Below are 60948 nucleotides of genomic sequence, written 5' to 3'. Positions count from 1 at the left end.
AGCACCACTTCTGACTTTTTCAATGAATATAGTCCTGAGGAATCAAACCTAGGGCTTCATGTAGAGTGCTAGGCAAGCACTCTACCACTAGGCCATACTCCTGGCCCCTGAGAGGGTATTTCTAAAGCTGTACCAACTTTATTTTTCGGGAATTCTGGTGTTCAATAAACATCTCACCTCTTCACATCTTGTGAAGAGTGATGGAGGTCCCAACGCAAGCACACACCAGGAACATACATGTGGGCTGAGCCCTGTGGAGACAAACTGCCATGGCCTGAGCATTTTGAGCTGGGATAGCTGCCCAGAGTGAGTGAGACTTTTGCTCCACTTCCTACCACAGGTAGGCCAGTGGTGTCCTAGGAAGCACTGAAATAGATTGTTTTCCTTCCAGACTTCAAGTCTATCCCCACCCCCTCTAGCTTTGTTGGTCTGTATTTTCATTTTCACTCTGACTTCTTGATTCTTATTTGTCCACATTCACTTGCCAGGTCTAGATTTTAAAAATAATTGAGATGAATTTCACATGATATGTGCATTAAGCACATATGCAGTATTGTATAACTATCACTTCTGGTTAGTTCCATCCCAAGAGAAAAACCTGTGCCTGTCATTTTCCCCTCTTCCAGTTCTGAACAATAATTAACCTGCTTTGTCTCTAAATTGCCTATTCTGGGTATTCCATAAAAATGGAATTGCATAATAGGTAATCTGGGGTCTGGCTTACTTCACTTAGTATTATGGTTCATTTAACATTGTACCATGAAACAACATTTCATTGATTTTTAGAACACAATCTATAAGCCAATCACCAGCTGATGAGTATTTGGGTTGCATATACCTAGGAGTGGATTGGCTGAGATGTGTTGCTTTGCTCCTTATCCAGAAACCCAATAAACATTGGCTTTTAAAGATGATTAGCTGTTTGTACTTTACTGCATTTCTGAAACTGACAATCCAACAAGCTTTACACCAGAGTTCCCCAAGTGGAACTTTCTGTAAATGGGAACATTTTCACTATGTTCTATAACATGATAACCACTGGCTATGCAAGACCAGTGCATCAGTGATAAATCTTAATTAAAATATGCATCTATGTGATAAATCCTAATTTAAAAAGCAAATATCCCCTGTGGCTTGTAGCTGTGTAGACAGCTTAGCTTTGAAGGTGAAAACTGCAAAAATTGACATGCCTCACAGTGCATTAGATTTTCCTTTATAAATGGTGATATCTGAAACATCTATACCCAGCCTGAGAAAAATGCTTCAAATTATTGAAGGGTTCAGGAAGCTATGACAGCCTATACAGAGCGGTAACTGTATACATCATTTAACATAGGATTGAAACCCTCACTAAAAACCTAAGGGAGAGTCTGAAGATCAGCTCTTGCAGTTTTGTTTCACTGAAGAGGTGCCCACTTGTATGTTGCACATTTTATGTGTGTGTGTGTATATATACATCTCTATACTTACATATAGCAAATAGTGTGGTTGAGACCCACAGTGTTAAAGCAGTTTTCTACCCATTTTTATATTTTGATGTGACTAGTTCTGTAGCACTGGGATATTTTCTAAAATAGAAGACTTGTGGTTAGTTCCAGATGGTGTCTATGGAGTCCTGGTTTGAGTAGACCCAATTTTAGCATAATGTATATTATATAGGAAATTATATAATATATTATGTAATATTCCTGAATTGTCTTGCTGACCTGTATTTATGGTCAAATGAATTCCTGAAAACAGTATCTGAAAAACAGAAGATTAACTGGGTGAGGTCTAATTTTATGGCTCTATTTGAAAGGAACATCAAATAATATGTTTAATACTCTCAACCATATGAGGTGGATACTATTAGCAGGACCATTTCTGTTAATTTTGTCTGGAGTTCTCCAATCTCCATTGTAAGACTGTAGAGGCCAATCATCTTCCTCAAAATTTACTTTCAATTACTTTTCTGGTTCTAGCAAATATGCACGTGCTGTTTATAAGTTCGCTAAAATGAAAATTTAAATTTAAACGTGCTAAGTTCCCTATCTAGCTTTATCCCTACCTACCTAGGTAAAAATTCTCCTGAAGAACGTAAGGTCCTCGGTCGACCAACTCAAAATTTCCAAACAACTACATTTCAGGGCTATGTCTCTCCCAATCTCTGGACGTTAAGATACTCCGAAAACGCAACCATTTTGTTTAAACGTTGAAAATAGCTCGAGCAAACACTTAAAAAAAAAAAAAAAAAACCCTTGGAAACCCCCGTACAATTTTTTTTTTCGCACTACGTTTATGAATTTGTCTTACAAATGAAACACCAAAGTTCGCATTACGACTAGATTGTAATAAAGACGGCGGTTTTGATCGCTCAAAGCGCTCCACATTTTAAAGGGAAAACCCAAGATCTACCCATCAGCAGCACCCTGCGAATTCTAGCTGGCGAACCGTCCACACTCGCTCTCTGCAGTCCAAGGCAAGGCCAGTTGGACGTATAAGGGGCAGTGGGGTCGGGGGGGGGGGGGCTGGGCGGGCTGAGACTCGGAAGTGTCCTCCGGCCGGGCGGCCGCTCCCCAGCCCCGCAGCCTCTCCAAGCACGCCTCTGGGCATGGTTTTGCAGTCCTCCCGGCTGGTCTGAACCTTACATTGCAGAAGGGTCAGAGGGGCCTGGACCCTGGCCAGTGTCAACAGGCCGCCCGCTCAGTGTGGCTCTTTTCCTTGAGGCAGTGGGTGGCTCTTAAAAGAGCCTTTGGTGCCCGTCAAAGGGCCCGCGGGGAGCGGCAGGACCTCACTTGCCCTTGGCCTTGTGGTGGCTCTCCGTCTTCTTGGGCAGCAACACAGCCTGGATGTTGGGCAGGACGCCGCCCTGCGCGATGGTCACGCGGCCCAGCAGCTTGTTGAGCTCCTCGTCGTTCCGGATGGCCAGCTGCAGGTGGCGCGGGATGATGCGCGTCTTCTTGTTGTCTCGCGCCGCGTTACCCGCCAGTTCCAGGATCTCGGCGGTCAGATACTCGAGCACTGCAGCCAGGTAGACCGGCGCTCCGGCACCTACGCGCTCAGAGTAATTGCCCTTGCGGAGCAGCCGATGAACGCGACCCACGGGGAATTGGAGGCCCGCACGAGACGAGCGTGACTTGGCCTTAGCGCGCGCCTTACCTCCCTGCTTGCCACGGCCAGACATTTTCAACACACAGGCACTGGATTCAGAGCAAACCGACAGTAACGCGGAGGATAACGGAACTTCCAGCTCCAGCGAGTCCTTATATGTGATCCAGAGGTAGGCTAGACGGCGCCATTTGATTGGATGGAGTCAGAAACCAATCACAGGAGGAATCAGGCATCTCCTAATTTGCATATGTCTTTCCCGGGGATGACATAACGTGATATTTTTATCCAATAATAGATGAACACTGTAGGATCCTTCATTTGAATACAGAGCATATAAGTAGAGTCAGTCCAGCCGCTGCACGTAGACTTTCAGACATCTACCAACATGCCTGATCCCTCCAAATCAGCTCCGGCCCCCAAGAAAGGGTCCAAGAAGGCCGTCACCAAAGCGCAAAAAAAGGATGGTAAGAAGCGCAAGCGCGGCCGCAAGGAGAGCTACTCCATCTACGTGTACAAGGTGCTGAAGCAGGTGCACCCCGACACCGGCATCTCGTCCAAGGCCATGGGCATCATGAACTCCTTCGTCAACGACATCTTCGAGCGCATCGCCAGCGAGGCGTCTCGCCTGGCGCACTACAACAAGCGCTCGACCATCACGTCCCGCGAGGTGCAGACGGCCGTGCGCCTGCTGCTGCCCGGGGAGCTGGCCAAGCACGCCGTGTCCGAGGGCACCAAGGCCGTCACCAAGTACACCAGCTCCAAGTGAGGCGCGTCCCGGACGCCCCCAAACCAAAGGCTCTTTTAAGAGCCACCCATACACTCGATAAAGGGTTTTGAACACGGTGACCGGTCCCTCATGTGTGGCCGTGAGCCCCGGTGGTTCCCCATGGCTGGGTGCGGTCGAGTCTGAGCGGTTGGTTGGAAAGAGACGCTCGAATCAGTGATCACGGCCAGGCGGGATGGGGCACTGGGGGGTGGAGGAAACTGCTCTGGGCCGGGGAAAGCCTCCAGTGTAGGGGGCTGGTTCCTAAGTCACTCCCCGGAAATAATCGTGCCTCCTCCCTCCCTGCTCTCGGTGGGGGAGGACAAAGGGGAGCGAGACCTGGGGCCTGAGGGAACCTGGGGTGTTGTGGCGCTGCCCTGGCGCCGGACTCTGCATCTCCTCGCCTCGATTCCTGGTCTGGGTGGGACTGTCTTCTTTAGCCCCGTCCCCCAGCAGTGAGCATTCCGGGAGGAGGCTTGCCTGGCGGGCTCGGAGAGTGACATCCACGCCCCCCGCGGCGGGCAGCCCACCACCACGAGATGGGGGAGGGGGCCTCAGTCAAGAGAAAATGATTTTTATCAGGAAGTGTGGTTGTCTCTTCCCATTGTGTGTGTGTGTGTGTGTGTGTGTGTGTGTGTGTGTGTGTGTATAGTAACGCAGCTCCACTTTTCACATTCGTGGCATTTATTTGGAGAGTGCCATTTTGTTCAGGAAAGCTCCCTGGCTGAAGTCTTGGCTGTGGAAAGGACATGCTCTACTTTTTTCATGGTTTAGGTTTTGTTGATGGAATGCTGCGAGTGGTTGTGGGAATAATAAGATCATTGCCATTGTCTCCCGCGAGGAATAAAAACATTCTGTAAAGGCAACTTTTCCTTTTTTTTTTCCCTAATCGCTTTTCCAGGGCATTCCATCCGGTGCCTGAATTGGTCCGGAAGGGTGGGGCTGGGGAGGAAACGTCACCAGCAAACATCCTTCTGACAATGGTTTTATCACAGCTCCCGGGTGCCTGCATCCTCCACTCGAAAGAATTTTGGAAAACTTCACGATTCAAGGATGTCATCTAAAATACTTCAATCTTAGATTGCAAGCATGCACTGCTTTACATAGGAATTAAACATGCCAATTGGCATGTCAATTTGATCCCATGATCAGTTCTTACATGAAACCTTCAATAGATACTTGAGAGGATTATTTTCTCTGAACTGATTTTTTTGGTTTTCCTTCTGCCTCAATATCATCCTAAGCAGTTATGTGTATGGAAATTATATTTTAACCAATTACTCTTAATAGTAAAACTATCCATTCAAATTTAGATGTGCTAGGCAAGGCTTTGAGGGATAAAAAAATAAAATTAAATTAAAATACCAAGATTGTTCAAAACAAATTCGTATTGATTTTCAAATAAAATAGTAAAATTGAGTCAATGAAATAGGAGGGAAAAGCATAAGGGCTTCCTGGGTATTGAACCCAGAGTGTCAGGTATGCTAGCCCTTTTGTTTCACCACGGAGCAGCATTCCCAGCCCTCTCCCCTCCACTGCCTTGATTATTTCGTGCCTGCAGCACACAGGGTCACAGACAGAATCTTGTTATGGTTCCAATGCCAGCAAAATTGATACCACGTCCTATTTCTTTTGCTATCTTTAAAAAAAATGCTACACGGGAATAGGAATTTTATCAGCTATTTTTGTTTTCAATTCATTGCTTTCCTAGTTATGATCCAGAAGTTAAACAATGATCCATCATCAAATGCAAGTGGGATCTGTCAACAGTCTTAAATACTCTCCAGAAATAAGATTTGTATACACAACTATAGAGTCTAGTCTTCTCTACTATAAAGCAGGTGCCCGGGCCTGAGTTTGGCCTAGTGGTAGAGTGTTTGCCTAGCATGCACCAAGACCAGGGATTCCATTCCTCAGTATCACATACATAGAAAAAAAGCCAGAAGTGGTGCTTAATTCAGGTGGTAGAGCTCTAGCCTTAAGAAAGACTAAGGACAGTGATCAGGCCCTGAATTCAAGGCCCAGGACTGGCAAAATAATAATAATAATAATAATAATAACAACAACAACAGATGCCAGATGATAGAAATATTGAAGCTGGCTCTCAGCCTCTTGCTATCTTAAAGCACGTGCTTTTGGATTCCACACTCATCCCCTGGAAATGAGCTGTGTAGGAGGGGGCAGGACAACATTTAAAACATTCAGAGAGGAGAGTGCCAGATTATTGACGTAGCCATGAAAGCGATCAAATAGGATACAAACATTGCACAGAATTGACTGTGTGCATGTTTGTACAAACTTATACAGAAAAACACTTTAAAATTAGTAGTTTTCACTGTAGTAAGCACCCCAAATTTTGGGAAAGATAATAGTAATAGTTTCTTTTTAATTGTCAAACTCTTGATTTTTTTGTTGTATTTTATTGCCGAGGTGATGTATAGAGGGGTTACAGTTACATTCATCAGGTAGTGGGTACATTATCAAACTCTTATAGTACTCTACTAACATACTTCAATCAGGAACACTTGAGTAATATCTTTATGTCAAATTAATTGAATATTGAATGCTTTCCTTTTTTTCCCTTAATAGACAAGTCAGGATACACTTTTGTTCATAAAGCTATTTCTAAGCATATTATGTAGACTAGACTAATTACCACAGCATGTTGATTAGCTAATAACATAGGAGTATTCTTCAAAAGTTTTTAGACATTTATGAAGGAAGCAAAAGAGAATCATAAAATTATAAAATATGTTATTTTTCAATGATTCACTTAAATTTGGTGCCAGGAACACTGGAAATAGACCAGATTTTCCTCATACGTTAAAGGATACAGAGGAAATCCATTAGAAATCCTTGCTTCTGAAGATGTTAATAGTAAAAGGCACTCTCTTAGGAGAGTTTGAATAGAAATAAATGTAATCTGCCCTGTGTTTTCAGTACAACTTTTTACAATCTTTATTTTTCCTCTGTCTCTCTGTCTCTCTCTGTCTCTCTGTCTCTCTGTCTCTGTCTCTCTCTGTCTCTGTCTATCTGTCTCTTCCCTCCCTCTCTCTCCCCTCAGTGGTCAGACCCCAGGTGCTGTCCCTGAGCTCTTTTGCTCAAGGTTAGCACTCTACCAATTTGAATCACAGCATCACTTCTGGTTTTCTGGTGGATAACTGGAGATAAGAATGTCATGGACTTTCCTGCCCAGGTTGACTTTGAACTACAATCCTCAGTTCCTAGCCTCCTAACTAACTAGGATTTATAGGTGTGAGCCACCAGCAGCTAGCCAATTTTTATCAAAGAAAAAAGATTAATAACTGCCATGTACTAAATGTCAGAAACATAATTCAATAAATTTAGCGGCCAGCATACTAAACTGTCAAAGAAAACATTTTTATATGAAGATTCTTTTTTTTTCTGCCAGTCCTAGGGCTTGAATTCAGGGCTTCTTTGTGCTCAAGGCTAGCACTCTATCACCTGAGCCACCACACCAATTCTGGCTTTTTCTGCATATGTGGTACTGAGGAATTTAACCCAGGACTTCAGGCATGCTACGCAAGCACTCTACCACTAGGCCGCATTCCCAGCCTCAACTATTTTTATTAATGTCATGTTAAACAACTAGAACATGTGTAGGTAACCAGTTTCAGAACCATCTATATAAGATAGCTTCAAAAATGTATGTTTGCTGAATTCACATAAACCCAGGAAATTTGACTATCAGTCTCTTCGTGTACATACATATCAAAACATTTCTGTTCTAAAAACCCTTACTATATACCAAAAATGATACCTTACAAAATTATTTAAGTCAGGGGGCCAGGAATTTGGCCTAGTGGTAGAGTGCTTGCCTAGCATACACAAAGACCTGGGTTCGATTCCTTGGTACCACATACATAGAAAAAAGCCAGAAGTGGTGCTGCGGCTCAAGTAGTAGAGCTCTAGCCTTGAGAAAGTCCAAGGACATTGTTCAAGCCCTGAGCTCCAGCTCAGGACTGGAAAAAAAAAAAAAGAAAAAGAAATGGAAAGACTTGGAAAAAATCATATTAAGTGAAGTAAGCCAGACCCAAAGGAACATAGGCTCAATGGTTTCCCTCATTTCTAATAATTAGTACACATCTAGAACTCTCCTAGCACAGGATCACAATAGCTCAAAACCTAGGTACAGAAGGTCATATAGGATGAGACTAAATGAGAGGATCTCTAGGATGTGGAAACAAGAGCTTTGTCTTGTGTGATTGTTGTTCTTAATGTACTGTTATTTCTCTTCTCTTTTTAGTCCTTTGGTCAATCTCATATTGTTAATGTATCTGACTTTGTTACTTGATATATTGTGTATATGTTTATTTGAAATAGGAAAGGGGGGGAACCAAGATGATTAGGAGGGGGTGGGGAAGAGAAATGGGGACAAAAACATGAGAAGGGCGTATCAGTGTGTGAGAAGTAATGCACCTATTATCTGTCGAATGTAACTGTAACCCTTCTATACATTACCCTGACAATAAAAAATAATAATACAAATTTTTAAAAGAGTGGGAAAAGAAAGAAATGCAAAAGAAGCCAGACGTTGGTGGCTCAGCTGTAATCCTATATATTCAGGAAGCTGACATGAGATCTGAGGATTGGTTCATAGTCAGCCTGGGCAGGAAAGTCTGTGAGGTTCATATCCTCAATTAACTACCAAAAAGCTGGCAATGCTGTCGTGGCTCTAGCTCCGAGTTCAAGTCCCAGGAGTATAACAAGAAAAAAAAAATCTTGCCAGAAAATTTACAACAAAATAAAAATCCGGTAATCTTATGTGGCCTGCAAAATGGCTTTAAAATCAAGTTTAAAAAAAATGTCTAGATATGGAACTCAGGCTTAGATTTTTCAAAGGTACTAATTTACTTTATTAAGATGGTTTTTTAAATCATTTTAGGCCTATATTAATTTATGTTCATATGTATGTTTTTGATACATATATACTCGTGGAAACACACACACACACACACACACACACACACACACACACACGGAGTAAAAAAATGAAAAGGAATCTTCATTTACGAGGATGGAAATACGTATGTGGATGAATACCAGAATCTTTTAGCTGGGAAGAATTTAGTTGAGTAAGATGGAGATGAAGTCTGTGCACCAGTTTGTTTTCAGCTGGTGCTCCACCACCCGAACCATGCCTCCATTTGGCCTTCCAAATGGAATGTTTAGCATAATAGAAGCTGTGTAAGGGAAACGCTGTTGAAGTGTTAACTCTGGTAAGCTCACAAAGTCTAATTGTGGAAAGGGGCGGTAAGGAAGGACCCCGAGAGGGCTGGTTTCAGGCACCAACCGAAGCAGAGCAACAACCAGGGCTTCACCCACGAAGAGACAAGGAAGGAGCTGGGGAGAATGGCACAAAACCCTACTGGTGACCCAAGTCTCCTACCACACCGAGGAGGCAGAGGCCACTCGGAGGCACCACCTTCTGCATTGCTGCCTCCTCGTTCCTCTGGCTGTAGTGCGATCGACCCAGCAAGCGTTTTTCTCACACTGTCAGCAGGTGCCATTGTAACCTAGGGACCTAATTTTATTTCCCGAACGCCCCCCGCCCCCCACCTCGCGTATTGTACCCACCCCAATGGCCCCGTCTGAATCCCAGATCCTAACCACACCAGGTTGCAGGCTCCTTTCTGAGCTTGGAGGTGGCTCTTAAAAGAGCCTTTGGTTTGGGGGCGTCCGGGACGCGCCTCACTTGGAGCTGGTGTACTTGGTGACGGCCTTGGTGCCCTCGGACACCGCGTGCTTGGCCAGCTCCCCGGGCAGCAGAAGGCGCACGGCCGTCTGCACCTCGCGGGACGTGATGGTCGAGCGCTTGTTGTAGTGCGCCAGGCGAGACGCCTCGCTGGCGATGCGCTCGAAGATGTCGTTGACGAAGGAGTTCATGATGCCCATGGCCTTGGACGAGATGCCGGTGTCGGGGTGCACCTGCTTCAGCACCTTGTAAACGTAGATGGAGTAGCTCTCCTTGCGGCCGCGCTTGCGCTTCTTACCATCCTTTTTTTGCGCTTTGGTGATGGCCTTTTTGGACCCTTTCTTGGGGGCTGGAGCAGAGCGGGAGGGCTCCGGCATTTTGAGACGGAGACAGCACCTACACGAACTGCAACACCGCCAAGGAAGGGCTATTTGTCAGCTTTATATTCAAATGAGGTCTTGAAATCTGTGGCGTTTGATTGGACGCCCCGTTCCCGGTCCCAGGGAAAATGTATGTAAATAGGAGATGCGGGCCGCTCCTTGTGATTGGACCGTGGTTTAACCAATCCGAAAGCGCATCGGCCGCGGCCCAGCAATCGGACAGCGCATCTTTGTTGAAACCCTTTGTTTTCACCCGAGGGACAATCTTGATGTTTGTCTCAAGTCTGGACTTGGCTCAAAGGGGAATGACATCTGGCTTCTAGCCCGCGTCTTGGACTTTGATTATGAAGCAAATTCTCTGGCTCATTTTCTTGTTAGGTAGGAAGAGGAAGCTTGATGCTCTTTTCCCTAGAGAGGTAGGAACTGGCAGCTTCTAACTGCCTTCAGCATTTATTTCCTGCCGCCTCTCCCACATCCCCTCCCCTGCTCCAAATGAGATATTTCTACCAAAATTTAAGAGTAAAATGCGATGGTTCGCTAGGAAATACTGAAAATATACCACACTTCATTAAAAAAAATTGTCACGAAACTGTTTCAATTGATAGCCATAATGCAGAACGCGCGATGTATACAATTTCATGTTTCCTATTGTCTCCGGAGATTTTAACTGTTACTGTCGGTACCTTTATTGCTGTTACTGCGATTACCCATGGAACGCAGTCTTAAGACATCCAGGGCAGAATTCTGCCTTCCCTATTACAATAATTTCCAAAATAGAAACAGCAGGCTGTTCATTTACATGTCTCAGTTATTTGAGCATCCCCTGGAGAGCTGAGTAGAAAAACAGACTGTTAGACCTAAATGCATATGGACTGAATCGGAATTTTCATGTAGAAAAGACTCTGGTACATTTAACAATTTAAGACATCCCAATCTTGAGGCTACTTATCTGCCCTTTGGTCCAGTAATTTACTGATTTTTCTTCATCTGTAAAAATGAGGCTATTCATACCTACTTGATAGAGTTGCTGTAAGTTGATGTAGGTGAAGCACCTGACAGAATGGGCGAAGCACCTGACAGGGTCCTTATATCTAGTGCTTAATTCCTATTAGCTCCTTATCTCTCAGCTACCAGCTGCTGAGCTGCCCCAGAGACCTCCTTCCAGCTAAATCACATAAATAAACAGCCTAGCCTTTCTTTCCCCTGCCAGAACCTGTCTGTAGGGTGAAACAGATGCCAAGTCAACGTTTGGAAAACATATAAGCCTGTGAAATAGGCAATGTCCTTTGCATTCAACTACACTGCTAGCTGAGGTCTAATTCAGCATTTTATGTTACTCTTTTAATATCCATAGGTATGTAATATAGATATAGCTGATCATAAATAGACAAATACTGTGTAAAATTAGTAAACTGCGGGGTGGGGGTTAAGGACTTTAGTTTCCAGAAAGAGGAAGAAGCTTCAAAGGTTTTTAAAACAAAAGAAATCATATGCCAAAAAAAAACTCTATAAAAATGAAAACCAACAGAGAGAGAGGGAGAGAGATAGAAAGAGAGATTAAAGTAAAATTATTTAATAAAGGAGACAAAAGAGTATTACTAATACATAAAACTCTTAACATGAATAATAAAAAAACAGTTTCCAAAGTAGTCTAAGAATATGAAAAGTGAGACATGAAAACACATGGATGTTTTTAAGATGCATGTTTAAACAAAGACATCAGTTTTAAGCCATTAAAATGATAAATATAAAAATAATACTGAGTGCTGGCATGTGTATTGCCACTTTTGTGCACTGCATGGAAGAAGAAACAAGTTGGCAGTACACATCAGTAGTCTTTACATTATATTCTTTGATCCAGAAATCTCACTGTTGAATGTCAGCATACTAGGAAATAATGAGGTTGCAAACCAAGACTGTGTTTGCAATAAGAAAAATCAGAGACAACTAGGTCTAACCATCCAGTATTGGAGTATTAGGAAAAGAAGCCATGGCTCACTTTTATGATAGAACATAATGAACTCATTAAATATGTTTAAGGCTATTCAACGAGGAACAATATTAAATGAAACAATATTAGATACAACTGAACTCTCCCATTGACATCATAATGCTAAATTAAAGGATATAATGGAAACCATTTCCTCTCTGTTCCTGATTCCTTTCTCCCCTCCAAGCCATCCACCCTCCCATGCCTCCCAGAACAAAAGGTTTCCCAACACCCTCACTGTCTCAGGGGTCCTCATTACTTTTCATTCCTTCCCTTTTGTTACAGACTGTCCTTCCTATAAGCACTTCTCTGAGCATCTGTTCAAAGACAGAAGAGGCTTTTTATATTTTCTTAACCATCTCAAAAGACAACTCTCTCAATCGACACCATAAATACTTTGCTATGCCTCACTGCTGCTCCAATCAGTTCTTAAGACATTTAGCTGTTTTTCTATCTCCTGCCTTCATGTCTGAAAGCTTCCCTTCTTTACGGCATGAATAAATGAGTAAATTGGCAGTGTTTAGGAGATCCTGGCTCAATCCCTAGCATTCTTTCTGTTCCCCCACCTCTCATCCTTTAAAAGACATCCGCCCAGTCAGCTGCTATCGGTTCAGCTTCAATGCGTAGTCATCATTGTTTTAAAAAACCTGATATAGTCTTCCTCATTTGAGTGTCTCAAAACTTCCACTCACCTCCGTCTCTTTGAATACTCTTAGTTTACTCTCAAATACAATTTCTGTTATGACCAAGAACCTTTTGCAGCCTCTCTGATGTATATTTGTTTTCTTGTAGTGCTGGGCTCACATAAGTCAGGTAAGGGCTGTACCCAGCTCACCATTTGTTACTTGGAATATCAAAGCTATTATGTTGGATAGACTGAGGAAAGGAAGTTTCCTTTGTGAGAAAGAAAAGAAAAACCTGAGGGAAAGAGGATGGAGGGGAGGAGAGAAGGAAGGGAGGAGATAAGGAGAGAGTAGGAGGAGGAGAGGAAAAAGCAAGCCCAGAAACCGTAACCTCCAGCTTAGATACACTGGGCCAATGGTTGTGTTTGGGAGTGACTTTAAAAAGGTTCAATGGGGTCAGAAGTATGGCCTACTGGTAGAGTGCTGCCCTAGCATGCAAGAAGCCCTGGGTTCGATTCCTTGATATCACACACACAGAAAAAGCTAGAAGTGGTGCTAGCCTTGGGAAACTTCAAGGACAGTGCCCAGGCCCTGAGTTCAAGCCCTAAGACTGTCAAAAAAAAAAAGTTCAAATAGCTGTGTGACTGTGGTTCATGACTATAATCCTAGCTACTCTGGAGACTGGGATCTGAGGATGGCCCAAAGCTAGCCCAGCTAGAAAAGTCCATGAGACTTTTTATTGTTGTTGGTTGTGGGATTTGAACTCTGGGCCTGGGCACTGTCCCTGAGCTCTTCGGGTCAAGGCTACCTCCCTATTCCTTGAGCCACAGTGCTATGTCCGATTTTCTGGTGGTTAATTGGAAATCAGAGTCTCAGGACTTTAATGCCTGGACTGGCTTTGAACCGGAATCCTCAGATCTCAGCCTCCTGGGTAGCTAGGATTACAGGTGTGAGCCATCTCTCCAGGGTTCCATGAGACTCTTATCTCCAATAAATTGCTGAGAAAAATCTGGAAGTGGTGTTGTGGCTAGCTTTGAGCACAAAGAAGCTCAAGGACAGCATGTAGGCCCTGAGTTCAAACCCCGGGAGCAGAAAAAAAAAATACCACCACCACCAACAAAAAAATCTTCAAGTGATTAAATTCTCTTTTTAAAACAGCAAAACAAAAACAAAAACCATCCTCCTTCCCCACCAGTGCCCAGTGGTAGAAGCCTTACATAAAGTGATGTATGCATGCATGGAATGAACTCAACAGCCTGAATTTTTTTAGTGCTTCCTTGAATGAGCATGACACATTCCTTTCTACCAAGATGTGGGCTATCTCACTCCAGCCAAGAAGCCAAGTTCTTTTAAAAATCCACACAATCTGTTAATATTGACAAAACATTGCTTTGCCAGATAACATGAGTTTATTCCACCCCCAGCCCCAGCCCCAGTAGCCTGTTGTAACAACAAAGTTGAATGCCATCCTGACTCTGGAAGGAGGGAGGGGCCTGCCTGCATTCTGCACCCAGCAGAAAGGCTTTTGAAGGATGTTTGACCAATTGGGAATTTTGAGCTGTAGGAAGAAGACTAGGGCTAGGGTTTTGCTGTGGGGTTTTCTAGGGCACAGGAGTCTTCTCTGAAGATTTGCCACATTACAAAGATGGGGAATGGAGGGCTTGGTATCCTTTGTTTTCTGCAGCTTCCCCCCTGGCATCCTGTGGACAAAAACTTCCACTCCCACTCCCCTGAAACCTTCCCACTCGGCGTGTACCCCTTTATTAATGGCTCTGCGTTCTGAAGGGTGGCCAGCCAAGGACACACACACACACACACACCCCTCGGGAAGACCTGCTAGTGTTTCTGCCCAAGCTGAAGTAGCAGGCCCGAATCATCGTTCACCCTTGCTTGCTGAAGCAGCTTAGGAGGCGATTCCAGTAAATGAAAATTCCAGCCACAGGTCGAAATGAAAGACATGATCATAGGCTCTCTGGGAAATAAGAGGGCGAAACCGTTAGGTAAGCAGCAGCAAAGGCACCAGCCCGCCATTGCCCGCCCAGCGGCTGCAGGGAGGGCAGCGAAGCTGAACTGATTGCGGGGGGCGGGGGGCGCAGGGCTGGTGTGGGACACAAAGCTGTGATGGGCTCGGGGCTCGTCAGGGGAGCGAACCACGTCCTTGTAGCTCTGGGACCCGGGGAAGCCCCCCCCCCCCCGTCCCGTGGGAGGTTTTAACTAAATGTTCCAAGCTAATAACCTCCCCGCTCCTTGGGTGGTATGTGCTTTTTTTTCTCTCTCTAAACACAGCCATTAAACGGTTTTCAGAGTGAACGTAGTGGCTTCAGGCAATCTCTGGCTAGGCTGTGAGACCAGGCCATGCGCACATCACAGGGCTCTGGCCTGTGTTGGAGGTGCAGGTTCTGGGGAGAGGCGCCCAGCGTTTGGGAAAGGAGGCGCAGGGACCAGAAGCACCGGCCCAGGCCCAGGGGCTGGGGGGCCACGCCCGGAGGAGCGGGAGAGGGGAGGAGGGATGTGCGGATGGGGGGTGGGGTGGGAAGAAGGAGGGGGTGACTGGGAACGGGAGCAGGAGGGGCGCTAGCTGACCCCCGCCAAGGCAGCTGGCAAAGCCTATGACGCCAAGAGCTGATCTGCTTAGCTGTGTCTGAGGGTCCCCCATCCACCCATCAAGCAAGAGCTTCCCTGTCCCTGCTTTGTGTAAGGATTCACCCGGGTGTCCAAAATGGAGAAGGTCCAAAAGCACTAACATAACAAGGAACGCCAGAGAACGATCATAAGCCTACAGTTTGAAATGTGCTTTCTCCTACATTTTCGAGTGTTGGAAACAATTCCCCAAGTCATATATTACTGGGTTTTGGATGGGGGAGGGGAGACGTGCTCTGGGACAGGATCCAGGCCAAAGGACTGGATTAATGCATTCATGAACTGATGGATTAGTAGGTTAGCTGGAATGGCTCTGCTATAAAACTCAGCTCTCTCAGGCATCATTCTGCTTCACAGTGTGATGACTTGGCACAGTGCAGAGTCTCACCAGAAAGATCCAGCCCCTCCATTTTGGACCTGCCAAGCCAACTTAAGGTGTTTCTCTGACCATTTGGTACTCTGTCTTGCCCTGGAACTCTGATGCAAGAAGCCATCACCAGATGCAGCTTCTTTTCATTAGGTGCCATGAGCCAAAATGAACCACTTCCCCTTGTAATTTGCCATATCTGTGGCATTGTGTTATTAGCATAGAGAGGAATTAAGACAGCTTCTGACTGTAGTGTAGATTTTTGCAATTGAACTTTGCCTGGAATCCCAGATCTGTGCTGATCTCAGACACAGACAGGAGTCAGACCCACTGAATTATCAAGCCTTTTTGCTTGGTTTTATTATCTTTCAGCAGTCACTGGTAACGATTACTGTAGCTAACCTGACACCCAACCTGGATTTGGGCCCAGATATTTAGAAAAGAGGAGCTATTTTTCAGTAAGGTGAGAAGGCTAGTGGTAGACAATTGCCTGGATTGTGAACCAACCCAGAAGATCTTGGTCTGAGAAGAAAGCACAAGGGGGGGTGGGGGGGATCATGCCTGAGAAGACATGAGTGCACAGGACTCAGGTGATTCTCACCTCCAGGGACACCCATTCCCAAGGCAAAGCTGTCACCCACAACCAAATGGTCTTGGCACAAGTTAAAGCATGAATTTTTTGTTTTCCTAGAAATATTTTTTTTATTTAGGCATGACAATGTGAACAGGAATGGATGCAAATCAATCCATTTGTGTTTTATTTTTTATTTTGAAACCAAGGGAAAATCTGAATAAACCCTTTGTCATCATTTGCTTGTACATAACTTAAAAGTTACTGACTTTGAGCTGGTTATAGGTAGCTCATGTCTGTAACACTAGCTAATCAGGAAATTGAGATCTAAGGATCGAGGTTTGAAGCTAGCCTGGGCAGGAAACTCTAAGATTCATCTCCAATTAATCTCCAGAAAGCTGGCAGTGTAGCTATGGCATAGTGTTTAGAGTGCTAGCATTGGGGAGTAGGGAGAGAAGCTCAGCACTCAGGTCCTGAGTTCAAACCTCAGGACTGGCACACACACACACACACACACACACACAGAGAGAGAGAGAGAGAGAGAGAGAGAGTGAGAGTCACTGATTTGGGAGTCCATGCAGCTGAGTGGTATATACTTAATGTCCCACTAGCTTTGCGGTAGATGACAGCTATAATATGTGAGTTTTGATAGTAACACCTGACTAGGTTCATTTTCAGGGACTTGAAGATCAGTTCTATAGAAAGTACTAACTCTTCGTTTGGGCCTGCAAGTATTCACTCAGTAATCTTTTGCAATTCAGAGGCTGAAAATTCTACCTCAGGATCCTAACATTGCTATTTCTGTGCACATATTCTACAAAGAGCCATGAAAACAGACTACATGTGTACAGATCATTGGTCTCTAAAAACATCTTTTCCAGAACATCAGAGAAGTGGACCTACCATTTGAGCTACACCTCCAGACCAACTTTCTTTCTTTCTTTCTTTCTTTCTTTCTTTCTTTCTTTCTTTCTTTTTCTTTTTTCTTTTTTGCCAGTCCTAGGCCTAGAACTCAGGGCCTAAGCACTGTCCTTGGGCTTTCTCAAGGCCAGAGCTCTGCCACTTGAGCCACAGCACCATTTCCAGCTTTTTCTATGTATTTAGTACAGAGGGATTGAACCCTGGTCTTTACGCATGCTAGGCAAGCACTCTACCACTAGGCCAAACTCCCTGCCCCCAGCCCAAGGAGATGAAGGCTCATAGACTTTTCTTCCTGAACTGGCTTTAAATCAAGATTCTTCAGACCTCAACCTCCTGAATAGCTAGGATTTACAGGCATAGGCCACTGGCACCTGGCTGTTTTATTGTTTTTTATTTTCCCCTAAGTTCTGGCCTTGAACCATAATCCTGTCTGTGATTCCTTTTTAGCTGAGAGGATTACAGACATTCACCACTAAGTCTATTTGTTTATGCAGACTTTTTCATTGTTGCCACTGAATTCCTAATCAATTTAATTTGTTACCTTCAGAAGGAAGATGGCTCAACACTTAGCACTAGTCAGTAGGGAGACATGCTCAGTAGTTTCTGCAAAACCAAGGTTTTTGTAATTTTGGAAGGGGGGGGTGGGATTCTGCTTAATAGTGACAAAAAGATTAATCTCCCCCCCCCCCGTTTTTTTTTTGGTTAGTCATGAGGCTGGAACTCAGGGCCTTGCTGCTGTCCTTGAGCCTTTTTGCTCAAAGCATTTTTCTCAATGAGATTCTTTCCTCCCTTGATTTATTCATTTATGTTGAAGTGCTGGAGCTTGAACTCAGGGCCTGGACACTTTCCTTGGACACATTTTGCTCAGAATTAGCTCCCGGCCACTTGAGCCATAGCACCACTTCTAGCTTTTTCTGAATATGGAACCCAGGGCTTCATGCATACTAGCATGCATACTAGTACTCTACCACTAGGCTATGCTCTTAGCCCCTCAATTATGGGTTTTAATCCCCCCACCCATGTGAATTGACAAATCTCATGAGGAAAGCATCTTTCCAATGTTTGTGAAGGCTGTGTGTTTGTGGGTAGACTTTTCCTAATTTCTTTTCCTTCCTTCCTTTTTTCTTTCTTTCTTTCTTTCCTTCGTCCTTCTCTCCCTCCCTCTCTTTCGATTTCTCTCTTTCTTTCTTTTTCCAGTCCTAGGGCTTGAACTCAGGGCCTAGGCACTATACTTCTCTGTGCTCAAGGTTAGCATTCTACCATTGAGCCACAGTACCATTTCTGGCTTTTTCTGTGTATGTGGTACCAAGGAATCCAATCCAGGCTTCATGTATGCTAGGCAAGCCCTCTATTAGTAGGCCACACTCCCAGCCCTGATTTTCCTAATTTCTATTGTTGGCTTAGAGTTCTTATTTTTGTTATTCACATGGCATCTGTATGTCTACGTAGCTAGGTTGGGGGGAGAGGTGGTGAACTCATGGCCTAGGCACTATCCCTGAATGTTTGTGTTCAAGGGAGTGTTTGTGCTTCTGCCTTTTTGGTGGTCAGCTGCAGCTAAGAGTATCACAGACTTTCTTTCCCTTGGTTGGCTTTGAAAAGTAATCCTGAGATCTCAGCTTCCTGAAGTCCTAGGATTACAGGCATGAGCCACTGATGCCAAGCTCTGCTCAAAATTTATCTTCAGTAACTTAATTTTGTTAACATTTATATTTTATATGCTAGTATTTTTAAAATTAAATGCTATGTCAATTAGAAGAGCTAATTAAAAAAACTGTAAATGTTTCACATATACTTAACAAGCAGAGACCTTTAAGAAAACATTCACTAGTGACCTTGTAAATTGCAACCCCTGTACTTGCTACTTGTGTAGTAAAACAGACATCAATAAACTGCTGCCACCTTTTGAGAGAAAGCTGCTTGGCAAAACACATAAAATTTTACACATTTGATTTTAGGAGTCTGAGTTTTGTCATTTTTTGGGGGGGTGGGGTGGGTCATAGGGTTTGAACACTGGCCTGGGCGGTGTCCTTGAGCTCTTCGGCTCAAGGCTCCTTGAGCTACAGCCCCACTTCCCGTTTTCTAGTGATTAATTGGAGGTAAGAGTCTCATAGCTTTGTATTGCCCAGATTGGTTTTGAACCATGATCTTCAGATATCAGCCTCCTGAGTAGCTAGGATTTCAGGTGCGAGCCACCGCACCCGGGAGTTTTGTCAAATTTTATTTTATTTTTATGTCGGTCCTGGGACTTAGACTCTGGGCCTGGGCGCTTTCCCTCATCTCTTCAGCTCAAGGCTACCGTCCTACCCCTTGAGCCACAGCGCCACTTCCTGTTTTCTAGAGGTTAATAGGAGATAAGAGTCTCATGGTCTTTTAGTGCTTGGACTGCCTTTGAACCGAGAGCCTCAGATCTCAGTCTCCTAAGGAGCTAGGATTACAGGCATGAGTCACCACGCCCGGCCTCAAGTTTTAAATTTTGCAAAACCAGATTACTCCATAACATTCTTAGTTTAGCCAACAAATTACTTCATTTGGCTTGTAGACAATGAATTATTGCTATATAGAACTCAACTATTCATACTTTCAGTTACTCATTTCATGCATATCCAAAGTCTATACCAGATTAAAAAAATCTTTAAAAAACCGAGCCCCACAGAAAACAAAAAGTCTGGACCACTTTGGATGTTTATTGAGGAAGTTTCTAAAATTTTACAAGTATGCAGGTTTGCTGCAAAATGGAGGGCTTGCTTGTTTTCAAAATTAAAAAAAAACAGTTCATTCATCTGACATACTATGCTACTGAATCAATGACAACTTTTAGCCGCCTTAGTTTTCCGAGTGTGAGGTCAGATCCCCAGGGCGCAGAAGAGATATCCCCGTGGACGCACTGAGGTCTCAGGCTAGGCAGGCCAGGAAGAGCCGCTCAGAGGGTCCGCACGGGACAGAGCACATCCACGCGGGGCAGGCAGGTGCACACGCCGACTTGTGCATTTAAGGGATGTCCACATTGGTCTTATCTCGCAAAGCTCGCCTCGAAGGAGCAGTGCACGCAAGGTGGGTCTGTGCATGACAGTGATAGGCAAGGAGGGACAAGCAGAAAAGGCCCAAGAGGGCCAAATGCTCCAGGCGTTAGAGGCGAGCTGCAGGGCAGGTTTTCCCACCCAACACAGACCTGATAAAACTGAGACTACCCTTCCCTCGGGTCCTAGCAACTTACAAACAAAAGACCTTGAGAAATTGAATTTCCAAATAATTAAATTACTATTTTCCTTTTGTCTGTGATTGGTTAACGTAAAAGTGAAAGTTCTGTAAGATTTCACAGTAAAGAAGACACATGCCAACCAGCGTTTGGGCAGTGAAAGGCAGAGCTGCCAGGACCTAGCTTGGAGTGCACGACTTCCAGGACTGGTGGAGAAGAGCTCCGCTGTCTGGACTGGATCGGAAGGGCGATCGGAAGCCCGGACCCCGCCCTGCTCACGCGTTTCCGGCGTAGGCAAAGTCGACGTAATCGACGTAGTCCAGGTCTTGGGCCTGGGACGCAGTTCGCAGTCTCCTGCGCTCTCCCTCGGCTCGCCGGCCTCCCCGGCGTCCTCCCCGCCTCCGCCGTTACCGGCCCCACCGCTCGCAGCCCTGGCGCTCCCCGCCGGTCCCGCCGAGGCCGCCTGCGCCCTGTGCCAGCGCGCGCCCCGGGAGCCCGTGCGCGCTGACTGCGGCCACCGTTTCTGTCGGTCGTGCGTCGTGCGCTTCTGGGCGGAGGAGGACGGGCCTTTCCCATGCCCTGAGTGCGCCGACGACTGCTGGCAGCGCGCGGTGGAGCCGGGCCGCCCTCCGCTTAGCCGGCGCCTTCTAGCCCTGGAGGAGGCGGCCGCGGCCCCAGCGCGCGATGGCCCGGCCAGTGAGGCCGCGCTGCAGCTGCTGTGCCGCGCCGATGGGGACCCGCTGTGCGCCGCCTGTCGCATGGCCTCAGGCCCGGAGCCTCCGGAGTGGGAGCCGCGCTGGAGGAAGGCGCTACGCGGCAAGGTACGCCAGCGGTTCCTGTGTGCTGCTCACCCTGGGGTCCCCGCGGGGCCCAGGGCCATCATCTTCCCGAATCACCTGATTGGACACATCCCTTCCACGTCCCCTCGGTAACCCTACACCTTCCCACGCACGTCTCCGCATTGGCTTTATGCTTTCTCCATCGTGGGGTCCACGAGAATCCCGCAGCCACCATCCCTCGCCCCGACCTTGTTATGATGCTGTGTCTCTCCAGAGGATGCTCTGTACTTCTTCTCATCCGTCACCTTTACCTTCACCTCCCACCCACCTCGTAGACCCCGCCCCCTGCTGTTGCCTGCCTGGAGCTCCGCCCTCACAGGCTTCATCCCACTCTTAGATCTACCCCTCCTCTACTGGCACTGGGGTATGACTTCACGATGGCAGGCTCCGCCCCTCCACTGGTGGAGCCCAGACCTGTTCCCGAGGACTTGACCACTGTGTGTCCTTTGACCCTTGGAGCTTCCTCCAATCCGCCCCATTTTGGGATCTTCTGTACCCTGCTCTCTAGGCCTTTGTGGGTAGCACCTGATGTTGAGCAGAAACATGTCTAGATTGTGGTTAAAGTGAGACTTAGGGTCTGGAGCCTCTCCCCTGGGAAGTGGGAGAGGGACTCAGCATTGTTTCTGAGAGGATGGAAGCCAAGTCCTTAGGTAACAGGACAATGGTTCCTGGTATCTGCCTAGCTGAGGGAGAGGGAGGGAGTGGCTGTTTGAGGGCCTTGTGAAGTTCACATTCTGAGACTGGCCTAATGAAATGAACCCAGGAGTGTGTCTGGGGCCCTACAGATGAACATCACGATGATGGAAGTGGGGGAAGTGATCACACTTGTTTTCACCCTTCCAGATGTGGTTAGGTTTGTCATCCTCAGGTGTCTCCCCCTTGGGTGGAGGGATCCCCACCCAAGCAAGAAGTAGGGGAGTAAGAGTAGACCTTTTATGGGCAGAGTTCACCCCAAAGGGGACCAGTGTAAGAATCTGGAGTTACAAAACTAGCATAGAGAGCTGACTTTCTTTGTTCCCAGTTCTTCTGAGAAGGTGAAGCACAGAAAATCTTCTGCACCATGTTGCCTGTTGCCCCTCCCTTTTTTTAACCAGTGGCAGTGGGAAACAGACTGTTTGCCTTGGGGTTATTTATGGAACACACTGTTATTGGAATTGACAGGTGAGATGTCACCGAACTGCTGATCTAGGGGCCTCAGGCCTTCTGCTTGCCTTTGTCCTCCTACCTTTCCCCCCAGTAACCAGCTTCTCTCCCAGGAGAACAAAGGGTCAGTGGAAATCATGAGGAAGGACTTGAATGATGCCCGGGACCTGCATGGCCAGGCGGAGTCAGCAGCTGCTGTGTGGAAGGCAAGTGTGTGTGTGTGTGTGTGTGTGTGTGAGCTTGTGGTGGTCCCAATATCACCTAGGTGCAGGAAACAGGCCAGGCAGCAAAATTGGGTACTTGCTAGCCTGGTTGAGTAGAATAGGAGCCTTTGAACTCCAGGATATTTTTCTGGAGTGTGTTTGTGGGCTTTTTCTCAAATAGAATCTAACCAAAAGTGGACAAGGGTCTGTATGTTTATATTGGGGGAGTTGCACCAAATAGGACTACATTAGTTTATGTTGCTGTAACAAAAACATACAAGACTGAATACTGTATATTACCTTGGAATTTTGGTGTCTGAAAGTCCATGATCCATTGGTTCCATCTGTATGACTTTTGGTGAGGGCTGGCCTCATGGTGATAAAAAGCATATTTGGAATACATTGGGAAGCTACAGAGACCTAGGGACCAGGGTTGCTCTTTTTTCTAACAGTATACTGTCTTGAGAAACAGCCATGATCTTGTGAGCATTAATTCTTTTGGAGGTATCTGCCCAGTGACCAAATGAACTGTCTTTTCCTACGTAGTTCAGGCTTCTTAAAGGCCACACAACCTTACCCTTGCCACTCTGGGGCTAAGCTCCAGCCTAGAAACCCCAGGGGACCATAAAAGAGGGTACCTTTCACATAGGAATTTCATTCCTTCTTTAGGAAACAGTGATGATCAGTTCTTTTTAAACCTACTATTTTTGTTTTATCAACCTTTGCTTTAAAATACTCAGGCAGCATTTGGGCAGGGGATGGCAAATTCACATCTCTTTGGAAACAGAGAGGGTTCTCTTCCCCTACAGACAGGCAGTGGTAGTAGGGACAGTGGGCCAAGGTGTCTACAAGGCCCAAGGACACTGATCTTTTCTGTTTCCTCCCCTGCAGGGACATGTGATGGATCGCAGAAAGAAGGCCCTGACTGATTACAAGAAACTGCGGGCTTTCTTTGCTGAGGAGGAGGAGCACTTTCTGCAAGAGGCTGAGAAGGATGAGGGTATTCCAGATGATGAGCATGCTGACCCCGCGGAGCGATTCCGGTGTCTGCTTCAGGCTGTATCAGAGCTGGAAAAGAAACACCGAAACCTGGGCCTCAGCATGCTGCTGCAGGTATCTGGCCCCAGGTGGGGTGGAGCAGGTGGCCCACTCCACACCACCTTCCTCAGAGCCGGGATGCAAACACTAGTGGGAGTAGGGAGCTTGCTTAAGACAAAGCCCCATACCATAGCCTGCCTTGGGCCTGCTGTGCCTCTGGGACTGAATTTTAGAAATGAATGGGTAAAGGTAGACATTGTAAAGGGGGTTCTAAGGTGAGGGTATTCCTGGCCTTCACATGGGATGGGATACTAGTATCCTGAATGAGAGAGAGTGGGGGCCTGTGTTACCCTAAGTACTCAGGGCAGGAGCCACCAGTGACCCCCCCACCTTGGGGTCAATTCTCCTTTTGCCCAAGTCCTGGCCCAAGATGTGCAGCAGCTCATTATGGGCTTTCTGCCCCTGTGCCTGTGGTGCAGGCATCAGCAGCTCCCTTGTATGTGAGGTATCATTCAATCCCAACACTCATTAGCCAGCTTTGAACATTTCACAGTAGTGATATGTGATAAAGCTGTGAGCATGGAAGGACAGGCCTGGGGTTCATGTTAGACGTCACATCACCTGGGTTCTGGGTTGGTTACGCAGAAGTAGTTCTGTCTCTCTCTTGTTTCTCACTGTCTCTATCTTTCCTATTCTCTGTCTCTATCTCTTCTCACTTTTTGTTTCCATCTCACACCATTTCTGTGTATCTTTCTCTGCCTTTGTCTCTATGACTCTTTGTCTCCCTTTCTCCCCTATTTCTGTATGTCTGTCTCCATCTCTCCTTTCTGTTTTTGTCTCTCTGTCTTCTTGTCTTTCCTTTCTGTCTTTCTCCTCTCACCTGCAGTGATGATGCTGAACCAGTAGGCGGGTCCCCATTGGAGCACAGTCAGAAAGGACCGCCTTCTACAGCTGGCCTGCAACAGCCCCATCCACACCCCTTGGGCCCTCTCTGCCCAGCATCACCCTCCAAACTGGACAGATCCTCATCTCCGTCAGCACCAACAGCACATAGGCCGGGATGAAGCATCACAGGTGCCCCTGCCTTTGGTCATCCACGTAGCTCTCTGTCTCAGCCAAGTGTGTTTTCCATTCTCCCTGAGGTGTGAATGTGTTCTAGGCTGTACCATTTCTCCTGGTAGAGGCTAGTCCTGGACTCCCTCCCCAGTGTGGCTTGCTCTGAGGCTCCATGTTGTCGTCATTGAGGGCCTAGCAGTCACTCCCGTGTCAAAAGAACCAAACTACACACCTTCCCTATAATGTCCAGGCCAGGGCTTATTTGTGGGACATTCCTCCTTGGGTGGGAAATGTGGGGCACACCAGTTAAAAGTGAAATACACAGGGCCCTGTGATGCAGTTTTAACCTGGCCTTTTTGGGAAGAGAAAGTGAAACATTCTCAACCCCTCCTGAGGGGGGGGTCTTTCTGTCCCCTGGAGTCTTGATGTGCCAAATACTCATAACTCTGTCCACTTCAATCCCCTATCCCCTTTCTTCCTGGCTTATGCCCCTGGGGTGTCACCAGTGTCCATGGAATATTCTCTGCTCTTTCTCACCTCATGGAGAAGAGACCCTCTTTCCCAGTGCAAGAGGGATATTTCCAGGCTACGCTGGTGCTTCACCTTGCTGTATCTTTGGCTTCTCCTTGCTTCATATTTTCTCCAGTAAGTGAATTTCACAAAATTTGTGATGTAGCAGTAGTGTGGTTGCCTCCAGCATTGTTGTGTGTATGTAGATTAACTAGTCCATGGGACAAAAGTCCGGCACAGGTGGTCAGAAACAGGAGTTCAGGGATCATAGATGCAGGCATGTTTAGATTCACCCTCAAGTGTTCTTTTTCAGGGATGACAGCCTCAGTGGGTGACTATTTTCTGCCAGGAAGTCCCTGGCCTTGAGTGTGATGACTGAGTCTGACCTGTCCCCCAGCCCTGTTGTTTGGGGCCTTAGTGCTAAATAAAGTGGGTTTGCTCCAACCTATTTGTTTCATGCCCTTCCTTTGTGTCTCTGTCCTTGTGTCAACTACCCTGTAGTTGTTAAAGAAAATTTTTTTTTCAGTAATAATTTGTTAAAGTATGGTAAAGGAGACTTTACTAAGCACTGGGCTGCTTCATAGTCAGGTAGACAGTTTGGGCTCGCTTTTAAACACAGCCTGAGTAAGTGGGAATTTGCAGCCAAAGATTCAGGTGGGGTTGGTGGCTCCAAAATGATTTAAGAGGCATCAGAAGTCTAGGGTCTCTAGATGATTCACCAATAGGCTTTATACTGCAGGCAAGCCATGGTGATGAGGCATCATTTGGGGACAGTGGGAGAAGAGAAACCCAGTCAGGTATTTTAAAGTGTCTGAATATGGAGGATGAGAAGTTCCCTGTAGCCTGGAATTGGTGAGCTGCAGATCCTTTGGGGGCCATAAGAACCAGGAAAGGCATGCATGAACAAAGATGAACCTGGCAGTAAGCTAAGCAGCCTCTGCTTCCCACTGAGTATTGCCCTTATTTCTGACAAAATATAACCTCTGAAATCACTGGATTGTGTGGGCTGGAGATTAAAGGTAAAAGTCAGCTATATCCCATTCTACAAGTGGCAGATGTAAGGAATGTACATTCTCTGAGACGTCTGCTTCTTGGTTTGCAGGTGACCCTTACTGTGTCCTCTCATGAGAAAGGGGTGAGGGACCTCTCTGGGGTCCCGTCTATAAAGATACTACTTTTATTTATGAGTCCTTATCCTTGTGATCTCATAATTTTTTTCCTGATACTATCACAGGGGCAGGAGGAGCAATTCAGACATTCAGTTAAAGCAGAAGCCAAAAGACCAAGAATCCCCAGTTTATTAGATCTTCGAGAAACAAAAAATTATGTGCTTCCAGAAGTGAATGACCTCTGGAAGGTAGAAATGTGAAAATCCTCCTGTTTTAGCCTCACTGTTAAGTGCACGTTGCCTGGCGGGTTTTGCCAGATTTTTAAAGTCAGTGACCCAAGAATCCAGCAATTCCTCTTCAAGTGAACAAGGTGGTACATTCTGTGTAGTTCCACTGTTAGAAGTGGTTGTATGCAGGGGCAGACATCTTGCACATCGCATCTCTGGGGGGCAGGGATAAACTGAGCCGACACAACTGTATAATGGGACTTCAGGGTACCACATAATGTAGAAACACAGGGCTAAACTTAAACCTGCATACATAGTATTCCGTGTTTTAACAGGACACTTCCGAACTAAATGAAATCCTATAGGCTGATTGCCAGATGGCAGGAGAGATGAAGAAAAGGACTTAAGAAATGAGGGGAATGAATAACAGAACAAGGAGGAAACAGGACTACGTGGTAGAAGCAGTCCTAACTTAGATCTTCTTTATGTCAGGGAACAAGTTCTAGGTCACGTTAAGTCTGAACTAGTTTGGATTTTTTGCAGTAGCACCCTATCAAGTCTTGGGGAATAGAGCTAGTGAAAAGAGCCTTAAATGTTTTTGGAATAGTAAAATGGTATGCATACTGGAAAAGATTGGAGCCCAGTCCAGTAGATTTAATGAAGAATACAGCAGTCCCTTAGTATCTACAGGGACCTAATTTCAAGATCAAACTCTGGGCACTCAAGTACATGTTTAAAATTTCATGTTATTTCCATGTAACCTGTATACATCTTCAACTCACATTAGATCATCTCTAGATTTCTAATATCTAGTACAGTATAATTGCTGTTATATATTGTTTAGAGCATTATGACAAGAGAAAAGCCTGTATAGGTTCATTACAGATGAATTTTTCTCCAAATATTTTTGACTTATGCTTGGTTGAATCCACAGATGAAGAGCCTACAGAGACAAGGTAAATGGTGGTCTCTTTGGGAATTCCCCTCAATCTGAAAATTGCAGGTAAACTTGTTCTCAGTTTCCTTTTGGGACCTGGTGAGGTTCTGCTCAATACAAAACATTCCTATTCTCCCTCCCTCCCCCAGTCCTGGGACTTGAACTAAAGGCCTGGGCTCTGTGCTTGGCTGGTGCTCTACCACTTGAGCCACAGCACTACTTCCAGCCTTTTCTGTGTATGTGGTACGGAGAAACCAAATCTAGGGCTTCATGCATGCTAGGCAAGCATTCTACCACTAGGCCAAACTCCCAGCCCTCTCTTCTGTTCTTTAAAGCAAGCAGCTATGCTTGAGACCCATGAAACAGCTCTGAAACCCTCTGTCCTTAGCCTCCCCCTTAGGGCAGCTAATGGCAAAAGCAGCTATTCCTGGGCAGGTCAGTCCAAAGACCAGTTCTGGCACCTACCTCTAGAGTGTTCTTAAAGGAAGGTTAGTGACTGCAAGTGGCACACTACTCTTGTGTGGATGATCCTACAATAACCAGGGGACAATGGCATTACTTGTAAAGCAAGGCTTCAAGTTTTCTTGAACAAAAGATGCTTGTTGCACATTTGTTCTACATAATAGTCAATGAAAATGCTAGATAAGATGTTTCTTTACCTTAAGAGAGTGCTCCTCAGTTTCTTTTGTTTCTGTTTTTCTGAAAAGATAAATGTTTTGGATTTGAAGTGGCACCTCTCTGATGGTAGATGGATTATACCTATAATCCTAGCTATTTAGGAGGCAGAATCAGATAATCTCCATTCTGAGCCAGCCCAGGCAGACACTTAAAACTTGGTAGTAAAAAGCCAAAAGAGTTCAGGGTATATGCCATGTTCATATTGGTTAATTTAAGCTTGGTAACCCTTGAAAAGACACAAATGCAGAAAGAAGCTTTCTCAAAACCCTTCACCTAAGATCAGATCGACCCTCTAATACAATAGGACTTTCTGGGGGTTGTGTTATCAAACAGTAGGTAGGTGAACTTGGCCACAGAAGAGACTGGCTCTTCTCAGGGCCAACCCCCCCCTCTTTTTTTTCTTCTTTTGCCAGTCTAGGGGCTTGAACTCAGGGCCTGAGCACTGTCTCTGAGTTTCTTTTGCTCAAGACTAGTGCTCTGCCACTTGAGCCACAGTGCCACTTCTGGCTTTTTCTGTGTATGTGGTACAAGGAATCGAACCTAGTGCTCTGTGCATGCTAGGTGAGCACTCTACCACTAGGCTATGCTGCTGGCCCTCATACCTTTTCTAAATGTCATTCTTTCCTGCCCTGCCTACCTCCCCCATCTCTTTGGTAAGCAACCTAAATCTCGTTTTCTCCGAGACCATTCACTTCTCCTTTGAGCCCCTCCTCTGCCAGTTGCATTTGCCCCAGTAGTCACATTCGAATTGGGTTGAGCCAGCAGGCCCTCTTCTTTCCAATCAATAGAAGTGACATGAATTTTCAAGGGTCCTAGACAGCTGTTGGTCCTAGGAGTGACTTATTTCCATAAGGAGCGTATGCAAATGAGGTGACTCCCTAGACCTCTCTTGGTTGGGCAAGTTTTTTTTCCAGTTGGTCAAAGGCTTTGCTCTCCCAGCGTGCTTGCAACTCGGGAGAATACCTTCCTTTGTGAAAGCTCAGTGTAGAGTCCCTTCCTCCAGTATCTTGCCTTGCCCTCTGATGTCCCCAGTTCCCCATCCCTGTCCTTAACCACACCCCTCTCATGCTGGCATGGAGACCTGGCTTCTTCACAAATAGGTTCGGCCAGGTTGGGGCTGCAGTTCCCTGCCATCTGCCTGTGCTGCTAGCACCACCTTGAAGTTCCTGAGTCCAAGCAAGCTACCATACGCGGAGGAGATGAGAATGGCATTCTGCCTCCTGCAGCTGGCCTGCTTCGACACTTAGGAGTTTCATAAGCAACGAGCTGTGGGACAATCATGGAAGGAGGCATTCTGCCCAGTGTCTGGCTGTCCAATGAGGACTACCACAAGGCTAAGAGCTTGCTACCCAGAGCTCTTTGCAGACCATCTAAAATGGTCCAGAGGAAAGCTCTTGATAACTGCACTCCTTGCGCGTTTGTACCATTCGTTGTGTACCTGAACTCTGGATGTGGACTTGGCTCCTGAGAGTGATTGCTATGCCTTTTAGATATAATCACCAAACTGGACTGGGGCCAAGTTGCGGGTTGTATCTTAGTACTGTTTTCTGTTGTGTAGATATACATGGATGAGTACATTGTAGCAAGAGTATGGAACGTTATTTCCTCTGGGTACTTTGGCCAGCCAGTTGATGACTAGATGACTTCCCTGAGAAAATGCTTTCCTGAGCAAAACTCATCTATCGGTAATTAGACCACTTATGGGAGTTAGCTAGAAAACCTGGCAACACAGGACATCTCATTACTTGTGAAGACTAAATGCTGATTCTGCCCAACTCAGTCTTCCCACCAAAGCCAGTTTTATCCATTTGCCAATACTAGAGTAGAAGACATCTCTCCTAGTATATTAATATATATATATATATATATATATATATATATGTAGTACTCTTGTATGGGAGCTCTTCATGCAAGAACAGTCTATGACTCCATACCTGCATAACAAACCTCAACGTCTTAGAAGTTATGGATACTCAATTACAGATTTGAGCTGAGGATTGTTAGTCTATTCTGGCTGGGAAGAAGGAAACAAAGTCAAAGGAAGAGAATAATGAGGCTGAAAAATCTGTCAGACTTCAGTGTGTATGTGTGTTCAAGTTTTTTTTTGTTTGTTTTTTAATTGGGTGATGGTGCTGGGGCCTAAGCACAGGACTTCAGGCTCTTGGTTGGCGTTTCTGCTCATGGCTGGCACTTTCACTACCTGAGTCACATCTTCACTTCCAGATAATTTTTTTTCTGGTTAATTGGAGTTAAGAGTCTCTTGGATTTGGGGCTGGTAGTTTGGCCTAGTGGTAGAGTGCTTCCCTTGGAACCACATATGTAGAAAAAGCCAGAAGTGATGCTGTGGCTCAAGTGGTAGAGCGCTAGCCTTGAGGAAAGTCCAAAGACAGTGCTTAGGCCCCTAGTTCAACCCCAGGACTGGCAAAAAAAAAAAAAAAGTTTCTTGGATTTGCCTGCTTGGACTGGCTTCAAGCCTCAATTCTCAGATCTTAGCCTCTTGAGTAGCTAAGATTACAGGCATAAGTGATCAGTTTCCAGCAGCAATGATTTTTAGTAGGACAGAGGAAAGTACTGTCTGAGTAACATTTCTCATTTTGATGGACTCTTGCTCTGCCAAGCAAAGCTCCAATTCTACATAATCTAGATATGACTTAAAGTATGTGGGAAAATATGTGTAGGTTATATACAAGTATTTTGCCTTTTTAAATTTTTTTTTTTATCAGTTTTGGGACTTGAACTCGGCCTGGGCATTGTCCCAGAGCTCTTCAAGTCACGGCTACCACCCTACCCCTTGAGCCACAACACCACTTCTGGTTTTCTGGTGGTTAATTTGAGATAAGAGTCTTGTGGACATTATTGCCTGGGCTGATTTTGAACTGTGATCCTCAGATCTCAGCCTCCTAAGTAGCTAAGATTACAGATATGAGCCACTGCGCCCAGATTTTTACCATTTTATATAAAGAGTCTGGCATTTGAAACATTTGTAGGGTTCTACAACCATACAAAGATACCCTGTGGACATACTTGTATTTATATCTGTGCATATAATTTACTTCTTGGTGGAGTGCCAACATTCTCTGAAAGTCTTGCTCTAGGTTTCTTCTCAACGAAGAACAACAAGCTACTTTTTATCTTCCTATTTAAAACCACCCTTGCCATCTTCATCCAACCTGCTGCTTCTTGCATGTCTTTTTAGTTGGCAAATTGCTCCCCACCTTTGTCATGTTCCCCCTTCACAGTTTGTCCCTTCTTTCCCTGATGAACACATGTTAACCTTTCTGTTTGCTTTGCAATCTCTGTGGGCTACAGGTTGATTTATCTAAGAAACAGCATTGCCAAATATTAATAGAAAAAGTAGCAGTAGCATTCAGCATTATAACATTATGTAGCCCACATTCATATATATATTCATTTATTTTTTTTTCTGCCAGTTCTGGGGCTTAAACTCCAGATCTGGGCATTGTCCCTGAATTGTTTTTGCTCAAGGCTACTCTTAACCATTTGAGCCACAGCTCCACTTTTGGCTTTCTGTTGTTTTTGTTCTTACTTGGAGATAAGAGTCTCATGGACTTTTCCTTTCTGGGCTGGCTTCAGACTGTAAATCTCAGATCTCAGGCTCTTGAGTAGCTAGGATTTACTGGTGTGAGGCACTGGTAACCAGTGGCCTTGAATTTTTGATCAGTCTTCCAAGTGCTGGTATTATAGGTGTGGGCTATACCACTCAACTTTCAACATTATAGCTCTTATTCTATGTTTGTACAATTATAACTTGTGCTACAATGATTTCATTTATCCTAGAAATAAAGCAGAAAAATTGGTTTGTGTTTTACTCTATTTTCAAGAATCGAGAAGTAGTGGTACTCTAGAAATACTAAAACATAATTAATTTTGGCATTGTTTCAGGACTTTATTCCAAATAGCTAGAAGACAGAGATACACACCTTTTGATTTGCTGCCTTGAGGGAGGAATAATTATCCAAACAAAGGTCATAGCTAACCACAGCACTAGGAGATCTCTGCCTTTCCTCAGGAAATTGAGTAGTCTTTAAAAGGGACTAACTGCTCTCAGGACCCTGGATTGTTGGTGTTCTGCATGGGGAGATAATGATATGGTGTGGGAGCACTAGATTAGGCATGCTGATATGCTCTCTACCTCAGGAATGTGCTCACTTAGAGTACCTCCCATCTGGCATCTTGTTCCCAGGCAGATGCCTAGCATTATGGGTGAAATACACGCAGCAAACCACAATCTGCATTGTGATAATCTCACCATCCAAACAGTAGAGTGGGGTACAGATAGTTACTCAGCCATATCCAGAGTTTACAAGCAAGTAATGCACTGGGCAGTCCCAGTACTGTTTGGAATGTCCGAAGTAAATGGCATATTTCTAAACATAACAGGTGAGACTTCAGTAAAGGAACAGAACTGGATGAAAAGGGAAGGAATGGGAAGGATGTTGGAAAATTTTAAAAATGATAAAAGCATACTTCCAAGTTTTCATTTCATGGCCAGGCATAATCACACCCACATGCCTTCCCAGTTCAGGGGAGGCTGAGCCTGGAGGATCAGAAGTTTGAGGTCAGCTTGGGTTACATGGAGACCTTGTCTCAAAAACAAAAGCAAGGTCATCAGAATACTGCCTAGTATTAACCTGTGAGAACCATGTACTCCTTTCTTTCTTCCTTCCTTCCTTCCTTCCTTCCTTCCTTCCTTCCTTCCTTCCTTCCTTCCTTCCTTCCTTCCTTCCTTCCTCCCTTTCTTCCTTTCTCTAGCCCTGGGCTTGAGCTCAGTGCCTGAGCACTGTCCTTGGACTTTCTCAAGGCTAGAGCTCTACCACTTGAGCCTCAGCACCACTTCCAGCTTTTTTCTATGTATGTGATACCGAGGAATCAAACCTGGGTCTTACTGCATGCTAAGCAAGTACTCTACCACTAGGCCAAACCCAGCCCAAGGAAAAGTTTCATTTTAGTTGTCAATCTCTTCCTGATGACTTGAACTTTTATATAACCCTCATTCCTGGTGGCCAAGAAATATCTGCATAATGTCATTGACACTTGCCCTTCAGACTGTGCAGTGCTATCCGCCAATCCCCACACATTGCCATTTCTTCTCAGTTTCCCACTGGGAATGTGGCACTGGTCTCAAGCAGCACCCCATGGCCTTGGGTAGTTACTCTTCCTCTTTGTAGGAGGAGTGCTTTGTAACCTTGGAAACAGCCAGCTTCTCAGGTCAAAGACACAGCAGAGAGGTCTCAGGAAAGGAACAAGGTCACATCAGTGCCCTTTTCTCAAATGCCTGGAAACAGCCAGAATCTGCAGCTGGTTTCGCCTCCCCTGCTGCTTGCTGGCAGTTGGAGATGTATACCTGGGTGAATCCCTTGTCAGGGACCTCTGGGGCTTATCTTCCAGTCTAGAGAAAGCTGTTTTGAAGGGATTCAGGATCAGCCTTTGGCCCAAGCGTAAAAATGAGGTCCCAAGTGGAGATGGCCCTCTTTTAAGTGTGTCTATGGGAATCCCGGAAGTAAAGCTTCTTCGTCACATGAGGCCCTCAGCAGGGACTGGTATCGGTGCTAGTCCCTGTTAGAGGCTGCAGATAATAGAGACTATCCTTGCCAATCCTTGTTCTCTCTTCCTTCCCATGTCTTACCCTCCTTTCCCCCCTCTTTCTGGGACTGGGGACTTGAACTCAAAGTCTTGAGCTTGCTAAGCAGGCATTGTGTCACTCAAGCTGTGTTCCTGAACTACTTGCTTTTTTTTTTTTTTCAGATATGTCCAAGGATGGCCTCACATTGAGGTCCTCACTATCTCAGTCTCATAGGGAGCTGGCCCCTTATCTTATTTTAAGATAAAATTACATAGCTGGGTGCCTGTAATCCTACCTACTCAGGAGGCTGAGATCTGAGGATTGAGGTTCAAAGCTAGCCTGGGTATGAAAGTGTGAGACTCTTATCTCCAATTCACTTCCAGAAAACTGGAAGTGGCACTGTGACTCAAGTAGTAGAGCACTAGCCTTGAGAGTGAAGAGCTCAGGGACAGTGCCCAATCCCAGAGTTCAAGCCTCATGACTGACAAAAAATAAAAAATAAAAGATGAGATTACATTAGCCTATTTTGTCATTGCCACAGTGTACAATTCCGAGTGGTCAGAGGGCTGGCAGTCTCTTTCTTCTCATGTATCCCAGATTGGGGAAGGCATTTCTGGAGGATTCCAACACAGCTCTGGGGCTTGCCAAGGCTCAGGAGTTTGCCTGAGTTGTCTCCAAGAAGGGGTGACACCCTCTCTAGATCTTACCAACTACTGGGATTGCAGTTAACTTGCAGCTGGCACAGGGTGCTCCAGATGTGTCCAGATGATAAAGAGCAACAGATGCAGCCTGCTGGGGGACTATGCAACAATTTGGATTCCACAGTGACTTCAGTCATCAGTATTGTGATTGTGCTATACAGAATGTGGGTCACACGATTACATACTTTTGATATGCACATACAATTTTAAAAAATTTATTAGCATACATTAGCCATATGAAGGAAGTTCATTGTGATATTACCATGCATACATAAAAAATATGATCAAATTCACCCTTTCTGTCACTCATTCTTCCACTTCCAATTCTTAAAACAATTAGTTGGTACAATTATGCCCTTGATGGGATAGTTGGACATCTGGGATCTGAGACTCAGAAGAGAGGTGGACGTTTTGGTTTGTTTGGCTGCCCTGACAAGTTAGAAATGGGTGGTCACTGAGAGATGAGTTCCTGTCCTAGATGCATTTCCCGGTGATTTTGCCAGCCACCAGTGAAAGCATTCCAAAGGTGGAAAGTCATTCAGTAAGTGCTCTCCAACAATCCTCAGCCTCAGGAAGAAAAAGGAACTACTTACTGTCTGGATCCATTATCATCTTTTTTTGTTTTGTTTTGTTAGTCCTGGGTTTTTTAGCTCAGGACCTAAGCACTGTCCTTGGGCCTTCTCAAGGCTAGAGCTCTACCACTTGAGCCACAGCACCACTTTAGGCTTTTTTATATATGTGGTACCGAGGCATTGCCACTTTAAATGGTGAAGTCACTTAATAGTGAATGCTTGAGACTGGGTAAACTGGTGATGAGTAGAGATGGGTTAGCACCAGTACTGAAGGCTAAGAAGTCTGCAATGGAGAACCTGACATCTGGTAAGTCCTTCTTGATGTCCATCTCATAACAGAAGGGAATAGGGAGCAAGAAAGATTCTACTCACAGGCTCAAGCAAGTTGTCTTTCAGTAGGTGAATGGATAAAATGGGAGTACATCCAGCTAATGGTGGTCAAAACAAATGAGCTCCAGAGCCATGTAAAGACATGGAACAGAATGAAATGCATACTTCTAAGAATTAGAAGCCCATATGAAAAGCCTACATGCAACTACTCAAACTATGATTCCCACCCTAGGACATTCTACATGGAGACAATGAAAATGTTAAATGGTTGCTTAGGCTAGTGGCATAAGAAAGACAAGTAGGAAAAAGTGGACACTTTTGTGTAACACTGTAGCATGTTATAACTAAATGTCCAACATTAGCTGTGAACTCTGTTTCAGATGGGAATGACAAAAGTAGGTTCCTTAATTGTAACAAATGTATTCTCTACTGGGGGTGTTGCTGAATGGAAGGCTGTGTACATGAGGGGTGAGGTGGGGGCAGGGAAGTAGAATAGATAGCAAATCCATGTTTTCTTCTATTATGAATCTCAAGTGTTCTGAACAGTTTTTCCATTAAGATTTTTTTTATTGGCATACATTGGTTGTTTAAAAAGGGTTCCATTATGACATTGCTGAACTTACATGTTAATGTACCCCATGAGCCACCTTCTCAATCACCTTTCCTTATCTCTTTTTATTAAACAATTTCAACATCTTTTTGTTCTACTTTCCTATGTGAATATAAAGTACTTTGATCATAGTTATTCTCATTCATTCTGTGTGTGTGTGTATGGAGGCTTTAACTCAAGGCCTCATACTTTCCTTTACCCATTTTACTCCAGGCTGGCACTCCACCACTTGAGCCACACTTTCCCTTCTAGCTGTTTTTTTTTAAATTAATTAATTAATTACTTTATTGCCAATCCTGGGCCTTGAACTCAGGGCCTGGGCACTGTCCTTGGGCTTTCTCAAGGCTAGAGCTCTATCACTTGAGCCACAGCACCATTCCTGGCTTTTTTCTACATATGTGGTACCGAGGAATCAAACTTGGGTTCTTGTGCATGCTAGGCAAGCACTCTACCACTAGGCCAAACTCCTGGCCCCCTTCTAGCTGTTTGACTGGCTCATTGGAGGTGAGAATATCTTGGATTTGTCTGCCTGGGTGGCTTCAAACCAGGATCTTCAGATCTTAGGCTCTGAGTAGTTAAGATTACAGGCATGAACTACCATCACAGGATTCTGTCATTTTTTAAAGTATATATTAACTGTCCAAAACAATCTTCATAAAGGAAAAATGTGAGAGATCTTAACAAGCAAAATGTCAACATTTCCACTGTAGCTTTATACTGTAATTTTGCAGGATGTCAAAGGATATAAAAATGACTGTATTATTGCTTACAAGTGTGAGTGAAGCTCAATTGATGGCAATCTCAAAACACAAAATTTAAATTCATCACCTCCTATTTATCAAATACAATCTTTCCAACAAATGGTTCTGACAGAACTGCATGGGTATATTTTTAATAAAAGAGAAGCTTCATTTTTGTGTGTGGGGGGAAGGTTATAGGACTTGAACTCGGTCTGGGTGCTGTCCCTGAGCTCTTCAGCCCAAGGCTACCACCCTACCCTTGAGAAGCTTCAATTTTTACCTTATATGACATGAGAATCAAGTCAAAATATAAAATGGCCTAAATATAAAAGGGACAACCATCGCAGACTTAGATGGGACATTGACTGTGATAAATTCCTAAGCAGGATACCCAAAACAGCTATCATAACAGGAATACAAAAACAGGACCAAAGGACTTGGCCTTTTTCTCCTCTGTCTATTGTACTTTATTTTCCTTTTCCAAACTTATTGATTTATAATTGGCAAGGAAAATTGTAGGCATTTATGTAGCACAACAAAATGAATTCTTACAAATACATATTGTGAAATGATGATAACAAGCTACATTATTATTATTATATTTTTATTATTATTTTGGTAGGGAAAATACTTAAGCTTACTCTCTTGGCAGCTGGGTGCTGATGGCTCATGCCTGTAATCCTAGCTTCTCCAGAGGCTGAGAAGCCAGTCAGGGCAGCAAAGTCTTGAGACTCTTAGCTCCACTAAGCTACCAAAACATCTGAAAATGAGGGAACAGAAGGCACTGTACAAAAGGAAATGCATTCATTACCTGATTCATGTAATTGTTAGCCCTCTGTATATCACCTTCATAATAACAATAAAGTAAATTAACTGAAAAGGAAAAAAAAAAAAGCAAGTGGAGCTGTGGCTCAAGTGGTCGAGCTCTAGGCATGAGCAAAAGAATCTAAAGGACCATGCCCAGGCCCAAGCCCAGGACCAGCAGCAAAAACATTCCCGCAAAACAAAATTCTCTTGACAATTTTAATACCTTACTATTAACTAGAGTTGCTATGCAGTACATTAGGCCTCTCTGGAGCTTTTTCATTTTATAAATAGAAGTTTCTGTCTTCACCCTGACCCATAACTTCCTATAATGAAGAAAATAAAAAGGAAAGAAAGCTATGGCTTGACAAAACTTAGTAAAAAAAATCCATGTTCAATAAAAGGCTTATATCTAGAGCACATAAAAATTCTTATAATCCAATCATAAAAAAATAACAAAGAAATGGGCATATGCTTGCAGAGGGTGATGAGTGGCCAATAAGCACAAAGTCTTTATGAAGATGTATGAAGTAAAACTCAGGAAGGTCAGCAATGTCCCTGAATTTACATGGACTTATTCCGGATTAAGAACAAGGAGTGATAAAATAAACAGTAAGTCAATGGATTCTGAGGGTGGGGACAGGGGACAGGCTTCAAATTCCAACAGATTTTGAGGAAACATCTAATTTGTTGATAGTGTTGTTACAATGTGCAATGACCCCTACCGGGCTGGTGAGCCACTGGCTCACACCCATAGCTACACAGGAGGCTGAGATCTATGGATTCTAGTTCAGAGACAATCCCAACAGGAATGTTGTCTGCAAGACTCTTATTGCCAATAAACTATGCCCCCCCCCCCCAAAGCTGGAAGTAGCCCTGTGGCTCAAATGGTGGAGCATGAGCCTCGAACAAAAGAAGCTCAGGGCCAGTGCCCAGGACCTGAGTTTAAGTACCGGCATCACCACCAGCACCAGCACACACACACACACACACACACACACACACACACACACAATCGTTACATATAACTATCACATTAATAAAAAGGGCAAAGAAAAAAAAAGTAAGTATCTATCCATCTCTACCTACCTACCTTCACAATAATTTGGAGATGACAAGGGTAGAATTTTCTGTCTAATCTCTATCTAGTACTTTATAGTCCTAGTCCTTCACAGTTCAACTTAGGGGGTCACTGGTGTCCACCCTACTAGCTAACCACATTTGTGATGTTGAGTATGTGCCTGGAATTCTAGAAGTTCCTCATTTCTGTATGAGGAATTCATCATTCCCACACACACATGTAAGGACTGCTAGCCTAGAAGGGTGATCCATTCAGCCAGTACTGGTATCCAGAAATAGTCCCTACAAATACCTGTGCATGGTATCTTATTTGAAAAAAAATCTTTTCAATTGTAATTTAGGTATAGCTCCTCAGGACAGGATCCCCCGCTGGTAAGGTGGGCCTTAAGAATAAAGTCACTTTAAGAGAAAGGTTAGGGAGATTTTGAACAGAGAGACAGAGAAGACCGTCACATGGTGGTCTCTTTCCATCCTCCAGGAGAAATCCACTCTGATGACATCTTGATTTCAGAGCTGGCAGCTCCAGAGCATGTAACCTGAAGAGCATGTAAGCTGAAGTCTTCCTGGAATAGGAGCCAGGGCTCCACAAAACTTACATAAACTGATTCCCATGAGTTCTTGGAAGAGTAAGAGGCAGTTAAAGTGGAGGGATAGTAGAGACTGTCATCCTCAAAGCACCTGACAGATTACATTTTCCCAGCACTGTGGATCTGGCCACTTGGAGTGCCCTTTTTAGCACCCTTCACCTGGGCTTTCTATCTGACCTCCCCTCTGCCCTCAGCCATGGGGATGGAAGTGTTTTTGGTGGTGGAGAGCCATTTCTTTTGCTCTTATATTCTCGATTCTTCAGCATTCACTTGTAGTCTGTTCTCTCCAACTGCTTTTGGGGTTTCTGTCTGAAGACTGAACTTAAACCTAATGCTAAGGAGAAGACTAGAAATTCTGGGATCTTCAGCTTGGCTTTTGCATGGCCTGTGCTGGCCTGTTGCGGTGGAGGAGGGAGAGAGAAATTTGAGTTAAAACAGAGATTCAAGATAGGAGGAGGGGAAGGGGATAGTAAAGGAGATAGAGGAGAGATGAGAGAATGGAAGGAGAGGAAGAAGAATTAAAGGGAGAAAAAGCAGAGAGACCAAAGGATAGAAATAACCAAGAATGATGAAGGAAGAGGAAGGAGGGAGAGGACTGCCATTTACTATGTAACTAGTCTGTGTCCTATACTGAGCTGTATGTTTTACATGTGCATCCAAGTATATGTCAAAAATAACCCTATGGTGAGCTTATTAGTATATAGTTTTACTCATAACAAAAACTACCTCATGGGAGACTCACTCAATAGAATATTACTTTTTCACAGCACTGGAGACTGGAAGTGGGAGTTCAAGGTTTTGCTGAGTTGGTTTTTTTCTGAGGCCACACTCCTTGGCTGGCCTGGCATCCCTCTGAGTCCTCACAGGGTCTTCCCTGTGTCCTGATCTCTTCTGATAATAACAACCTTTGGGGACCAGGGGTTTGGCCTGGTGGTAGAATGCTTGCCTAGCATGCACAAAGACTCGGGTTTGATTTCTTGGCACCACATACATAGAAAAAAGCCCAGAAATGGTTCTGTGGCTCAAGTGGTAGAGCTCTAGCCTTGAGAAAGCCCAAGGACAGTGCTCAGGCCCTGAGTTCAAGCCCAGAATGAGCAAAAACAAAAAACAAAAAGAAGAAAAAAAAGAACAACCTTTTGCAATTAGAGTCCACCTCAAATACATTTTACCTTATTTTCCTCTTTAAAGGCCCCATCGCCAAATACGGCCATATTTGGAAATCCTAGGAGACAGGATTTTAGTACATTTATTTTGTGTTAGGGCACAATTCAGCTTTTGATTCATGGTCATGAATTTTTTTCTTTATTTTTACTTTTTGTTGCCAGTGCTGGGCTTTTTTGCTCACTTCTGCCACTTGAGCCATGTCCCCACTTCCAGAATTTTGCTGGACTTATCTTCCTGGGATGGCTTTGAACCTTGATCATCATATAGCTTCTCCTGAGTAGCTAGAATTATAGGCATGAACCACCAGTAGCTGGTCCCTGGCCATAATTTTACATAAAACTGTAATAAATATCAGCAGGAGGCAGGCATGAAGAGAGGGTACTGCTCTCTCCTAAGCAGCCCAAGAGTCCCCAGGAGCAATCAGAGCCCACCCAGGTGGGGAGCCAGGGTCTTCCTGGGTCTCTCTGGCTACTGGGCAGAGGGTCAAGGGGCTAGAATCATGGGTCCAGAGGCAGAAAAATGGCCGTAGGGGGCCAGAAAAGGATAGCCTGGAGAATTTATAAACCAGAGCAGCCTGGGTCACATTGTAGAAGGCGATCTCCCTCTCGTCACAGTCCAGGAAAACCCCCACCTGCTGGAAGGGCTCAGGAGGATGGAGGCGAGTCCTGGGATAGGAAAGAGCCCAGAATTTCTTTTTGTAAAACTCTACTGCCCAGAGGCCATGTCGGGGGGACTTAGGGATTCTTCCTTCTCTGTCTAAACTCTCCACACACACCCCCACAATCCAGGCCTTTCTGCTCCCCACTTCAACTTCCCAGTAGTATCTTCCTGTCCAGAATCGCTCTTGGGCTAGGACACAAGGGTCCTGGTCGAATCTCCTGGGGTTAGGAGGCAGGTCCTGTTCAAAGAGCAGCCGCTTCACACTCTTGTGATCCTCAGACACCAAGAGTTTGGAGTTGGCAGTGTCAGGGTCCAGGGTTGGGCTCACTGTGGAAAAAGGAGAGCATCAGGCTGCTGTGTCCCACATGGATTACAGAACCTAACAGGGTGTGCCTACCATACATATCTCTAGAAACAAACCCCTTACTGTCCATATGTTCTGCGTCTGGAACCCATCCAAATGGATTTTCCCTGAGTAGGGGGACAAGCCAAGCTGAGAAGTAGGCTGAGGGTTCCTAGGATGTGCGAACATGTCAGCCAGCTTGGAATGACTGGGTCACCTCCCAATGTGTGCACTGAAGCACTCTGAGTTTGAGAGGCAGAGCCGGAGGCAGAGAGACAAAGAAACTGAGAGATAGGAGAGATCCAGTGAGAGACAGACTGTCAGAGAGATCGAGGCAGAGCTACTCAGTGACAGACTACTAAGACAGACAGACAAACGGAAATACTTGGCCAGAAGTTGGGCACCAGTGGCACACACCTAGAATCTTAGGTACTTAGGAGATTGAGATACAGAAGATCATAATCTGAGGCTAACCTAGGAAGAAAAGTTGTTAAAATAACCAGCAAAAAGCAGAGCTGGAGGTATAGTTCTAGTGGTAGAGCTACCAGCTGAGCAAGCAAAATCCAGACAGAACAAGGTTCTGAGTTCAAACACCATATTGCAAAAAAAGAAAAGAAGCCAGGCATGGTGGCTCACATCTGTAATCCTAGCTACTCAGGAGGCTGAAATCTGAGGATTGAGATTCAAAACCAACCTGAAAACTAAAGTCCGTAAGACTCTTATCTCCAATTAACCACTAGAAAACCTGAAGTGGTGCTGTGCCCCCAGGGGTAGGGCAGTAGCCTTGAGCTGAAGAGCTCAGGGACAATGCCCAGGCCCAGACCACCAACAACAAAAAGCACCAGGTACTGGTGGCTCATGCCTGTAATCCGAGTTATTCTGGATCAAAGATCAAGGCCCGTCTAGACAGAAAAGTCCATAAGATGCTTATTTTCAAACAACCAGGTCACAATTCCAGCACCAGCACAATAGAAAGAAAGAAAGAGGTGGGAGGGGGAGGAAGAAAGGAAGGTAGGAAGTAGGGAAGGAAAGAAAAGAGAAAAGAAAGACATAAATATGACAGAGACAGAGGCTGACTGTTGAAGCTAATAGGACCACGGCCTACCCAACAGTTGTGGAGTTAACAATTTCATGTGCAAAACTCTAAGAATATTCCATCCCTGAAGATACAGAGACAAACATCTTCTGGAATAGTCCACATTGGCAAGAAAGTTCTTTATCTGTTCCTCACATGCCCTGATCCATCCTTCTACGACATGTGGTCCAGCCTCCATTCTGAAGTCCTCTTGCAATTGCTCTCAGCACTGGTCAGTGATCCTCCTTGCTTCCGAAGTTCTGCATGCTATTGCTTACTTGGGCCTCTGATGACAATCCTGAAAATTCATCATTTTCTGAAAGTGCATCCTCATCAGCTTGACTTAGTAGGATCCACCATCTTCTGTTCTCAAGAGTCCACCGTCTTCTCCCTGGCTACCCAACAATGTCCCTTCTCTGTTGAGTCTAAGCAGTGCCATAGAATCACTCTGACTATACATGAAGTTCATGTCTACCTCATCCCACACTGAAGAATTAAACAACTCCTTATATTTCCTCCAATTCCAAACTTTCTTATCATTTAAGAAAATATGAATTCATACCTGGGTGTCAGTGGCTCACACCTGGAATCCTAGCTACTCAGAAGCCTAGATCTGAGGACTGAAGTGTAAAGCTGGGCCAGGCAGACAAATCTGAGAGACTCTTATTTCCAATAAGCCAGAAAAATTCTAGAATTGGAGTTGTGGCTCAAGTGGTTGCATGATAGCCTTGAGCAAAATAAGCCAAGCAATAACATATGGCCCTGAGTGCAATCCCCAGTACTAGCACACATACATACACACAAAAGAAAATACATGTTTTCATTTGAAAACACCATTCTGAAGTTTTCCAACACATAGAAAATTATATGCATTTGAGGAGATGAGAATGCTAATATCCTTCAGATATGAGTCATCATATTATATATTATCATGCACAATTATGGTATGCAACATGTATATGTAGTTATGTATCCATTGAAAAGCAGCTTAACTTATCAAAAGTTGCCAAAATTGTGTTAAAATACAGACATCTTCCATAAACATAATGCAATGATCAAACACATAAACTTAATATTGCTACAATACTAATTAGTAACCATTATACTTCTACAGAATTCATTCAGATTCACCAAGTGTCCTTCTTAGTGCTCTGCCTGCTCTTTCTCAAGCATGGGCAGCTTTGCCTTTCTGGGCATTTGGCAGCCTTTCCTAAACAGTTCTTTGCTACATTTCATGCTGATGAGATTGTGTCCACAGGTGGAGAGCCACAGACATGTCCACCACGCATAATGGCACCTTCCAGTCTTCTCACACCCCTTTGATCTCTTCCACATGCAAGAGGGTGGCTGTTATAGCCTCTCACTGCTTTTCTCTCCAAGGCTCAAAAATAAAGAAGGAACCAAAGTCTCCCAGAAAAAAATAATATTTGACTTTGGTTAGAATGTGGCATTTGATCCCACATTACTGCTCTCTGGAATAGACACATACCTCTTCAACACACATGAACAGATATGCATGTGTACCCTTCATGCACACATACACACACTTGTACATATACACACACAGGCATGCATTCACATCAACCCTTGCACACATATATATACAAACATATTGATGCACACGCAATTCATGAAATGCTTGAACACACATGTATATGCATATTCATGCACAGATCGCAAAGATATACACATGGACCCACGCATGTATGCATGGACAGTTGTATGCCTAAACACACATGCATACAACTCATATGCATATACATGCATGCATGCATGCATACATACATACATACACACATACATACGTACATACATTCTGGACTATTCTTTTTCCTCTTCCTTTTCCTTTTATTCAAACAGAAGGTCAACCAGCCTGCCCAGAATTAACTAATGAATAACCAACCAATAGATCTCTCAGAGATAAAAGGTTCTCACTGGATAGATGATATTTGGCCAATTCTACACATAAACTCCCTACTGTCTTTAAGGATATAAAGGCAAAATCTCAGCTGAGGGCTTGGCATCCAGGTCTGTAGTTGGAGGGGACAGAACCTGTCTTACAGATCTCTACTCACCATGGAATGGCTTGGCCTCAGCCTCGCTGGTTTGCTGCTGCTGATCCTCGGCTCCTTGCTCTGCCTCTTTTTCCAGCTGGGTTCTATGCTGTTCTCTCTGATGTTTTTTAAAGAGACAGATGATTCCAGCCATTAAAAGTCCCAGTGAAATGAAGGTCAAAGGCAGAACTAGTCTCCATTCCATGAACAGATGGCTGGAGAAGGAAGCTAAAAAAAAAAAGGGAGTAGGTGAGAGGGCATCTTCCTATCTTAGTACATACACACTACAAGATGGACAGGTTAAAAGACATCATGATTACAAACTAGTCTGAAAAGGCTCAGAAAAGCATAGAAAGGTTATAATATATGGCACTATATTTTGGATATTTATGTTCATCTCCACAATTCACATACTAAAATCCTAATCCATGAGCTGGGGGATTAGGAAGTGGGCCCTTGAGTTGTGATATAGTCATGTGGGGTGGAGTCTCATGGATAGGATTGGAGCCCTTATAAGAGGGATTTCAGAGAGCTCCATGTAAGGATGTAGTGAAATAGCCCTCACCAGACACAGTATCTGCTACCCCTTTACCTTGACCTTGACCTTGGACTTCTAGCATCTAGGCCTGAGGCATATGATTTAATAGCCACCCAGACTAAAGTATGTATTGCAGCATCAGAATGGACTAAGAGATTGGGTATATAGAGAGAGACAGAGAATGTACTAGATATGTACTGTCTCTGAGCTATTTTGTTCAAGGCTAGAGTCCTACCACTTGAACCACCATTTCCTGTCTGGGATATGATTCTCAGAGTCCAGCTTTCTGAGCAGCTAGGATTAGAGGCATCAGCCACCAGTGCTCAACTTTGGCTCAGGACTTTTATACTGAAAAAAGCATCTATCTCCAACTCTCATGTGTATATGTAATTTCTGGTCAAGCGTAGCCTATTGCCAGGTACTGGTAGCTCATGCCTGTAATTCTAGCTATTCAGAAGGCTGAGATCTGAGGATCTCTGTTGGAAACTAGCCCAGGCAGAAAAGTCTCCATGACATTTTTATCTCCAGTGAACCACTCAAAAACCAGAAGTGGGGCTGTGGCTCAAAGTGGTAGAGCTATAGCCTTGAGCAAAAGAGCTTAGGGACCACTCCTAGGCCTTGAGTTCAAAATTACACAACTGACAAGAACAAAGCCCACCCAATATATTATATGTTTTAAGAGCAAAAGAAGTCCAGAAAAATCACTGTTGAAGCACACCTGTCTTGTTCCTTCAGAAATGTAAAGCATCCCTATCTCTGTCCCATCTCAGAAATCAATATCCAAACTGTGTGTCACCCTGAGTCCCCATCAGAGCTGTGGACAGGGACCCCCCCCCCAACCATCCCCTGCTACTTCAAGACATGCAACAATCTCCCAGTGTCCCTGGAGTCAAGGGTCATGGGTACCTGTGCTCAGAGAATTTGAAAAGAGAATGGAACAGAATACTCACAGGGCAGGAGTCTCTCAGCTACCTTACTCTCAGAGAGGAGAGGGTTGGAGATGGAGCAAGTCAAGCCCTCTATAGCCCCATCCTGGGGGGCCACAGTAGACACCACAATGAAGAGGCCTGTGGTGGCTGAGACCGAGAAATGGGTCACAGCAGGTATTATCTGTCCTCTGAGGTCCCTCCACTCTACCCAGGGCTCTGGGTACCAGCCTGTTGAGGTGCACTCTGCCCAGATACCTTTGTCATGCTTGTCAATCATGCGGATTTGGGGAGCTGAGCCAAGTCCTGCAGAAAGAGATGCCAATCAGATCAGACTTTTGTAGCCCTTTAAAAAACAGAAAGCTTAAAAGTTTTTAGTAGGTGTTAGCAATGTATGTGTGATATGTTTGTGCTTGTGGTGTGTGTGTGTGGGGGGGAATGGGTATTTTTTGTGCTCAAGGCTAGGGTTCTACCACTTGAGCCACAGCTCTGTTTCTGACATTTTGCTACTTAATTGGAGATAAGAGTCTCACAGACTTTCCTGCCTGGGCAGGTTTTGAACTTTAATCATCAGATCTCAGCTTCCTAAGTAGGATTACAGGTGTAAACCACCAGTGCCCAGTGTAGTGCTAGCATATTTCCACTAACTGTGTATCATGTCTAATAACTGCATCTCTAAAGCAGTTCCTTTATCATCTAGATAAAAATAAAACAAATTAGAAAATGTTCAGGAAGATTGAGCAAATTTCCTGTCACACTCTAATTGATAGAAAAGAACCAGATTAGTGGGACCAAAAACCAAACTCTGAGTCATGTAGGAAAACTTCTTTACTTTTTCCTTTTGCCCCATATTCTTGTCATGTTTCCTACTGCTGTCTCTCCTTCTTTGTTTCAGTCTCTGCCTCTGCCTTTCTCTCTTCCACTCTGTCTGCTCCTTTATCTTTCTGTCTGTTTTATCCTTTTTGTCTTCTTGCTATCTTTCTCTCTGTCTCATTTTCTTATTCTTTGTCCCTTCCTCATTCTCTTTCTTTTTGTTTCTCTCTGTCTTCCCACCTTTGTCTTCCCATTCATCTGATTCTGTTCGGCTGTCTCTGTCTGGCTCTGTTTCTCTATTTCTTTGTCCCTGTTTCTGCCTTTCTGTCTCTCTCTGTCTTAGTCTCTCTGTCTGTCTCTGTCTCTCAGTCTCTTTCTCTTCTCTTCCATATTCCTTCTTTTTAGCTACAATAAAAGGAGGAAGATTAGAACATAGGTGTGCATTCAGATTATTGGGGAGACATGCAATGTACAGAACTTGTGGGAAGCTGGATTTGCCTGAAAAGTTCTCCAGCCTTAGAGCTCTGAGCCACGAGGCCACAGCCTGGATTGGGATCTATACTGTGAGCCAAGCTCTGAGTGGACCAGAAGACTCGGGCCTGGGTCCTCACCTGCCACCTTCAGCCACAAGGTGGCGTTGCTGTAAGATGTGTGTTCCTTGAAGAGGCAATGATAGGTCCCATTATCAAACACGGTGACATTATGTAGCTTCACGGTGGCATCACCCCAGTCTATGTTGTCACTCACAAAAGTTGTCCTGCCCCGGTACTCCAACATCTGCTCTTCGTCTACGTCTCCCCCATTCTTGTGCACATGCACGGCTGGGGAGGGCTGCTCCCTGTACCATCTCAGCTCCATACCCTCTGCACTGATGTTAGGGGACAGTCTGCATGGCAACTCAATGTCTTCCCCCACTATTGCCAAAAGAGGCTCTTGAGGCCCAAGGATATAGAAATCGGCTTTTCCTAAGAGAGACGGATCCAAAAGAATTGGGTTAGGCCAGGAGTGGGAAAATTTGTCTTAGAGGGTGTGAGGGTTCTACAAGCCCTATTGGAGCCTTTAGCTCAACTCAGCTCTGGGCATGTCCCTTCTTAGCTAGGCAGTCTCCCGAGGGGCAGGGGATGTCCTACCATAGCCAGTGGGCAGGATCTGCAGGAAGAGGAGCGTAAGGAAGCAGCTTGGTAGAGAGGCATCTCCACGGTGGGGCTTTGCCATTTCTATTGGAAACACAGATGGGACATACCTCAGACATGGTGGGTGAGAAGACACCACCAGAACTCTCTAATAGGAAGGAGTAAGGGAAAGATGACCTTGAGAGAGAAAAGACATTCATTTACACTCATATCAAGTTACTAATCACAGTGAAGAGAGAAGCCTTCTGCCTGAGACGGCGTCCCTTCACAGTCCACAAAACTCCACAGGGACATCTTTGGCTATAATGGGGTTTGTTTTCTTGCCTGCCCACATAAAGGTTTTCACCAGTCTCTTGAGTCTTTGCTAGGGAGACAACCCAAGCTCTGGAAAAACAGTGTCATATCCACTGCTTTCCAGAAATGATTTCCACAATGTAGAGTGTGCAGTGGGAGCAGCTCCTCTCTGGACCATGCCCAGATGGGCATGCAAAGACACTCAGCAGTCTTTAATAGCTATCGTAAACTCTGACGAGAAAGTTTTTGGAAACAGGGATGTTAGCCTGAGGGAGGAGATTTCCCCCCAGCACAGCTTCACATGGGCTGGCATTGATATGGACAAAGAGGGTTACATTGGCAAAGCTTTCTTTGCCATCTTTTATTCTTCTCTCCTGGGAAAGCCTCTTGAGCATGAAGAGAGAGTAAAGAGAGGGAAAAACTTCAATGATTTCTGTTAAAGTAGAAAATACGCACCTCTCTCTGAGTCTGGAAGCCAGCTTCCTAGAAAAATGCTGGTGATTTTAAGTTTATTTCTGTTCAACTTCTCGGCTGGGCATAATCCAGATGAACCATCTCCAGTCAGGTGGGAAGGAAACCTAGAAACCAAGCTCTCTCCTCCTTACTTGCAAAAATAACCAACTCTGACTTTTTGGCAGTTGTAACAGAAAAGAAAAAGTTTCCTAAGAGGTGTGGTCCACAGTGCTGAGGGCCACAGATAAAGCTGCTGGTAGGGGGAGATAAGGGGAGAAGAGAAGACGAAGTGAGGTGTCCCAGGGGAAGACAACAGTGGGGCTAGTTTGGGGCCTCTGGGGATCTCAAGGAGGGGGGACAAGCTTCCCAGCCAAACCCAGGTGCCAAGGGATTCATCGGGGTTCACGGATTATGAGAAACCTTCAGGGCAGCCAATCTGGGTCCAGTTCCTTTCAGAAAGGTGTTAAGGTAGTGTTGAAATTAGCCCAATTATGGCTTTGTCCTTGAAAGCGCCCATTCAGAAATTTGGTCCATCCCCTTCTTTATCTCTTTCCTCTACTCCATGATCAAGGATCTAAGGAGTCTGTTCTTCTTGGAAGCCTCCCTTGGCTTTTAGAACCATCACTTTGTTTCTGTGTATCTGAGTGAGGCACTCAGCCAGGTGAGTACCAGTCTTGGGACTTGAGCTCAAGGCCTATGTGCTGTCCCTGAGCTTTTTAGCACCAGGCTAGCGCTCTACCACTTGAGCCAGCATTTTGGTAGTTAATTGGAGTTGAGTATCTTATGTACTTTTCTGCTTGGGCTGGCTTCAAACCACGATTCTCAGATCTTAGCCTCCTGAGTCGCTAGGATGAGCATGAGCCATCTGTGCCTGGCCTGTTCTTCTCTCTCATTGACTCAAAGATATGGATATCTTTGGGGTCAAGGGGTGTCTCATTTAATTCAGCAGATAGGTACAGGACTCCTCACACTCCTCTGCTAAGAGCTGCTGAGAAACTCCAAACTCCAAATTCTCCCTGTATTTCTCATCATTAGAAGTATCCCTTTGATAAGCAAGTTATTTCCCCCTCCTATTTTTTATTATGTAAATGAAGAATTATGCCTGTTTGTTCATATCATCTTGTGAATTGCTGTAACTTGGCTCCACCTAAAACTCAATTCACACACCCTTAGAAATTGGGAAAGGAGGATTTAGGTTTTAACAATTTAGAGCCAGTGCCCATATAACCATGATAGGAAGATTATGGAGGTTCCTAAAATTACAACACAAATAAACAAACTACAAATAAATAAAAATAAAATTAGGTTGGACTCCCATGGCTTATACTTATAATCTTAGCTACTCAAAGAGATGATATCATCTGAGGACTGAGGTTTGAAGCCAGCCTGGATAGAAAACCCTGTGTGACTTTTACCTTCAGTTAACTAGCAAAAAGCCAAAGTGGGAATGTAGCTCAAGGGACAGAGAGCCAGATTTGAGCAAAGAAGCCAAGAGAGAGTTTGAGAGAGTTCAAGCCCTACTTTCAGCACAAGAAAAATAAGTAAGACTAGAATTACTGAGCCAGGTGTCAGTGGTTCAAGTCTATAATCTTAGCTATTCAAGAGGCTGAGATCTGAGGATTGTGGTTCAAAGCCAGCTCAGGCAGGAAAGTCTGTGAGATTCTTATCTCCATTTAACCACCAAAAAGGTAAAAATGGAGCCGTGGCTCAAGTGGTAGAGCACTAGCCCTGAACAACCAAGCCAGGAACAGCACCGAGGTCCTAAGTTCAAACCACAAATCCAGTACAAAAACAAAGCAAAATTAGAACTACCATATGATCCAGCAGTCCCACATTTGGATATGTCTATGTGTTCAAAGGATGTGAAAGCTGGATGCTGGTGGCTCATATTAATAATCCTAGCTACTCAGGAGGCTGAGATCTGAGGATGGAGGTTCAAAGCCAGCCCAGGCAGGGGCCTCAGGAGACTCTTATCTCCAGTAAACTATTCAACAAAGCTGAAAGTGGGAGCCAAAGCACTTGCCTTGAGCAAAATAACCTCAAGGACAATGCCCAGAGATAGCTCAGTGATCAAGCCCTAGAACCAGGGGGGAAAAAAAAGGAAAGTAAAAGAAAAAAAGTAAAATCATTAGGCCAGGAACATTTGCACTGCCACATTCATTGCAATAGTTTTCACGTAGGTGTCCACCAGTGGATGGATGAATGGGTAAAGACAACATGATGCATATGTACAATGAAATGCTAATCTTTCACAGAGAAGAATCCAATCCTGTCATTTAAAACAAAATGCACGAAACTGGAGGACCTTGTGTTAGGCGAAACAAATCAGGCATAGGTTTTAACGTATGTGGCAGCTAAAATGTTAACTCCAGAGAAGATGAAAGTAAAATGGCTTTGAGTTTAAGTCCATCCTGGCACACACACACACACACACACACACACACACACACACACACTATTTTATGCTAGTGAATTTCATTGCGATTTAAAAAATAAAAATAAAGTAAAAATGGAAATTAGTAAGAAAAATACAGTAATGAAAAAGCACACACATACCCTTTTATAGATAAAATTAGTGGTGAAAAAAACAAATCCCAATTTTACTCAAAGTGGAATGCGTAGTTCTTAGTGCCCTCTGCTGAAGTATTCATGTAAGTGCACACAACTCTCTGGACCGGAGGGCCCTTAAGTTCCCTGTCATTCTTCCCAATCATCCTCATCACCTTTGCTTCCAGCCCCTAAGAAGGTTCTCTTCTCTCCAAGTTTCTTGAAGATCCTTTGTAAGTAGCTCAACAGTTTCCTGTAGTTTCTCTTTCTGTCCTACAAGTGGGACCTAGGCCTGAGAGACAACTGGAAGAACAAAGCACTGTCTCTTATTTCTCCCCTATATAACTGTATGGTCTTCTTATTTAGCCTGGGCTCTGGATTGGTGTGCACAGTGCTCTTGGGTCCTTCAGGCGTTTGAAAGTGGTATGTACTAAAATAATAAATAACTTGTCTGTGTTTCTCTTGGATGATGAACTTTGTCCCTCAATGCTTTATCCAAAATGTGCACACTGTCTAGGGTAAGAGTTGCTATAGCACCATCCTTGCGTGTTTTCCTTGAGTTCTTGGATGTAAAAAAATGTACTTTTCTCAGAAACTTAGGAGGCTCTCTGTATACATGGTCAGTGGACCCCAATAGGCAGTGATGCCTGCAGGTACCTCCTTCTTACACTTTTCAGACTTTTCAACACAGACACCTTTCTTGGAAAAGGCTTGGACTGCACAATAGATAAGAGCCTCTTGGAGCTGTCTGTCTGGACTGACTTGGAACTCTCATCCTCAGATCTTAGTCTCCTATAAGACAGGTTTATAGGTATGAACCACTTGTGCATTGTTACCATTAAAAATTTTTTTTTGTCTGGTCCTGGGGCTTGAACTCAGGGTCTGGGCTCTGTCCCTGAGCTTCTATGCTCAACGCTAGCACTCTGCCACTTGAGCCACATTCCCAGCCTTACTACCACTTTTTAAAAACAAAATACATTGGTGAAAGTACTGCACAGAGCAATCAGTCAAGAGAACGAAATAAAAAGACTCCTAAGTTACAAGTCAACACTGTAGATGCCATGACCTTATATGCAGAAAACTCCATCAAAATTGTTACAACTACTAAGTTGCAGAATACAAAATCAGCATGTGTTGATAACTTTTGTATGAACTGAGAATGACAGTATAAATATCCATGGTCCTTAGCAGATAAAAAGCTTCCCTATCCTCATGTGGTATTAGGAAAATTGATTTGTTATACACAAAAGGATTAAACTACATCTCTATCTCTCCACAGTTGTAGAAATAGATTCAACACTAAGGAATAAAGATTTAAATATAAGACTGAAAACTAAGAAAATTCTAGCATAAAACAGACAGTAAAGGACATCTTTACACTTAAGGACATCTCAATGAATGAAGATTTTTTTTGAATGACATCAAAAGCATGTCATAAAAAACAAAAGGCTTTGTTTCATGACAAATATATTTTCTTCAAACTAAAAATTTCTGCACAACAAATAAATCATTTAAGAGTTCAGAGAAAACCTATAGAAAAGGAGGACACATTCAGAGACTATATATGTGACAAGGGGATCATACTCAGAATATATACGAAATTTCAAAAGCTTAACTGCAAAAATCTAAAGTAACTTGATTAATAAATGGGCAATAAATCAAAATAGACATTTTCTCAAATGGCCAAAATGATTTGGCTCATATAAAGGTAAAAAAGAAGAAATGTATGTTAGCTACTTGGGTACAAAATTCACTGTGCTTGGAGATCAGAAGCAGAATGTAACACCAGCTTATTGGTGGAGGAACCATAGAGCATTCTTTCCTGAGCATCTGGTCTGGTGGCTGAGGTCTTAAAGAATGTTATGCATTAATTTTGCTATAGAAATCTGCATCCCTGGGGCCAGGAATTTGGCTTAGTGGCAGAGTCCTTGTCTATCATGCACAAAGACCTGGGTTTAATTCCTTGGTACCACATACATAGAAAAGAAACCAGAAGTGGTGCTGTGGCTCAAGTGGTAGAGTACTAGCTAGCCTTGAGAAAGCCTAAGGACAGTGCTTAGGCCTTTCACACAAGCCTAGGACTGGCAAGGTATGCAAAGCCTAATTTCTCATTCATATAGAATGAGAAGAAATTCTTTTGTGATCCTGGAACAGCCTTGAGCTTCTAGAAGAATTTACTATCAAAAACATATGGTCAAAAGCATTAGACTAAGGTGTTGTGCACAGTTACTAAGTAACACTGTTAAGTTGTTTTTCTGAATTTTTGTAACATTTGTGGTGTTTGTTAGACATTTGCATTTTTCACTTATTATGACCGTGTGTGTGTGTGTGTGTGTGTGTGTGTGTGTGTGTGTGTGTGTGTGTGTGTTAGTACAGGGCCTTCAACTCAGGGCCAGGACTGCTAGTTTAGCTTTTTCACCCAAGGCTGGCTCTTTACTACTTGATGCATAGCCCCGCTTCTGGCTTTTTGGTAGTTAATTGTAGATAAAAATCTCATAGATTTTCTTGTCTAGACTGGTTTCAAATTGTGCTCCTTAGAGCTTAGCCTCCTGAATAGCTACGTTTATAGATGTTAACCACTAGTGCCTGGCTGATCTAACTTTTCTTCATTGTGAGTACATATTAACATTTGTGCCTTTAAACAGTAGTTATCTCAGTCAGATAGGCAGCTCTCCAACTCTAATTTCATGAGGGTCTGTGAAAAATAATCTTCCCATGATGAACTTCCTCAGAGGCTGATTCAGGTGAGTGACAAATTTTGGTGGTGCTGATGGATGATAATTTCTGAGCTGAAAGAATACCCCAGACAGATTCTGCTCCTACGTTCAGAGGTGAGTGCACATGTACTGTGTTAGTGCTTAACTAGTTAGTGAGTGATGTAGTAGAGATGGTCCTTTATTACCCAAAGCAGTAAAAAAAAATGTGACCCTGTGTGGCAAAATACACTGAGTCTAATTGTTGAACTTGGCATCGACTGTTCTGAAGATTCAAGTTCTCTGGAACAGAGTGGTCAGACTTGCCTTACAAGGTCAGACCATGAGTAGTTTTGACTATAACACAGGAGAGCAGGGCAGGCTCCACTGAGGTTTCTGAGCTTCACTGAAAAGCAGCTGTAGACCTCTCATGGCTCTGCTTCCATTGTGTAGCACCCATGACATACTCTGGGTGTGTCCTGTACTCTTTCCTCATCCTGTGCACTCAGCCTAGGTCTGCTGCTGCCCCTACCATGAACATTTGGCTGCCTGAAGATAGGACATGTGGACAGAGCCCAGAAACAGGGGTGTGGGTGAGATTAAACAGTTCCTCTGCTCTCAGAACAGCTGAGCATGGGGGTCTTCAGATGTGCCTCCTAATCCTGGTCAGTTCTTATCTGATAAGAATTCCAGCAAGGCAGCTTGTCCTGCTAACTTCCAGTGTAGCAGCTCTGCCCCAGAGCCACAATACCTTCATGCTGCAGTGACTCACTTGTCTAGATTATGGATCACCAACTCAAGCTTTCTCTAGAGGTCTGTGCTTTGGGCCAGGGAAGTGGACAGTGGAAGGATTCTCCCAGCTTCTCAGTCTCCATGTCAATTCTGAGATCCTTGAGATCCACCCATGAAAAGCATTTCAGGGTGTCTCACAAGAAAAGAATCTTACAAGGTGAAGGTTTTAGTAGGGACTTAGTTTAGTGTAACACAGTTAAAGTTGAGAGAAATAAAATAGAGAAAGCCTTTTTCCTTCCTGTACAGGAAATGGGATTTAAAGAGGAAAAGCGATGGATATTATGTATCCACTTTCTTAGCTTGAGGGCTGGGGAGAGATAGAAGCAGCTTTTGTCTGGCAACTTCTGTTAATTACATAATAGTTCTGGTGGCCAACTTTTTTTTTATGTCAGTTGTGGGGCTTGAACTTAGGGCCTGTGTGCTGTCTTTGAGCTTTTTCCACCCAAGGCCTCATGCTCTACCACTTTGACCCACAGCTCCATTCCAGTTTTCTGGTGGTTAGTTGTAGATAAGAGTCTCACAGACTTCCCTGTCAGGGCTGGCTTTGAATCATGATCCTCAGATCTCAGCTTCCTGAGTAGCTAGGATTACAGGTGTAAGCCACTGGCACACAGCTTTGGATAAGACATTTTATTCTAAAATGTGGAGATATTTCTGGGCTTAACAAACTCAGATACAATAGGTGGGCTTTAGGTTTCCTTTTTCCAAGATTAGCTTTTTATTTTGCTATCCCTGCTCAAATGTAGAAAGTTCACAGGGGTTTTGGTTTATTACCATTTTATGGTAGAAGGGCAGATTTAGGTCTCTCAGGCCTTGCCAACTTAGCATCTAAACAGAGGTATAGTAGGAGGGGTCTTTAACTGCTTTTTTCAGTTGTTTCCCTGTTTCAATTTCTAAATCTGGCCCTCTTGATATTTGTTAGATATAGTATAAGCTTTCTGTCCCCTCATCTATTTATCTTATCTCAGAATTAATTCTTACAGCTCTCTCTTCAACTGCAAGATGCCATCTTGGGCTTGAGAGGAGACCACTTTCACTTGGCAGCCTTCATTTTTTAGCTGCTGCCATCCAGGTTAAAGAAAGAACAGAATGGGGCACTGCCCCCAGCTGCCTGGGGATGGAAAGCACTAATGTGTGCAGAGGCCCATGGAAGGGCCTTGAAACAGCTATAGGAAAGCTGGAAGCTGGGTACTAAGTAAGCAAGGTAAGAGTAAGATGACAGATTTCCCCACATGCTAGGGTAGCAAGGCAGAGATGCTTTGTGGAGATTGAAGGCCCCAGGTCACCTCCTATTTGCAATGGAGGTACAAGTCTGTTCTTCTTTACAACACTACAGGTGAAACCTGCTGCTGATATTCTTATGAGGGAGATAGGCATATATATGTTTTCATCCTAGCCATCAAGTCACATTTTGACTGATCAACATGCAGAGGTAGCAGAGTAATCTCCAAGGTATAACGTAAGCCTGGGGAACCCCAAGCCAAGTGTGTAATCAGGGACTACTGACCTTAAATGAATCTGGCAGGCAGCTCAGCAGTACAGACCCAGAGAGCATATATCCCCCCTTCCCTTCCTCCCTCCTTTTCTTCCTCCAACTCCAAGCCACCTGTGTTATAAGGAAATTTGATCAGAAGATACAGAGAAGTCACATTATGAGAGGTTGAATCAGGAGTCTTCATTAGAAACCAGGTGACTGTGAGTGGACTAATGTTTTCCCCAAAACTTGCAGCCTCAAATGCAATTATATTATTAGGAAACTGAGCCATGAGCACAGAAAATAAAGAGTAGCAAAGAATCTTGACAAACCAGATCGACTTTAATGGAGAGTTGAAGAGGGGCACCATGGTGACCTGAGAGTCAGGAGAGATGAGGCATGGCACAATAGTGGCAGAGTCAAGGGGCCTGAATAGGGTCATGGTTGGAGGGCAGGGCCATAGGGAGTTTGAGAGTTCAAAAAGTCTCATGAATTCAAGGTACTGGTAGGTCTGGAAATCTATTGTCCAAGTCCCCACTACATATGCTTCTAGGAGTTCAGGTAGGGATGAGGAAGTGGAATTCCATCTCTAGAGTTGTAGGAAAATCCCCATCACTCACCAGAATGCCAAGATGGTGCCACTTAGATCCAGTATCCGTATTTCACCTTGGGCCCCATCCTACTCAGAATTCAGGATTAAATCAGCCTGTTCACGTTTATTTACTTTCAGAAAAGAAGGGGCTTAAGTGGTAGAGTGCTAGTCTTGATCAAAAAAGCTCAGGACAAGGGCCAGGAGTTTGGCCTAGTGATAGAGTGCTTGCCTAGCATGCAAGAAGACTTGGGTTCAATTCCTTGGTACCACATATATGGAAAAAAGCCGGAAGTGCTCCTGTGGCTCAAGTGGCAGAGCTCTAGCCTTGAGAAAGTCCAAGGACAGTGCTCAGGCCCTGAGCTCAAGCCCAGGACTGGCACCAAAAAAAAAAAAAAAAAAAAAAAAAAGCTCAGGACACACACAGCACCTTTCTCTCTCTCCCTCCCTCCCTCTGTCTGTCTGTCTGTCTATCTGTCTCTCCCTCTCTCTCTGTCGTCTTGAAACTCAGTTTCTGAGGCTTGCTTTCACTCATTGGCTGGTGCTCTATAACCTGACCCAGGACACTAACCTCTAATAGAGTTGGTTCTTCCTTTTTTGGCTACCTGTAATTTGGTAAGGTATTACATAATGAGATCATTAAAATACTTTGAAATAATATTAACAATCTCTTGAATAATATGAAGTGTGTCTTAATTCTATCCTGAAAAAAACAGTTAAGACAAAACCTTACATCTCAAAAAACATAAGGTCATATAGGATGAGGCTAAATGAAACGACCTCCAAGATATAAAAACAAGAGCCATATAAGGTGTGACTGTTCTTAATGTACTATGTTATTTCTCATCTCTTTTGTTGTCCCTTGGTTATCTCATATTGTTATAGTATCTTACCTTGTTATCTGATATATTGTATATATGTTTATTTGAAATAGGATAGGGAAAGGGGAAAAACAAGATTAGGGGAGGGGGTGGGGGAGGGAAATGGGGACAAAAACATGAGAAGGAGTAGCAATGATTGTTAAGTAATGCATCTTCTTTCTGGCGAATATAATGTAACCCTTCTATTAATTACAATAAAAAACAAAAAACACACACAAAAAAGAAAAAAAAAACATTCCTTATTCCAAAGCAGTTTCTCTTTTTCTTTCTGTACCTGATGAAATTGTCTTAGATGAATCAACAAGAGCCAAGCCACCAGGGCAAAGCAGAAACTTTTAAGTAACCCACTTTGATGGAAAAGATTCTCACAGAAACAGAACAAGGAAACTCCTCTGTACAACTCCACGCAGCCACTACCTTGCCAATTTGACTCAAAGCAGCCAGGGCGGGCATCATCTATTGTCACTCAGGGCCTTGGGGGGCGTGGCCTAGGGTTCTGTCCAATCACACACAGAGCCTCAGGGCGAGGGTGGGCTCTCGCAGTCTCGCGGGTCTTTGTTTCGGAAGCTCGCCATCTTGAGACCCTGGGGTAGGTGCACGTGAGTTACGGTTGTTTGGCTGGTTGCCCGCCAGATCGCAGAGAGTCGTCGGGAGTTCGCCTGGACCCCGGAGCCAGAAATGGTGTGTACACGTCCCGTCTCCTTAGGGCGGAGTGGTTGTTGGGAACTGGCGGGAACCTCCCTGTGATTGGACCCGGAGTCTGAAGGCTGGACTCTCGAGCCCCGGCTGTGGGATGAGGGCCGGGCCGGCAGCCGGGCCCTCGGGGCTCCCCTGACAGTGGGAGGGGGGCCGGGCCGGCGGCCGGGACCTCGGGGCTCCCCCTGACAGTGGGAGGGGGGCCGGGCCGGCGGCCGGGACCTCGGGGCTCCCCTGACAGTGGGAGGGGGGCCGGGCCTGCGGCCGGCATCTCGGGCTCCTGCCCGGTCCCCGAGCGGCGGGCGACCTCAGGTCCTGGCTGGTGGACGGTTCGTGTCGCTCCGCGTCCGCTGTCCGGAGTCTGCCCTCGGTGTGTGGTGACCTCCGGGAAGGTCATCAGAGGAGAATTCCCACCCTGTGCATGGGGTTCCTGCGTCAGAGCAACTGTGATCCTAGGGTTCCTGTCGCTCATTCTTCGTGAAGGGGTCTTTCTATGTCCGTGAGCTTTCTAGGTGTCGGGAATCTCAATCCCTGGCCCCCAAGTCTAGCTCTGCCTAGGTCTGGCAATAAATTTCTAAACTTGAACTTCCCCGCGGCATTCCCGATTTTATTACCTGTTTGCTCGCCTTGTTACTTTCAGAGTGACCACGCCTCTGAACCATGATCATCAGATCTCATCCTCTCCTCTTGAGTAAGGATCAGAGGCATTAGCCACAGGACTGCCCCCAGTTATGAGTTGAAAGGTGGTTTAGTGAAATTTTCTTGATCATCTTGTTTTCAACCTCCCAAATACCTAGAATTACAGACACGGGCATTGGTGCTGAGTCTTTCAACTTTTCAATAAAAAATGGTGTATGTAATAGTTGTGCTCACATTTTAGGAGCTTGGCCTTTTGCTTCTTTTCATTAAATATGCAAGTTAGTTTTTAAAACCCAGGTTGTCAATTAGCTTCCAAGTGTGTTCTAAACCTGTCTTGTGCTTTTTGACCGTGTCTGTGGATTGCTTGTAGTACATGGTTTCTACATCCATTTTAAAATCACATTGTTCGGTTGCATTAAATATCTTCAAATTAGTTTTCAATAATCTGTCACTAAGTCTACGGGAACTTTTCTTCTCCAAATGAAATTACATATCAAATAGTAAGTCTAATCTTTTGCACTGAATGACCTAGCACTACTTTTTTTTTCCTTATTTTTTAATATATTTTTTATTGTAATTAATAGAAGGGTTACATGATATTTGCGAGATAGAAGGTGCATTAATTCACATACATTGATACCCTTTCACATGTCTTGGTCCCCATTTCCATCACCCCCACCCCTCATCTTGTTTTCCCCCTTCCCTATCCAATTTCAAATAACCAAATAGAAATATATCCGATATATCAGGTAACAAAGTGAGATACTGTAACAATATGAGATAACCAAGGGACAGCAAAAGAAATGAGAGATAACGTAGTACCTTAAGGACAACAATCATTCATTATATGGCTTATATTTCTATATCCTAGAGGTCCTTTCATTTAGCGTCATACTATATGGCCTTATGTATCAAGATTTTGCTCTATTGCAAATCTCTGCTAGGAGAGCCCAAGGTTTCTACTGATTATGACAAATGAGAGAAACCATTGAGCCTAAGTTCCTTTGAGTCTGGCTTACTTCACTTAATATGATTTTTTCTAAGTCTTTCCATTTCCTAACAAATGGGACAATGTCATTCTTTCTGACAGCAGCATAGAATTTCATTGTGTACAAATACCACATCTTGTTGATCCATTCATCAACTGAGGGACATCTAGGTTGGTTCCATATCTTTGCTATGGTAAACAGTGCTGCAATGAACATTGTTGTGCTGGTGGATTTAGTATGTCCTTGTTTCTGGATGATTGGGTAAATGCCAAGTAGTGGAATTGCTGGGTCATAGGGGAGCTCTATGTTTAGTCTTTTGAGGAACTACCATATGGCTTTCCATAGTGGTTGAACAAGTTTGCACTCCCACCCACACTGTAGTAGTGATCCCTCCTGGCCACATCCCCTCCAGCATCTGTTGTTATTAGATTTCTTGATCCTGGCCATTCTAACTGGAGTGAGGTGGAATCTTAGAGTTGTTTTGATTTGCATTTCTTTTATGACCAGAGATGTTGAGCATTTCTTCATGTGTCTATAGGCCATTTTTGTTTCTTCTTCAGAGAAGACTCTCTTTAAGTCTTTGGTCCATTTTTTTAATGGGATGGTTGTTACTTTGGAGATTAGTTTTGGGTTGATTCAATTTTTTGAGCTGTTGATATATTTTAGATATGAGGCCTTTGTCTGTTGTATGGTTGGTGAAGATCTCCCACTCTGTAGGCTTCCTAATTAATTTACTAGCTATGTCCTTTGCCATACAAAAGCTCTGCAGTTTAATGCAGTCCCACTTATCCAGCCTTTCTCTGATTTGTTGTGATTCTTGGTCCTTATTAAGAAAGTTTCCACCTGTGCCAAAGAGGCCTAGTGTATCTCCTATTCCTTCTTGTAAAGTTTTCAGTGTGTCGGCTTTTACCTCCAGGTCTTTGATCCATTTGGAGTTAATTCTCTAGTGCAGGGTGACAAAGAAGGATCCAACTTTAGTTTTCTGCAGGTGCTTAACCAGTTCTGCCAGCACAACTTGTTGAAGAGGCTGTCTTTCTTCCATTCTATTTTTTTGGCTCCCTTGTCAAAGATTAGGTGGCCATAGGTCTGTGGTTTAATATCTGGGTCCTCAGTTCTATTCCATTGGTCTGCAGGCCTGTTCTTGTGCCAGTATCGAGCTGTTTTGATAATTATAGCTCTGTAATAGAGTC

At 44.4% G+C, this 60948-nt stretch overlaps 5 protein-coding genes across 6 annotated transcripts in view; 3 read left to right on the top strand and 2 right to left on the bottom strand.

Moving 5' to 3' along the window:
• Positions 1–2497: 2497 nt before the first annotated feature.
• Positions 2498–9946, bottom strand: LOC150057394 (H2B.U histone 2). 2 transcript variants are annotated; one of them, XM_090340172.1, is made up of 3 exons: positions 9871–9946; positions 7698–7713; positions 2498–3179 (listed from the first exon to the last, which is right to left on the bottom strand). In XM_090340172.1, the coding sequence occupies exons 1-3, from the start codon at positions 9944–9946 to the stop codon at positions 2771–2773; spliced, it is 501 nt and encodes a 166-aa protein (XP_090196298.1). In that variant the 3' UTR covers positions 2498–2770. The 2 variants fall into 2 exon arrangements, with proteins under 2 accessions (XP_090196298.1, XP_090196297.1); XM_090340171.1 differs by lacking the exons at positions 2498–3179; positions 7698–7713 and having other exon boundaries at positions 9566–9946.
• On the top strand, positions 3132–3936 carry H2bc26 (H2B clustered histone 26). Its single transcript, XM_090340170.1, has one exon. It carries the CDS (start codon positions 3476–3478, stop codon positions 3854–3856), a length of 381 nt encoding a protein of 126 aa, XP_090196296.1. The 5' UTR covers positions 3132–3475; the 3' UTR covers positions 3857–3936.
• A 4564-nt stretch (positions 9947–14510) lies between the features above and the next one.
• On the top strand, positions 14511–25490 carry Rnf187 (ring finger protein 187). The gene is made up of 5 exons (XM_090339996.1): positions 14511–14562; positions 20381–21078; positions 22353–22445; positions 23334–23555; positions 24367–25490. The coding sequence occupies exons 1-5, from the start codon at positions 14511–14513 to the stop codon at positions 24367–24369; spliced, it is 1068 nt and encodes a 355-aa protein (XP_090196122.1). The 3' UTR covers positions 24370–25490.
• Positions 25491–40560: 15070 nt separating this feature from the next.
• On the bottom strand, positions 40561–47793 carry LOC150057392 (putative butyrophilin-like protein 10). The gene is made up of 5 exons (XM_090339995.1): positions 47709–47793; positions 47190–47543; positions 45790–46071; positions 44323–44529; positions 40561–41156 (listed from the first exon to the last, which is right to left on the bottom strand). The coding sequence occupies exons 1-5, from the start codon at positions 47791–47793 to the stop codon at positions 40561–40563; spliced, it is 1524 nt and encodes a 507-aa protein (XP_090196121.1).
• A 10216-nt stretch (positions 47794–58009) lies between these two features.
• Positions 58010–60948, top strand: part of LOC150057391 (uncharacterized) — a 10720-nt gene continuing 7781 nt past the window's right edge. The window contains exon 1 of the mRNA XM_090340160.1: positions 58010–58115. Coding sequence (XP_090196286.1) covers positions 58113–58115 — 3 coding nt within the window. The 5' untranslated portion in view covers positions 58010–58112. The remainder of the gene's footprint in view (positions 58116–60948) is intronic.

This window comes from Megascapheus bottae, chromosome 10, assembly GCF_031878675.1.
Source record: "Megascapheus bottae isolate mThoBot1 chromosome 10, mThoBot2.hap1, whole genome shotgun sequence".
NCBI classification, from domain to species: domain Eukaryota; kingdom Metazoa; phylum Chordata; class Mammalia; order Rodentia; family Geomyidae; genus Megascapheus; species Megascapheus bottae.
Note: the sequence above shows the minus strand (reverse complement) of the source record. Positions and strands in the feature narration are given on the sequence as shown.

Bases quoted from the DNA above. Each gene is read 5' to 3' on its own strand.
- H2bc26 (XM_090340170.1), top strand. From the start codon at position 3,476: ATGCCTGATCCCTCCAAATCAGCTCCGGCCCCCAAGAAAGGGTCCAAG.
- LOC150057392 (XM_090339995.1), bottom strand. From the start codon at position 47,793: ATGGCAAAGCCCCACCGTGGAGATGCCTCTCTACCAAGCTGCTTCCTT. The intron at 47,544-47,708 runs GTAGGACATCCC...CGTCTCTCTTAG, and splicing joins GATCCTGCCCACTGGCTATG to GAAAAGCCGATTTCTATATC. The intron at 44,530-45,789 runs GTGAGTATTCTG...TTTTTTTTTTAG, and splicing joins AGCTGAGAGACTCCTGCCCT to CTTCCTTCTCCAGCCATCTG.
- LOC150057394 (XM_090340172.1), bottom strand. From the start codon at position 9,946: ATGCCGGAGCCCTCCCGCTCTGCTCCAGCCCCCAAGAAAGGGTCCAAA.
- Rnf187 (XM_090339996.1), top strand. From the start codon at position 14,511: ATGAAAGACATGATCATAGGCTCTCTGGGAAATAAGAGGGCGAAACCG. The intron at 14,563-20,380 runs GTAAGCAGCAGC...AAGATTTCACAG, and splicing joins TAAGAGGGCGAAACCGTTAG to TAAAGAAGACACATGCCAAC. The intron at 22,446-23,333 runs GCAAGTGTGTGT...CCTCCCCTGCAG, and splicing joins CAGCAGCTGCTGTGTGGAAG to GGACATGTGATGGATCGCAG.